The sequence below is a fragment of the Theropithecus gelada genome, chromosome 14 (genome assembly GCF_003255815.1).
Source record: "Theropithecus gelada isolate Dixy chromosome 14, Tgel_1.0, whole genome shotgun sequence".
Lineage (NCBI taxonomy): Eukaryota > Metazoa > Chordata > Mammalia > Primates > Cercopithecidae > Theropithecus > Theropithecus gelada.
The window spans coordinates 14668664-14740234 of record NC_037682.1 but is presented as its reverse complement, the minus strand read 5'-3'; the positions used below and the strand labels follow the sequence as shown (position 1 = coordinate 14740234).

Here is a 71571-nt window from a genome sequence, read left to right as displayed (position 1 = left end):
ATTAATCCATTCTGTTCTATCTCTATCAGAAAAAGGGATCATAAATAGTTCCACTCATATGGAATAGACAACAGTATACATGTGTATTTTTGCCCTAGGACTATATTAAATATAGTGTTCCTTTTGTTATAATATAGATAGAAAAGGTGTGGACTACTTGTACATCCTTCAGACCATCACACCTGTCTACTATATCGATGTTAACATGCTAATTAGACCAGATGGCAAGAAGTAATCAACACCTTGGAGGTGCCAGTACATGTGCATTTCAGGTGACAGGAAGTAAATCCTATGAGGAATCAGAGGCCCCCTAAATCAGGGGCATGCTAAGACAACCCATCCAAAGAAAAGGATGAATTATTGAATCTTGCATACCCCATGGAGAAAAAGAAAGTACACTGCCTGATAAACCTCTTTGGGTTCTAAAGGTAGCATATTCTACACATGGGTATACTGTTTCAGTCAATTTACAAGGGACACTATAGCCTGCCAGCCTTGAGTGGGGTCTGGATTAGGAAAGGGTCCCAGAAGATCCAAGCTATAGTGAAAACAGTACGGCTACTTGGACCGTGTGCCCTGGCTGACCCTCTGGTATCAGAAGTATCAGATGTGGGAAGAGATACCATATGGAGTTGAAAGCAAGCCCAAGTGGGAAAAGTACAAGGCAAAGTTTTGGGGTTCTGGAGAAAGGCCATGTTTTTGCAGTAGATAATTACATATCTTTTCAATAACAACTCCTTTTGAATTATATACTGTTTGAATATACCTTTTGGGCCCTGGTAGGGAGCACCTAACCATGAGACATTAAGTGACTCTGCATCCAAATCTCCCCATTTTGTAATGAGTTCTATCAGATTTATCAAGTCATAATGTCAAGTGTGGCCAAAAAACCAGTCTCTCATATAATGGAGTTGGAATACCTGGCATTGAGCAGCATGAGCAAGAAAGGAGACCACAAGTGAGTTGTATGAGAAATGTGAGGAGCAGGCTCCCAAAGATGTTCACAGCCTAATCCCTGGAATATGACTATGTAGGTTATATGGGAAAAGGGAATTAACATTGCAGAGGGAATTAAGACTACTAATCATCTAAGTTTAAGATAGCAAGGTTATCTTGGATATCTGGATGGCCTGATGTAACCACAATGATTCTTAAAAATGAGAAAAGGGAGAATCAGAGATTCAGAGGGAAATGTGACCATGAAAGAGGCATAGAGAGATACAACACTGCTGGCTTTGAAGATGGAGGAAGGGGCCGTGAACCAAGAAATGTGAGTGAGCTCTAGGAGAAAGAAGAGGCAAGGAAATAGATTCTCTTCTAAATCCTCCAGAAGAGAACTTCATTTTAGTCCAGCAAGATACATGTCAGATGTCTGACCTATACAGGCCTATACTTGGGCCTGGGAAACAAAGGGTAGAGGCAGGAAGGGCCCTGCTTACCTTTATCTGTATTCCTAATAATACACTTAGGGAATTTGTGCTTCCTGTCTCTCTGCCTGCCATCCATGGCCCTGCCAGCCCCCAAGTCAGGACTCTGTAGGATGAAAGGTCCTGATTCCCTATGGGGGCACACTTCTGCCAGGGGACATGGAAAGAGTCCCGCTGAACTCTAAGCCATAGCTTCTGCCTGTCACTGCAAAGACTTTGTATCCAGAGACCATTATGCAAGAAGAGTCACTGTCTGGGCTCAGGCAATTAACCCAGTTCTTCAGGAGGAGGAAGTGCTTATGTGACCCAGTAAGGGCAGGAAGAAATATGTTTGCCACTCACATGATCCATTTGGACCCTACTTGACCAAATTTGATAGTAAACAGACAATTGCACCACCCTAGCTTGAAAATAGCATGGGAGCCAGGGTCTCAGACCCCTCAGACATGGAGATTTGGGTCATGTCACCAGGTAAGACACCAATACTAGAAGAAGCATTACAGGAGACTGAGGGTAATTTAGAATGGACACCAGAAAAGGGAGACAGTAAAAATCAGTCACATCCCCTAAATCAATTGCTGTGAGAAAAAGGAGAATTCTCTCTGAAATTCCAAATAAAATAAATTCTCCCTTTTATTTATTATTTTATTTGAGAGAATTCTCTCTCAAATTCCAGCTGTGCATTGTACCAACTAGAATTTGAAACCAAAAACAATACCATTTGTTTGAGCAATTCCCCTCCTTCCCATCCAAACTAACTTGCTGAGATTTTGATTGCAGTTGCAATGAATCTATAGAACAAGTTGGGAAGAACTGAAAATGTGACAATATTGAGTCTTTCTATAAAGGTACATTGAATATCTCTCCATTTATTTAGTCATTCTTTGATTTCATTCATCAGAATTTTGTAGTTTTCTTCATAAAGAGCTTGTTTTGTCTTTTTAGATTTATGCCCCAGCTGTCCCTTCCCAGTGGAGTTGTATAGATAGTGCTATTTCTCCCAGCCACAATGTGTGACAATACACATGAAGTATCGTCAACCAGGGAAGCTCATCTGAGCTTCAGTGTCAGGGTTTTTACTGGGGGCTAGTAATGTAGATATGGCTGACCTTAGTCTCCAGATCCTCCAGAAGTGGTGCTGATAATGTGTGGCCCAAGGCCACCACTATCAATATTAAATAAAATAGACTTCAGATCAGAGAAAATTACCAGAGACAGAGAGTGCTATTATATAATAATAAAAGGATCGATCACCAAAAAGACATAGTAATTACAGATATGCAAGCACAAAACAACGAAGTGACACAATATGTGAAGCAAATCCTGATATAATTAAAAGGAGAAATAGGCAAATCCACAATTATAGTTGGAGAACTCAACACCCTTCTCTCTCAACAACTTATGAAATAACTATACAAAAAATCAGCCTGGATATGGAAGAACTGAGCAACATGATAAATCAATAGGATCTACTGGTCATTTATAGAACACTCCATCCAACAGTAGAGTACACATTCTTTTCAAGCACCCACAGAATGAATACAAAGATAGATCATATCCTAGGCGATGACACAAAACTCAACAAAGTTGAAAGAGTTGAAATCATATTGAATGTGTCCTCTGGGCTACAATGGAATCAAAACTAGAAATCAATAACCTAACAATAACAGAAAAACCTCCAAACATTTGGAAGCCAAACAGCACACTTCTCACTTCTTCTTCTCTCTCTTTTTTTTTTTTTTTTTTTTTTTTTTTTTTTTTNTCTGGGCTACAATGGAATCAAAACTAGAAATCAATAACCTAACAATAACAGAAAAACCTCCAAACATTTGGAAGCCAAACAGCACACTTCTCACTTCTTCTTCTCTCTCTCTTTTTTTTTTTTTTTTTTTTTTTGAGATGGAGTCTCACTGTGTTGCCCAGGCTGGAGTGCAGTGGCGTGATATCAGCTCACTGCAAGCTCTGCCTCCCAGGTTCAAGCCATTCTCCTGCCTCAGCCTCCCAAGTAGCTGGGACTACAGGCTCCTGCCACCACACCTGGGTTTTTTTGTTTGTTTGTTTTTTGTTTTTTGTATTTTTAGTAGAGACGGGGTTTCACCTTGTTAGCCGGGATGGTCTCGATCTCCTGACCTCGTGATCCGCCCGCCTCAGATAGTGCATAGGTTAAAGAAGAAGTCTCAAGGGAAATTTTAAAAGACATTGAACCGAATAAAAGTGAAAATAAAGCATCTCAAAATTTGTGGAACACAGCCAAAGCCATGCTGAGAGGAAAATCAATAGCACTAAATGCTTACGTTAGGAAAGAGGAAAAGTCTCAAACCAATAATATCAGCTTTTACTATAATAATCTAAAAATAGAGCAAAATAGGTAGCCAAATGAAAACAATAATAAAGATAAGAGCCAAAATAAACACTGAGTTGGTTCTTTTGAAAAATATATGTATATATAATTGACATAATGCTTAGCAAGACTGGCAGGGAAGGAGGGAAGGAGAAAGGGAGAGGTGCGGGGAGAAAACCAACTTGACAATAACATCAAGAATGAAGCCGTGTTATCACAACAGCCCTTGAAGATATCAAAAGTATAATAAGCGCATATTATGAACAACTCCACACATAAATTTGACAACTTGTATAAAATGGACCAATTCCATTAAAAATACAAATGACCACAACTCATCCGATATGAAATAGATAATTTGAATAGCGCTGTATTAAGGAAATTGAATTTGTAATTTAAAATCTTCTGAAAAAGAAATCTCCAGGGCCAGATGCTTTTACTGGACAATTCTATCAAACTCTTAAAGAAGAATTAACACCAATTCTATACAGTCTGTTTCAGAGAATAGAAGAGGGTAGAAAACTTCCCAATTCATTTTTATGAAGCTAGTATTATTCTGATACCACCCTTCCCAAAATGAAACAAAGTATTAAAAGACAAACTTTAGACAAATTTAATTTAACAGAATTTTACAGAGCAAAGAACAATTCTAGAATCAGTCAGCTCCCCAAAACTAGAATAGATTCGGAGACACTCCAACACTGCCATTTAGTTGAAGATAATTTATGGACAGAGAAGGAAAAGCAGCTTAGAGAAAATGAAAGTGAGGTACAGAAACAGTAGCCTTGGCTGTAGTTCACAATGAGAGAGCAACTCACATATCTAGGATGATGTTAAATGTTCCCAAAAAAGGAAATGATAAATGTTTGAGGTGGACAGATATGCTAGTTACCCTGATCTGATCACTATATGTTATGTGTATCAAAACATCACTATGTACCCCATAGATATGTACAATTATGTGTCAATTTAAAAATACAATTTTTAAAAGTATTTTGCAATAAAAAGTTTTAAAAAGAAGAAGAAGAAAAAAGAAAAGTAACCGTTGCCTTGGCTACAGCTCAGCATTTACCTTGTTTGAACACTATTGGAACAGCTGGCCGCCTGTGAGTGGTTGAGGTATTGCTACTGTGATTGCCTGAGACTCAGGTACTTACTACAAAAGTAGGCTAGTCTGTTTCCACGTTCAGTTAGGTTATAGTTCACTATGTATTGAGAAACGTTTAGGTCAAACTTAAATACGTAAGGAGGTAGCTTTAGGCTAAGCTTAATTTAACAAAAGAAAGAGAAAAGAAAACTATACACCCAAAATCTTTATAAATATAGACCACCCCCAATTTTTTTTTTTTTTTTTTTTTTTTTTTTTTGAGACAGGCTCTTCCTCTGTCACCCAGGCTGGAGTGCAGTGGCTCATGATAGCTCACTGTAACTTTGAAATCGTGGACTCAAGTTACCCTTGTGACTTAGCCTCTCAAGTAAGTAGAACTACAGGTATGCACTACCATGCCCAGCCCCCTGAAACCTTTAACAAAAAAAATACAGCAATATTTTAAAAGAATTATACACTATGGCTAGGTGGGGTTTATTCCAGGGATGCAAATCTCATTAAATATTTGAAAATCAATCAATGCAATCCACCATATTAGCAGTCTAAAGAAAAAAAATTATGATCATATCAATTGATACCAAAAAAGCATTTAATAAAACTCAATATCTATTCATGACAAAAAAAACCTCTCAAGAAAATAAGAATAGAGGGAAACTTCCTCAACTTGATGAAGAACATCTAAAATAAACACCTACAGTTAATATCATAGTTAATAGTGAAAAACCAGATGTTATCTAAAATTAGAAACAAGGCAAGAATGTCTAGTCTCATGACTGTATTAAACATAGTACTGGAAATTACAGGTAATGCAATTCTAAGTAAGGCAAGAAAGGAAATGAAAAGCGTAAAGATCAGAAATGAAGAAACAAAATTGTCCCTATCTGGAGATGACAAGTAAAATCCCAAGGAATCTATAAAAAAAACTCTTAGACCCAGATTTGGACTCCCTAGCAAGTTTACAAAATACTAAATAAACATACAAAAATCCATTGTATTTATATGTACCAGCAATAAGTATGTGGAAACCAATATTAAAAATAGAATGCCATTTATTAATATAATCACTCTGAAAAAATGAACTACTTAAGTGTACATTGAGCAAAAAATGAACTGGACAGGTATGCTTAAAAGTAGAAAACACATAAAACAAAGAATATCTAAATAAATAGAGAAGCATATCCATATCGTGTTTACGGATTGGAAGACTTCACACAGTAAAAATATGTCAGTTCTCCTCAAATTGATATACAGCTTCAATGCAATTCCTATCAAAATCCCAGCGAGAATTTTTGCACATATAGACAAGATTATTCTAGTATTTATATGGAAATCAAAGGATCCAGAATAGCTAAAACGATTTTGAAGAAGAATAAAGTGAGATGAATCAATCTACCCAATTTACAATATAAGACATTACATAGCTTATTAATACAGCTTATTAATTAACACTGTGCAGTACTGGCGAAGGGATAAACATACAGGTCAATGGAACAGACTAGAGAAACCAGAAATAGATCTACACAAATATGCCAGAATGATTGTTTTACAAAGACTCAAAAGCAATTCAAAGGAGGAAGAAAAGCCTTTTCAACACATGGTGCAAGGACAATACATCTATAGGCAAACAAACAAATAAAAAGACACTCAACTTAAACCTCACTCCATACACAAAAATTTAACTCAAAATGGATCATAGATTTAAATGTAAGTTGTAATAGAATGAAACTTTTAGAACAAAACAGAGGAAAAAAATACTCAAATCTTAGGACTAGCCAAAGAGTTATTAAAATTAACACAGGAAGCAGAAGCCATTTAGAAAAAAAAAAAAATGATAAGTTGTATTTTATCAAATTAAAAAACTTTTGTTTTGTGAAAGACGCTATGAAGAGCATGGAAAACATAAGCTACAGATTGAGAAAAAATATTTTCAAACTATATATCCACTAAGAGTATTTATTTACTTATTTATTTGTTTATTTATTTAAGACTAGGATTCACTCACTCTGTTGCCCAGGCTGGAGTATGTCACCATCACAGCTCATTGCAGCCTCAGCCTCCCAGACTCAAGCCTCAGCCTCACGAGTAGGTGGGACTACAAGCCTGCACCACCACGGCCAGCTAATTTTTGTATTTTTTGTACAGACAGGGTTTCCCCATGTTGCCCATGCTGATCTCCAACTCCTGAGCTCAGGCAATCGAACTCCTGACTGAGCTTCCCAAAGTGCAAGGATGACTAGCTTGAGCCACTGTGCCCAGCCCAATATTTAGAATATAAAAAAGAACTCTCTAATTTCAACAATGAAAAACAAAAACCAGCAAAAGACCTGAACAGATATCAAAGAGCATATATGGCAAATAAACACAGGGAAAGATGTTCAACATTATTAGTCAATAAGGAAACAAATTAAAAGCACAATGAAATAACACTACACACCTACAAAAATGGCTAAAATAAAATATACTGACCAAAAAATGATGGTGAAGATATAGTGACCAGATCATGGCTATATTGCTGGTGAAAATGTAAAATGGTGCAGCCACTTTAGAAAACTGGCAGTTTGTTAAAAAGCTAAACATGCAACTACCCTGTGACCTTGCCATTGTACTCCTAGGCACTTATCACAGAGAAATGGATACTTTATGTTCACACAAAAACCTGGATGAGAGTGTCCATAGCAGCTTTATTCATAATAGCCCAAACTAGAAACAACTTACATGAACTTCCACGGATGAACAGTAAGATGGTCCATGGATACTAGGGAACACTACTTAGCAATAACAAGAAACAAACTTCTCTTGATACACACAATTTGGATGAATCTTTCGATAATTATGCTGAGTGGAAAAAGCCAATCTTAAAAGATTAAATGCTCTATGATCCATTTACATAATATTCTTGAAATGACAAAATCATAAACATGGAGAACATATTAGTTATTGCCAGGAGTTATGGACAGGATGGTAGTGGGGAGGAATTAGTGGGTGTACCTTTTAGGGCAACATGAGAAATCCTTGTGGTGTGGAAAATGTATATTGTATACAAAATGTATATTGTATAATGTGTGACACAATGGTATTGTATCAATAAAGGAGCAGAATTGTAACCATTCTGAATCTTAACCGTGTCAATATCAGCAGTGGTATTGCACTATAGTTTTCCTAGAGTATTATAGGATGCTGAGGACACACAGGCTCTGTCTTGTTTCTTATAACTGCATGTGAATTTACAATTATTTTAAAATAAAAAAATTAAAATGCAATGCCTCTTCTGCCTGGCTCTTTCTCTTGCCTCTCGTTTATTTGGAAACTAACTTCTGCGTTGTAAGAATGCCAATCAATAACATGGACAGGCCATGTGTAGGTACTTGGGCTGATAGCCCTAGCTAAGTGCCCAGATAACAGCCAGTATCAAGCAGTAGACTTATGCATGAGCAAGCCTACAGATGATTCCAGCCACCTGCTTTCCTGAGAGCTCCCTTGAGCTACTGCTGTGTGGAGCAAAGACCAGCTGTCCTTGGAAGCCCTCCCCAAAGTGCAGATGTGTTTGAAAAATAAATGCTTGCTGCTGTTTTTAGCCACCAGTTTTAGGGTGGTTTATTACATAATAATAGGTAATTCAAAAAAAAAGGCGGGGGGCTTTGTCTATGAACATTCTACAGAAAAAGAGGAGAAGTGGCTTTTTCACTGAACCTTTGTGTTAGACAATAATGACCTTTTTTGAAGTATCATCAAATTGTACCTTTGAACAGTTCAAAACTGGCTTCATAGTCTCAGTTAGTGAGGTTTTATTATAGCCACCATATGTTCAAATTAAAAATTTGGAATATCATTTGGTTAAAGATTTTTATGCCACTTATGGGTACAGAAGGCAATTTGGGGGATATAGTTTGGATACTAAAATGGAATGTTGGCCGGGCACGGTGGCTCATGCCTGTAATCCCAGCACTTTGGGAGGCCAAGGTGGGCTGACCACCTGAGTCCAGAGTTTGAGATCAGCCTGGCCAACATGGTGAAACACCATCTCTACTAAAAATACAAAAATTAGCCAGGCATGGTGGTAGGTGCCTGTAATCCCAGGTACTTGGGAAGCTGAGGCAGGAGAATCGCTTGAACCCAGAAGGCGGAGGTTACAGTGTGCTGAGATCGCACCATTGCACTCCAGCCTGGGGGACAAGAGCAAGACTTTGTCTCAAAAACTCATACAAGTTAGTATGAGTTTATTTAGGTGCAAAAGAAAATTTGAACTACCTGCCTAGTTTTTTCATAATACGCATTTTCCATAAACTTTTAAAGACCCCTCTCATGTGTGGATATGTGTACGTGTGTGTGTGTGTATTCACTTCCTCTTGCAAATGAATCAGACTACATACAAACCTTCTCACAAGTCGTAAGATATTTTTATTCTGCTGTAATACTCTGTTGTGCTTAACATGGAAGATACAAGAAGACCAGATACAAAATTAGGCTGGACATAGGCAGGCAGGCGTCAGTTTCCTTCGACCTTCCATTCGTCTTTCAAACAGTTCATCTAACATTTGCTAGTAGCCCTCTTATCTAGTTTAGACTTTTTTCACCTGGGAATTTCTGGCTTAGTTGGTCAGGTACTATATTTTCGCTGGTTCTTCCAATATGCCCTTGAATCATTACTCTTCCCTTTTTGATTCATATTTACCAAGACTGTAAGAAAGTTTCCTGAGTTTTGATACTTTCCATTTTTATGACTAGAAATAAAACTAGCCCAATAAATGTTTAAATTACTTTTTTTTCTGTTTGACTTTTGTTTCTTTTCCAGAAAATTCTACCACCATTTTCTCCCTTCCCTTCTTTCACACTGAGACACTTCTACATTGCCTGTTTTTGTGCCACCTCTGTGTCATATAGGACATGCTATGGAACAGGCATTTTCTTTTGAGTCAGCCCAACTAAATTTTGAATACTTGCTTCCCCTCTAACTAGATATGTAATCTAGGGCAAATAGTTTAAATTCCTTAAGTCCTGTCATTTGTAAAATGGTAATAATAATGGCCTATGATAGAATTAATTGAGGTATCCTTAGCTTGTTTTCTTTTTGTTCTAATTCTGAAACTCGACATTTTAATGAGTGGTGGTGTTTGGGTTGGATTAGGAACAGTCCCCAATTAAGGGAGAGGCTGACTAGGCATTTTGGAGGTCAAGCTGTGCAAGAAGACCAGAAAGAACAAAGCTCAGAGGTCCCTTGAGCCTGGTGCCTTTAGAGGCCTGAAGAAGAACAGATCTCACACTTTTTCTTTTGCTTTGTATTTGAAACTCTGTTGGGAGAAAGATAAAGGCTAGAGGGATGGAAAATTCTAACAATGGGAGAAAGGACAGCTGTAAGGAGAGGGAGGGGGAAGCAACTCTTCTAAAACATAAAAGGGTCTTGGGATATTTATGAAAAAATTGATTATTTCAAAAGACTCACAATCCCATTCTCTAACACATAATCTATTTTTACTTTCCCACATCCTATATCTTGGATCTTGATAGACTCAATTCGTTTGTTTTATGTGGTTTGCAATCTCAACAAAACAAAATTTGTGTTCTTTGACAAGGATAATGCATAATCCTGACTTCAATATTCCCTTTTAGTCAGAACCTACCTATTTAAAGTTATTTTCCATGTTAACTATTGATGGTCAAAATAAGTTTAGCCTGTGTTTGTCCTAGTGTTTCACAATTTTAGTTACAGAAACGATGCAGATAAAACTAATTTAACATGCGTCTTCCTGACTCTAGTACGTTGAATCTGGCCAGAAAAACCACATTTGCTCCCTACATAGGTAATAGAAATCCATCATTAGCCAAATTGCTGCATCCCTTTGGACTGGGTCTATTAGCAGAGGTTGGAGTGGCCATTGGCCGGCACACGACACTTTAGGCCAGCAGGGGGCGGGTAAGCTCCAGGGCACTCGCCCGAGCAGCAGGGGGCGTGGCTTCCGCTTCCTTGACTGACAGCTAAGGATGCTGGAGCGGATGAGGTAATAGGAGCCGGGGCAAGGAAGGCGTGGGGGTGCGCGCGCGTGTCTGCGACTGTGAGTGTGCCAGTGCGTGCGCAAGCCCCGAGACAATGCGTGTCTTCAGTTTGCGCTGCGGACACTGATCATGCTCCATTAAGGGGGAAAAAAAAAAAGAGAGAGAGAGAAAATTACATTTTGGGGAAGGAGGCTGCAAAGTTGCGGCTGGGCTACAGTGGTGGTCCTGGGGCCGTGTCATGGCGGGTCGCTTCTCTGCATCAAGGAACCAGGGAAACACACGCGGGCGCGGGTTTGCCTTAGCGCCCCGCTTGGGAGGGGCAGTTCATTCTGGAAGGGACTGAGCAGAGCCACAGGGAGGGGGAGCTCTCCCCGCGGCGGCTACTGCAATTCGTGCGGTGAAGGGGTGGGGAGGGAAAGAGAGAGGGGAGGGGACCAGAGCGTGCCATTCCGAGCGCGGCAGTGCGGCGAGATCCCACCCCGGCGTCTGCAGAGCCCGAGGCGCAACTGGTGCGAGGGCTGGGTCCTCGTCTCCCCGTCAGCCCCAGCTCGCGGCCGCCGGGGCTCGGGCCGCGCGCCCGCCGAGTGGCTTTTGCAAGGCGGGGGCCTGTTTGCAGAGAGCTGGACATTTGCATGAAGCGACTCGACCTCACGGAGCAGCGGCAGCAGCGGCGGACCCCGGTGGCGGCGGCGGCGGCGCGCGGTCCCAGCCCGGTGGCCCCGGTGTCCCGGACCCGGTGGATGCACGGCTGGGGAGGATCCCATGGGCCGGAGCTGAGGCTGCCCGGGGAGGGGGAGCGCAGGGCAGGGGGCGCGGTCGAGGCCCGGAGGCGGCGGCGCAGGAGGAAGCGGAGGAGGTCGGGCGCTCGGGCGGCAGCCCCGGGCTCGCCATGCTCCTGGCCTCGGCGGTGGTGGTCTGGGAATGGCTGAACGAGCACGGCCGCTGGCGTCCCTACAGCCCGGCGGTAAGCCACCACATTGAGGCGGTGGTCCGCGCCGGCCCCCGCGCGGGGGGCAGCGTGGTGCTGGGCCAGGTGGACAGCCGTCTCGCGCCCTACATCATCGACCTGCAGTCCATGAACCAGTTCCGCCAAGACACGGGTAAGCCAGCTGCCCCTGCCCCTGCCCCGCTTGCTCCCACCTTCCCAACCTGCCAAGGTACCTCCCTCCCTGTGAACCCACCTTGGCCACCTAGTCGTCACCTCTGTGCAGTAGTGTCACCAAGAGGTGGTGGGAGGCGATTCACTCCCCTGGATTCTCGCAGAATCCTCTCTCCCCTCTAAACGTCCATGCAAGTAGTATTGGCGTTCTGATTTTGCAAACCCAGCTTCCACCTAGTCGGTAAGAATCCACTCCCCACCCCCTTTCATGCCCCCCCCCTCCTTTTCAGCACTTGGTGGCCCTAAGTCTTTCCATGTAGAAATTCTAGGGTCGCCCCAGACTACAGGCAATTCCAGCCCTTCGCAAAGGCGTCCTGCCCTCATCCCGTGGCGGCCGGCACCTCGGCTGACCTGACCCTCTTTTGCCTCAGGCACGCTGGGGCTTGCCACACGTCCCCTCACCCCCGATCTCACTGCCTCTGCGTCTCCTGTGTGGGATGCCTCCCGGCAGCTGGGTCCTGGATGTGGGAACTGGGGGAGGAGGAAGGGATTCCCCGGAGGTTCTCGCTGCAGTCGGGTAAGGGAAGCGCCGGGCTCCCTGGGAGGAGAGACTGGGGCTGGGGTACCCCGGACGCCGTGGCATTGGCGAATGCCTCTGCTACACACTACAAGCGCGGAAGCAACAGGCCGGAGCAGATGGAGAGAGGAGGGGGAGGCTCGGGGCTTCGGAATGCATGGCAGGGAAGCCGCTCCCTTTGTCTGTGGAGGAGTAGGAGGCAGATTCCTAAGGAGAAACTGTCCCCACGCTTCCTCTTAAAACCATAGCCCGTAAGGAACCCTTGGTCTCCTGGAGCGCCAAACTACTATTTTTTCATGAGAATCAAGTTGCCACTGTAGCCAGCACAAACCCGCTTCCCAGCTGACCTGCCTTTCCAGGTCAGAGCCAGGAAGGGAGCCTCCAGGATGGGGTCGTGGGGGGTGGGGAGTGAGGGTGCTGCCCGAGGGAGAGCAGAACTGCCCCTCTTTTCTCGGTGCTTGCTTAATCGATGACCTGGGAAGAGTTTCCGTCTCCTTCGGTGACAGGTGGGGAGGGGGCCATTGTTTCTGGAATTCTGGCTCGGCTTTCCCAAGAGTGTAACGGAGGAGCCTGGAAAGGCCGGTGTGCTGGGGAGGAAGTAGAGAAGATGACTGAGAGGCCCTCCCCAGTGAACAGCTGTTTGAGCAGAGTCTCTCCGCTTCCTTGGAAAGCCCCCACATCCTGTGTGCTAATTAGGATTGTCATGGGAAAGGGGTATCTTTCCACCCTCATGTCCCCATCTTTAGTCATAACTCCCAGCAACCCCTTTGCCAAGGACTCTGCGGACACTGGCTGATTGAGGAGAGCTTTCTGGGGAGAGGATTCTGGAAGTGTTAGAATCTAGAGGGGCTTAAACGGTGTGTGGAGCTGAGGGAGACTGGGAGGAGGAGAGAATAGAGAGGAATGTGGGGAGATTGAGAAAGAGGATTAAGTGTGGCTGAGGTAGGGGGAGAGAACGTCATTGTGCAACTTGGGTAAAGGTTGTGGAGGTGAGGGTGGAGGTGTCAGGAGGTGAGGATGGAGGGGGTGTGTGTTGTGGGGAACTGAGCTGTGGAGGTGGAACCAGAGAGAGAGAGACCAGCAGTTAAAGCACCTGACAGGGGATTCCAGTCCCGGAAAAAAAAAAAAAAAAAAAAAGCGAGTTTTAGCTTTTCTATTTCAGACTAAATCTCTGCAGCATTTGGAAAACCACCCTTGTGACAGAAAGGTCTCAGCCCCTTTCCCACATTTGGGAAGGGCAAAGGTGGAATCTGGGTTTGGTGGGACTTAGGATAGGCAAGGTATCTACAAAGGTTCATGACCCTTTCTACAGAAGTGAAGTTGTAGAGAAAACTGGGTGGAAGGAAAGAAGCTACGTGTCCCAGGTCTGATCACTCTTACCTGAGGACAGGTTGAGTACTGCCTGGTGATGAGCAATTTAGTCAGAGGATGGCGCTCCCTGGACTTTAAACCTCAGGCAGAGAACTTGCCCTGAATCATTTTAAAGGCTGCCCCAGGGTGTGTTTATCATCAGACTGCTGTGGTTTCATCCACTCATTGCTAGAGTCAGTCAGCCATCCTGAGTACCTCTCTCCTGTGTGCCAGGCCCTGTGCTGGGTGCTCAGACACTGGGCTGAATTCCCAGAAAAGCTGGGTCTGTCAGGGCGCTTGTCAAAGAAGAATAAAAGAATCTCTGGGTTTCTGAGCTCTGAGCCTCCTCCTCTCCCTTCTCCACCAACACACACATAGTTTCTCTCAATCTCATTGATGAGGCCATGACAGGGTAGGAACTTTAAACCAGTGGCTCCCAGGCAACCTCGGCCAAGCCCTTGCAATGTTTAATTAAATTACCCACCATCCTTAAGCCATAATTCAAAGCTGCGAACCAGAAACATCCCCACAAACAAAAGAGAGCTGGAAGTCCCCTGCCCAGAGGCGATTCCTCTCCTTTTTTGTTGCCTCCTCTATATGGGGACATTTCCTGACATGAGAGCTTTGTCTTTTTAGAAGTTGCTTGCTCTGCTGCTGAGAGAGTCCTCAGGCTCTCCGCTTGCCTGGGCTCCTGACCTCATCTAGCCTGTCTCCAGGGAGATGGCTGGGAGGTTGCAGACACCCGTCTGCCCGCCTCTGTTTGCCCTGGGCCCTTCTCCTTCCCCAGACCACCTAGGGGTCTGTTCTTATTTGCATTCTATGCCAGTCTCCTCTAGGCATTTTGGGCTAGAGAATCTGGAAGAAGGGAAGAGATGGGGTGAGATAGATGGGACTGGCTCTTGGCCATTTCCAAAAGCCTCGGTGAGGCCTTCTCCACCTGCCATCATTTACCTTGACTGGGTTGCCCTTTTTCTGTTGTAGGGCAGTGACTGAAGAACTTTACTTCAGCATCACTTCCCCCTGTACCTTTCAACACGCCTGATCCTATCAACTCCAGGGTTTCAGTAGCAGGATGAGGAAGACCCAGGCTGAGGGTGGGAGAAACAACTGTGGCTCTCATTCCAGGCTCACTGCTTACTCCGTACCCCTGAGCAAGTCTCTAAATGGTCAGGCCTCATTTTTTTTTCTTTTTTTCTTTTTCTAGAATGAAGAGCAGCATTAAGATTTCTTTTTTCCCTCTTTTTCTTTCCTCCCATCATGCACATCAACAGATGAATGGGATGGTCCCTGTGCCAGTGATGATACTGATAAGCACAGGGTGAAGGAGAGTTATTTCCAGCTCAGAGTTTCCTGTGCAAGTGTTGCCTTCTTTATGTCTTTTAAAGTGGTAAGAAGTGTCAGATGGAGAGAAAGAGGTTGGGTTGAATTAAATGATTTGACAGAAGCTGAGTTTTAGCCACCCCTGACAATGCCCCCTACCCTATGTTAGCATAGAAGTGGAGGAGGCAGGCATCCTGATGACCACATGATAGTTACAATGTGCAGGATGCACCATGTGACTGCATCATGCCAAGCACGTTGCACACACTATCTGGTTTAATCCTTACAACAGTCTTATGAAGAACCTATTATTATCCCCATTTTATAAGTAAGGAAACAAATTGAAAGTGATTAAGCTGCTCAAGGGTTTACAACAAGTCAATGGCAGGGCTGAGATTCTGAATGAGGTGCCCTATGTCCTATTTCTTCATTCAGTGAATAGTTATGGAGCAACTGTTTAGCGCAGGCACTGTTCCAGACATGTGGGATATAGCAATAATAGCGCATCCAAATGTTTCTTTGTCCTTGTGGAAAATTCTGGTGGGCGTAGGGGATGCTGGTAAGAGTGGCCTGAGACTTCTTGGACATAGTGCCTGCCCTATAGGCAGTGAGTCACTTACATAGATGTGTGTAACATGTCCCAGAGACCTCAGTGCATGCCTGGAAGGCATTGCCTTCCACTTCCCAGAAGCCGAAAGATTTTGGGTGCTTTGTAACGCAGGTGGAAAATCAGTAAAAAACTGATTTTCTTTCTCCTTCTTCATCCTTAGTTTATGAACATCCTCAATCCCTATCCTACTGGAGCCCTTTTCCTTGCATTACTTCACAGATTATCTGGTTTATAATCCTGATTCTAGAAAAGCTGAGAACCAGCACATCCAAAATAAGGTGGTCTCTGAAAATAATCAGAGAATAAAATCCCACCATGTCTGTTGTCTCAACACTTTGGTTCTGAGGTCTGCATGTTATCTCTGACTCTCCTCTAGCATTGAATTGAACTCAACAACTTTCCCTCCAAAACCAGCTCTTCCTCTTGACATCCCTCTGACACCATTTTACCACTTTCCCATGGTCCAAGCCCAGGATTCTTTGACTCATTCTGTCATTTAGAATCTTATTTGGGCACCTAATAGGTACAGGCACATAGATCCTGTAGCCCAGCAGCTGAAATTTGAGTGTACCTGTGCACCACTCAAGGTGGCCATTCACATGCAGATTCCCATACCCAGGCCTGGGAGATGCTGGCCTGTAGGTCTCAAGGGCATTGCTGATTCAATTCGTACCCCTGGAGATTCTGAGGGAGGCAATCTTCAAACCTCACTTGGAAAGCATTTAGCTACTGATGATCAAGTCTTACCCATTTTTTTCTCTGTAAGGTCTCTCCTGTTTGTCACCTTCATTTCATTTTCTATGCCAACACCTTTCTACTCACCTGGAGCTAATGGACAGAGTGGCTCTGGTCTTGCCCCTCTTTTCTTAACAAACTTTAGTGGCTCTTCGTTGATTACAAGTTACATCTATCATAGCCTGCCATTTCAGACTTTCCATACCCTCTCTGGCTCTAACATATCTTTCCAGGATTGTCTTCTTCTATGCCTTATATTTCCCTCCAATCTGCCAAACAGAGGCCACCTCTATCCTCATGCATTCCTTTAGAGTTCTCTGACACCCTTCACTCCACAACTAGCCTTGAGGTCCCTTCTTCTGAAACACTGTCCTTTGCCATTTTTACCTGTCAAAATTATTTTTGTTAGACGAGCCCATGCCATTTGTTATTCATTTCTTAAAATGTTCTCCACAGCTTGAAATGCTTTCCAAACCATCGTTACTTCATTTATTGAATCAATATTTCGGGGTGTCTAGGACATGCAGGCATAGAGAATACCACTATGAGCACACGCCTTGATGCCCATTCTCATGGGATTGGGAGTCTAGTGAGGGGGACAGATGTTCATCAAATTAGACACATAAATACATATGTAACTGCACATTGAGATGAGCGCTATTAAATTTTTTAAAAGGAATGAGAATTTGACCTGGCCAGGACTGCCTAGGGGGCTTCCTTGAAGAAATAAGCCCTTCCTGTAGGAAGAGCTATGGAAAAGATGCCAGAGAGTTTTGGGGAGGAACCAGCATTGTGAAGAGGCCCAGAATCAGAGAAGCCTAGCAATGAGGAGAGATTGAAGGCCCGCGTAGCTGAAATGTGGGCAGAGTTAGGCTATGAGGGGGCCATGTATGTTGGTGGGTAGGGGGTATTTAGATTTCAACCTAATGGGAAGTCATGGAAGGGATTTATGCAGGGAGGGGACGTGGTCGATTTTCCTGCCAACATGCATTTTGTTGGCATTCTCCTTGTGAAGCGTTCTGCCTCATAAATAGTCATTCACACACTTGTCTTCCAACCCTGTTTTAGACTGAAAGCTACTTCAGGAATGCTTGAATCTGCATTCCCCATAGCAGTTAATGAGTACTCAGTGATATGTGATAAATGATTAAATATTAAAGTAGCCAGAAATCTTCAATCAGTCTCAGCAGTTTGTGGAGCCCTTGCAACTGCCAGACACTGCATTAGGCACTAAGAATGCAAAGAGCTCCACAGTGGCATTCCTGCCCCCGCGTAAGGCAGGCTGGTATGAAAAGTGTTGCTGAAACATTGATGCACATCAGCATAGTCAAGCTACACAGCTCAGGCTTCCTGAGGGTGGAGGCTGGGCTGGGAGAACATTTTAAGAAATAGTTGGAGAATGGCTTAAGACCTGAATGGTAAGGAGAATTTTCAATGGGTAAAAATGGCAAAGGAGGCCATTTCAGTAGAAGGGACCTAGCAAATTGTGGGGAAGGGAGTCAGAGAACTCTGGGGGAATGCACGAGGATAAAAGGGGCCTCTGTCAGGCAGGAATAGAAGAAAACACAGAGACTGAGGAAAACAAACCTAGAAAGGTGTATTATAGGTCCATGGCGTAGCTTCCAGAAGTTCTGGGACAACTCTCAGGCATCGCCAGGATTGATAACGGTATTGTGTTTTAAAAAAAAAAAAAAAAAAAAAAAAGTCTTTTAGGCACATCTGTGGGGGGATTAAATGCACCGTCCCTGCCACCCTGGAGAGAATATGAAATAGTGCCATTGAAACTCTCTAAACTTAAATTCTTCATTTGTGAAAGGTATTTCTAGGATTGCTATGAAATTTACATGGGATATGTGAGGTGCTTTGTAAGTAATAAAGATTGTGCAAATACCAATTTGAGAGCAGCAGAACGCAGCCAAATGACTAGGCAGATAGGGGCAGGTCTCCAGTGAAACCCTACCTTCAAGCCAAAAACAGCCTGAAGGCTGAAAGACTGGACTGCTGGTCCAGGATGAAACCCGCAACCCAGCGTGAGAACTTCTGTTCCTGTTTCCCTACCCTTTCCCAATTGATTCTTTCTGAATAATACCTTTCAACCAATCAAATGTTGCCTTTTCCAGTACTACCTACAGCCTGCCCCTCCCCTATTCTGAGCCTATAAAAGCCCTGGACTCAGCCACATTGCAGGGACTTTCCCAATTTTGGGTAGGGGGACCACCCCTGGGTCCCCTCTCTGCTGAAAGCTGTTTCATCACTCAATAAAACTCCCCACCTTGCTCACTCTTCGATTGTCAGCATACCCTCATTCTTCTTGGGTGTGGGACAAGAACTTAGGAACTGGTGTGCAGCCAAACTTGGCCCAGGTGGGCAGAGTGAGCAGGGCATCTCCTGCCATCTCCTGCAGCAGGCTGTGTGGCTGAGTGAGGCCTAGGCAGGTTGTTGCCGGCCAGAGGTCCCTGGCTTGCAAAGTGACCGAGAAGAAAATCCTGTGTCAGTTATATAGAAACTTTCTCTCTCTTTCTTATACCCCTCTACCACCCTACACACACACACACACACACACACACACACACACACACACACACCCTGAGCTAAACCTTCCCCATGGCTTCTCCATCCTGCTTAGACATATAATAGAAAATAAATTACAATAATAATCACCAACTTTCATTGAGCTCTTGCCATGGTGACAGGTGCTATTTTTGAGTTTTATATTCATTTCTTCATTTAATCCTCAAATCCACCCTTTGAAGTCGCTACCCGGGGCCCAAACAGATGAGGAAACTGAGGCTTAATCACACAGCTGGAAGGGACAAAACCACCCCTGTTGGCTCCAAAGCCCATACTCTTTGCCCCCAGCAAGCTGGGCACTTAGGAAGGAAATGGAGACAAACCAGGGAACTATCGCCTCCCCCTCCTCTGCTCCCCCATCCAGATACCCCCATGTTCCCCAGCAGAGGCCCTGGTGATGAATAGGGGATTGTTCTGCTTCTCCCTTGTGCCTCTGAATGTTGATGTTTGGGTCATTAAGGGGCTTGGAGTTGGGGTGGGGGGCGGGTTATGACCCTGGCAAAGGCCTGAATAGCCATTGTTTCTTTTCTTCCCTCCTTGAATGGGATTCTGTCCCCAGTCTTGGTATATCCCTCTGGGTTGGAGGAGGGGTGGGTCAGAGGCTGGTGAAGGGAGCCTTTTCTCACCACTTTGATGGATAGAGCTTAAGCTGACAGATGCAGAGATTCCAGCATCCCAGGGGCCCTCCCCAACCTCCCCACCCTACCCTGAGCCAGGCATCTGTAGCCTTAATGTTGATACCATGAAATGAGCCCTGGTTGAGAATGGGTCAGGATTCAGGTTTTGAGTGGGGAGAAAGAGGTAACAGTTACAGGTTCAGTTCCCTTGCAGTCCTGACAGTTCATATCTGCTGTACCATTACCGTGTAATAACCCCGACCTCTTCCTGGCCCCAAAGTGAGACTGTCAAAATTAAGACAATCCTATCTTTAGGAGGGTTTGAGCTTCTTAAAGAAAGACATCAGATAAATATAAAATTATTCTCATGACCATTGAGAATGTTACTTTTGCTGCTGATATAAGACTTAATGTTGGGAAATATGAGAGAGTTTTCCCAACCTGATTTCCCGTCTCCTCATAGTAACACACCATTTTTTTTTTTTTTTTTTTGACAGCATTCATAAATGTATAGAGATCCAGCTCCCTCACAGCCACTTCTGGGCAGCCTTCCCGCGTGGAGGCAGAGTCTTCCCTCAGTCCTCTAGGCTTCCACAGCCCTGCATTCTTTTCCTTATGACTCTTGGCACAAGAGCATTTAGAGGAACAGAGGAGAAGGAATATGATCATTATGAGCACCTACTGTCTGTCAAGGGCTTTACATGCCTTAGTGCATTCATAGGGTTCACATGAAATCCAGAACCTGGCATGTACAAATACATATTTGCTGAATAAATAAGTGAGTCATATTTAATTTGTACAAAAACTCTAGGAAGGAGTTATCCTGTTTCCCAGGAGGGAAAGGGAGGCTAAGAGGTTCTATAATAGCTAGTAAATGGAATGAATTTGGCTGCAAACCAAGTTGTCCTGACTACAAACCAGGAGGCAGTCTTTCTGCTACCTTACACTGCCACCCATATCCTTCATGTCATAACTCATCTGCTTCTACCGTGGTTGGACTGTAGACGTCTTAAAGGGAGAAATGAGTTTCATTCAAAGCTGGCACTTCAGGCAGTGTCATGCCCAGTACACAGTAGGACTTGTTTAATGTTTGCCATTATTGCAATGGCATGACTTGTTAATGTCATGCCATTCATGTAATTGCATGCTGACTCTGACCTCTCCCCTATCCCACCCTGGCAGGAACTCTCCGCCCAGTTCGCCGCAACTACTATGACCCCTCCTCAGCCCCTGGGAAGGGCGTGGTGTGGGAGTGGGAGAACGACAATGGCTCCTGGACGCCCTACGACATGGAAGTGGGCATCACCATCCAGCACGCCTATGAGAAGCAGCACCCCTGGATCGACCTCACTTCCATTGGCTTTAGCTATGTCATTGACTTCAACACCATGGGCCAGATCAACCGTCAGACCCAGCGCCAACGCCGCGTCCGCCGGCGCCTCGACCTCATCTACCCCATGGTCACGGGGACCTTGCCTAAGGCTCAGTCCTGGCCAGTCAGCTCCGGGCCAGCCACCTCGCCCCCCATGTCCCCCTGCTCCTGTCCCCAGTGTGTCTTGGTGATGAGTGTTAAGGCAGCTGTGGTCAATGGCAGCACTGGGCCCCTACAGCCACCAGTGACCCGCAAGAACTTGCCCCCTCCTGGAGTGGTCAGGCTGCCCCCACCACCAGGCTCTGGGGCCAAGCCACTGGACAGCACAGGCACCATTCGAGGCCCGGTGAAGACCGCCCCATCACAGGTGATCCGGAGACAAGCCTCCAGCGTGCCCACTGGGACAACCGTGGGCTCTCCTGCCAGCCCCCCAGGACCCAACGGCAAGACCGGAAGGGTGGCCCTGGCCACCTTGAATCGTAGCAACCTGCAGCGACTGGCCATTGCCCAGTCTCGGGTGCTGATCGCCTCTGGGTAGGTGCTTCCACAGCTGCCTCAGAGCATTTACTCACAGCAGAGATAGGCTACAGCAGATCTTCTGGATCAGAAGAAGGAGGGGCTGCCAAGACTTAAGCTTCTCCTCATCTTGTGCTGACCCCTGGCTGCAGGTGAAGGCAGCATGGTGTGGTGGATGAGGGAGGGTTTGATGCTCAGCCTCTGATCTGGACTCTGGTTGAGACTGGCTCTTACTAGTCATATGATTTAGGACCAGATCCCTAACATCATGGAGTCCTAACTTTCTCATCTGTAAATGCTGGCAGTAATACTCCTGTTAGGGTGGCTGTGAGGCTTAAAGAAGATTGTGGCCAGGCGTGGTGGCTCATACCTGTAATCCCAGCACTTTGGGAGGCTGAGGCTGGAGGATCGCTTGAGCCCAGGAGGTCAAGGCTGCAGTGAGCTGTGATCGTACCACTACACTCCAGTTTGGGTGACAGAATGAGACCCTGTATCAAAAAAAAAAAAAAAAAAAAAAAGAAAGAAAGAAAAAATAAGATTGTGCCTACTAAGCAATAATAGGCAACATTAATTGAACTCCCACTATATTATAGTTTGGGGTTTTATCATCTCATGTAATCCTTGCAACAACTCTATGAAGTAGGCAAGTAGGCATTACCCCATTTATGGGTGAAGACAGTAAATGTTCACTTGTTCAAGGGTACATAGCTAATCATTGGCAGAGAATGGGATTCAGACTTTAGGACATCTGACACTAGAGCCCATATTCTGACTCTGCTGTGCTCCTCTTCTGCCAAGTACCTACACAATGCCCAGCGTTCAGTAGGTGCAAAATGAGAGTTTCTTTCCTGTAGTCTCTCTGGAAGCCAGAGAGGTGACTCCACATTGAAATACTGGCCTCTTTTTAGTGATGACTTTTTATGGGCCAGGCACTTCCCATACATTGTCTCAGTTATTTCTGTGACAACCTGTTGATGCTGTGGGTCCTGTTTGTATTGCTTTTTATGTTCTTGATTTTCCTGATCATAAAATTGAAGTGACCCAGGTTCATGTGGTGGCTGCAAGCTTTGCCTGCCAGCCCCTGGTGTCTTAGCATCTCACAGCCACCCAGTCTTCCCTTCCTGTCTCCAGAGAGGCCTGGCTCTCCTTGTTGCCCCTGATCCCAGCTGATCAGGATGGTTTTTGATTGCATTGGGTGCTTAAGTCTGAAAGTCCAGGCCGCCCTAAGAAGGTTGTTTTGATACTCGGCTGGGTCCCTGCACACAGAGGTTTGGTACTGGGAGGAGGAATGAAGGAGGGTACACCATAGAGTGGGAGGAGTGCTGGATTGGAAATCCAGAGGCCCAGCCCCTACTGCTACCGCTGTCACTGAGGTAAGCCACAGAATCTTTGCAAGATCCATGGAGTTATCGTGAAAATCTCCACTAAGGGAGTTGGCCGTTGGCAGTGCGTTCTCTTACTCTGTGATCTAAGTGTTACGCACAGACATCCTGCTCAGAACTGATTTCCCAAGGAGAAACACAGAGCTCATGTATTATGCAGTAGGGGTTGGAACCCAGGTTTTGGTCTCCTGATCCACTGTTCTTTTGGCTAAAGCCCAGCTCCTCATTGTACGCGAAGGCACTTTATAAAAGGCAAAATGCTGGCGAGATGCATGAGATTTTCATGACTTCCCCTGAGATGGCAGAAGTGTTTGGGAGCGGGGAATGGATGGCTAAACCTTGCTACTGCTTAATTTCTCCCCAGTTTCACACAGCACCATCCTGGGGGCCTGTGCTGGATAAGAACACGTCCTCCAGAAACTAGGACTGTCTGGGCTCGAACCCAAGTGCCTTGCTGTGTCACTTGGGGCAAGATTTGCATCCCCTGTTTTCAGTTTCCTCACCCGTAAGATGGGATAGTAATAGTAACTTCCTTTTACAGTTGTCATGAGGATCAAATGACATGCTAAGTGTATACACTTAGCACAGTACTTGACACATAATAAGAGTTCAGTCTGTATAGGCTGCTGTCATTGTGATTGCTGTTATTATTGTTAACAGGTATCCATGTAGTTGAAGTCAAAGCTAAGTAGAGTCTGACATCCCACCTTGTCTCTGGTGCCCTTGACAAATGCCAAGTGACTTCATGCCATCACTGAGGGAGAGGCACCCAGGTGGCTTTGAATCTTGATGAGGGGGTGGAGTCAGCAGCTTTATCTATCTTCTTTATTTCCTCTGCCCGCTAATAGAATTGGGGCTAGAGAATGGGTGGAGGTCTGGGCAGCACAGTTTCAAATGGGCTAGAGAAACAAGTTGTTTTTTTTTCTCTACTCTGTTTTCCTGACGAGGGAGGCCCCCGCTTACTCCTCTCGATCTTCCAGCCCTTTGCTTTTCACCTCTTACCACCTCTCTCACCCCCACTCCCATCTTCTCCTCCAGCCTTTCTTGGCCATTTAATTAGCGTGTTTATTCCCTTTGTCTGGCATTGCCATCAACCTTCTGTCGCTGCAGGGCCCCTGTCCCCCTCCTCTCTCTGCCCATGACCTCTTCCAGCAACTTTCCCACGGAAAAAGGAAGACCAGGGAGGGCGGGAGGAGTGGGATGAAGAGAAAGGTTTGGGGGCAGGAACAAAAGATCCTGTGAATTATTCAGAGACAGAAGCAGGGGGTTTCTAAAGGGAAGCAAGAAAGGGGCTGTGCAGTGGAGGCAAGCGCCACCCCTCTAGCCCCCGTCCTCTAGAGCTGAGGATTCTCTGTCTCCAGCTAGGCCTCAGTTGCCGTAGAGACAAGATCCTTGTCCCGCTGGAGGATTCCTGGGCTGGTGCATAACTCCGAGAAAAACACTGCTTCTCGTTGTGGTGCCTGCAGCGATATCCTCCCTCCCTCAAAACTCCTTTCTCTGCCACCTTGCCAGCTCTCTTCTCTTGGCTTAGTTTTATGTTTTAGCGACAGAAACAAAACCTTGGACCCTGCATATCGGGGAACAGCCCAACTGAATGGGGGCAGAGAGTGTCTTCTGATTGGCCAAGAAGGGGTTAGCACAGACAGTTTTGGCTGATGGAGTTGCCTGAAGGATGTGAGATGCATGCCTGCCGTTGGGTTGCTGTTTTCTAGGAGAACTCAGGCTTTTGTAGCTGGGGCCCCAACTGGGTGTGACCAGATGGGACTTGATGGGCTGTTCTCCAAGGTTTAACCAGTAATAGTGGGGGAGGTGAGATCAGGTGTTGTCAACTCAACCATCTCCAGTACTACCCAGCACTCAGCTTTCTGCTGGATACCCATGACCTCAAGAATCAGAATCAGAAAATTGGAACATTAGAGCAGAAAACGTCTTTCTTCAGCCCAATGCCCCTTTTATACTTGGGAGGTAAAAGCATAAACAAGCACCCAAACTTGCATAGGGCTCAGCTGTTTACACAGTTATTTGACCTAGTTCCTAAATCCTCACAGGGCCCCCGTGGGGCAGACATTTAGGATGCCCTGTTCCCAGCTGTGGTAACTCAGAGATGGTCAACAAAACGCAGAGAGGCTGTGTGGTTCTCCCAAAGGCAAAGCAGGTCATTGCTGAGCAGGGCTAAAACAGACTCCCTGACGCCAGTGCAGAGCTCCTTCCATTACACCGTTCTGGATTTCACAAGCAAATATCCCCCCTTCTCCCCAGGCCCCTCCTTCCCAGAGCCCAGTGACAAGCCCACCTACCATGTCATTCCTCTCCTCAAGTGGCAGGGACATGTATCTCTTCCACCTATTGAACCCACAGTCTTCTTGTGTGTCCCAGGTGCGCATGCGGGCCCTTCCCTCCCTCTCTCCAGACCTTGCCCCTGAGTTCTTGAGCTGCCTGAGACGTGTGGTGTTCCGGGGATTGGATTATTTCCTGGTTCGCCAGATTGGGTGTGGAAACCTGCCAGTCCAGTTTATGGGAACAAAGGTGGCTTTTGTCACCCATATCACAGCTACTTATCAGCTGGAGTGGGGGGTTTGGAGATGGCGAGGGAGAAGGCAGGTGCACGACTGAGCCCTGAGTGCTGCCCCCTGCTGGGGAGCTGGGAGCAGGACACAGGAGGCCAGGTCTTTTCCCAAAACCTCTCCGGAAAGAGCTGGGGGAGGAGAATCTGCCGTAAGTGGGGGACTCAGGGCTTGGGTGGTCACCTTGTTCTCAGATATTGAGGTGGGAAGTTGTCAACCAGTTTCCCTGGCATCTTCTAACCCAAGACCCTCACAGTTTTACAGATGAGGAAATTGAGGCTCAGAAAAGCTAACTACCTTAGCGAGAAACTCCCGTCAGGGATGGGACTTGAACCTGATTTTCCTGACTCCCCATCCACCATACCATGCCTGGCCCTGGGGAGCAGGTCAGAGTCCAGAAGCAAGTCCGTTCTTCTTTTCTTGGCCCAGTTGCCCTTGTTTTGTATTCAGCTTTCCCTTCCATCCTCCCATCCTGGTTTGATTTATCCTGGGGACAGTTTCAGAAGAAAAGTGGCTTTGGGTGGCCTGGTGAGACACAAACATTCCCATCCCCACATCTGTTCTTTCACATCCATCTCCCAGCATTGGTGCACATGTCGTCATCCCTGGGAAGGGACAGAGCCCCGGGCAGGCTCACAGTAGCTTAGAGCTGGGGAAGCACCTCCCTTACAGACATGAGGGGAAGAGACAGACCCCATTGCTTGGCATGGAGGTCCCGTTGCAGCTTTCCCCATTCCTAATGGTGGGTTTATTCATTACGCTCTCTGAGTTTCTGATCTATGTTTGCAGTGTGGGATGTTACAAGGATTACATAAACACAAGAGCGTGGCATAGTAAATGGGCTCTGGTGCCAGATTTTCTGGCTTAGCTGTGTGATCTTACCAAGTTTCCTTAACCTCTCTGTACCTCAATGTAGTTGTCTCTAAAATGGTGTTAATAAGTGCATCTCTTGCATAGGATGTTGGAAGGATTAGACAGGTTTGTATGCTGTGAGCAGTTGGAGCCAGTCTTCGGAGGAGGTGAGCTCTGTGAATGTTGGCAACTATAACATGTGAGTGAAGAAGGGCCATGAGCTGTGTGTTCACTCCTGACCCCCAGCATTGGGAATAGCCAACAGCACAAAGTAGGGCTCAATAAATACTTTTTGGATGGATAAATCAATACACAGATATTCTTTTTTCCCTCCTCTTGCTTTCCCAGCACCATCCTGCCCCCACAGCAGAGCTGCTGGCTTCACAGGCTGTCTGCCTCGTGGAGTCATCTGTGACCGGGTCCATTAGCCTCTCCAAGCCCAGCTGTAGGAGTGTGGGTGGCAGAAAGGATGGCGCAAGACCCAGCCCCATGTGTCCCATATTTTCCGAGTCAGCGCTGTGGGGGGTCGTGCCTTTCCCAGGCAGCTGCGCCATCTCCTCTCCAGCCTGGCTGGAGTTGCTGGGGAAAAGGATAGAAAGGGGAGGAGGCTTTGCCTCGTATTTATATATGTCTCAGGGAAAAGGAGACTTGACAGCTGTTCTAGCAGTGGTTCCAAATGTTTTGCTGGGGATTACTACATCTGCATCCTCTCAGGAGCTTTGGGAAATGCAACTTCTTGTGCTCCACAGGTGGATATTCTGGTCTACATCTGGGACTCTGTCCTTCTAAAAGCGTCTTAGGTGACTCTTGTGTGTACCCTGGTTTGAACTTGCTTCTTTGTGTTTTCATTCCTTCAACAAATATCAGTTGAATGCCTGCTAGTGTCTGGCTCTGAACAAAACAGACAAAGATATTTTGCCCTTGCAGAGCCTGGATTCTAGAAGGAGGCATAATAAGCAATAATTTCCTTTAAAGGATCCTAAGTAGAGCAGGAGTCCTGGCGTGGGATGTAGGGGTGGGTAGCAGTATTCAATACGATGGTCTCAGGAACCTCACCTGGTAGGTAGGATTTAAGCCAGGACTGAAGGAGTTGTAGGAGGAAACTAAGCAGTTGTCTGGTGGAAGGGCATTTTGGGTACAGGGAATAGCATATGCAAAGGCTCTGAGGCAGGAATGCACCTGGCTCCTCGACAGCTGAGTGACATGAGAGGAAGCAAGATGAATAAGAGAAGCTGGGTGGCAGTGTTGGCAGATCGTGCCGGGCTCTGTAGGCCTTGCTAGGACTTTCGCTTTGACTCTGAGTGACCTGAGGAACATAGTTCTGAGGTTCTGAGTGGTGGAGTGACACGGCCTGACTTAGGTTTTGAAGATGCCACTTCCTGCTGTCTGCTGTGTTATGCACTTACTGCATTTTACTCGAATTAAATACTAGTCCATTTTGTTCCACATGTCAAAATGACATTGTATCTGCTCTTTCCTTTCACAGGGTCCCCACAGTCCCAGTGAAGAACCTAAATGGGTCCAGCCCTGTCAACCCTGCCTTGGCAGGTAAGAGAAACCCCAGGGTGCTCTGGGTTAAGGTAGAGAAATCAGAGTGATGAAATAGGTCATGAGCATTTGTGGGAAAAAAGGAGAGAATCTGGATATTAATGAAAGAAATGGTGATTTTAGGAATTGCATGGGAAGGGTATGAAGAGTTTGGAGAAGAACTTATTACTGAAAGGAAAGCATGCAATTGAAGATAAGTGAGTGAATAAATAAGTTTCTGGGGAAAGTGCAGGGTAGAGAATCCAGGAATTATGAGAACTTTCTCCTGGAAAGGAGGAGAGTAGGTTAATGGGGAAAGAGGAATTTGGGGAATGTTGAGAGCTAAGTCTCCAGTCCTTCCTCACCCATGCCCTGCCCCTTCCAGGAATCACTGGGATCCTCATGAGTGCAGCGGGGCTGCCTGTGTGTCTCACCAGGCCACCAAAGCTGGTCCTACACCCACCCCCCGTCAGCAAGAGTGAAATAAAATCCATCCCAGGGGTTTCCAACACAAGCCGCAAGACCACCAAAAAACAAGCCAAGAAAGGTACCAGCCTCTTGTCTTATGGGGTACTGAGAGTCAAAGACTTGGCTCTCAGCCCTGACTCTGCCTCCACCTCCAAGGGTCATAGCCACAGCTTCACCCTCTGTGCCTCAATCTCTGCATCTGCTGAGTGGGCCTAACCAGTAAACGCTGATAATTATACCAAAGCTGATTGTGTATGGATCATATAGAAACACCTTGAGAAATAAAAATATATAGTGCAAAAGTGTAGAAACATAAAAATATAAGGTGTGGTACAAAGAAAATATGTTAGAAGAGAAAGATGACTTTGGCATTGGAACCAAAATAGACTGGAGTCAAATCGTACCTTTGTTTCCTGCAAGTTGTGTGACCACATGGAGCCCCTATTTTCTCATCTTTATAATGAAGTAAAAATAGTCACAACTGGTATAACTGGTATCCAGCAGGTATATCCTGGAATGCATCAATGACAGGATATAGTCACTGTCCTGTGTCCCCCTAGAATGTACAGATGCTCAGAAATCCTCCTTTAGGAACCCCCTCCTACCTGCACACAATCCGGCAAGTAAGGGGTCAATATCTGTACCTTCCTAGCATTGCAGGACCCCAGCTTAGCTCTGTGGCTGGTCTTTCTGGTCACTGGCATTAGTTGTTAAATTTGACCATCTCCCTAAGCCCCAACCTTGCAAACTTGTGAAGTTTAAATTGGATCATATGTGTGTGGCACTTAGCCCAGGGCCTGGCAAGAAATAGGCTCTTAATTACTAGAGCTTAATTCTTACAAGAGAAGCAGGGCAGCCAGAGGAAAGGGCCTGCATCGAAGCTTTTGGCTGTTGCATGATCCACTTCCTCAAACCCTTGTCCCACTTTTCCAGTCTATCAAGATTTCCCTGCTTAAATGAGCTCAGTTGCCTTGCTCATAGTCTTATAGGAAATAACAGCATTTTACACTTTCCCACTCTTCCTGTTATTATTAGTAGTGCACATCGGGCCCTTATCTGGCAGAGAGCTAAAGGGCATTACATCCATTTTCTCATTCAGTTGTCTAAGCAACCCTTTGAGGTAGGTGCTATTGCTCATCCCCATTTCCTAGGTGAGAAAACAGAAGCTTAGAGAAATTAAGGGAGTGGCCCAAGGTGGCACTGATCATTTTTCAGGCTGTATCATCCCATCCTCTACCTTCAGGTTGGGCTACCTTTTAAGAGTCCAGTCCCCCCGAAAAATCCCTAAATCATTGCAGCCCATCAGGATGCTTCCCAGAGGATCACCCTTCCCCTGCTGCAGGGCTGTGCTTGCTGGCGGTGACAGTGTCATCCACAGCCAGGAAAGATTGTTCTGGAGTTGTGGGTCGTAACTTCCTTGTTTCCCATAAAAATAATCTCACGTTGACACCACATTATAAATTGAGACTATACTTAGCAAATTGTAAAATGAAGGTGGTAAGACTGCCTAACGTCTATTTAACGTGTAACCGTTTACAAAGTGCTGTTATCAAATCATTTGATTACAAGGAAGAGAAACCCACTCAAACCTTCTCAATTAAAAAAGTGGGTTTGTTGAAAACAGGCAGAGAGATGTCAGAAAAGGGACTGCAAGAAGTAAAGCTTTCTCTTCAAACCATCTTACTTGCTTTTGCACAATCCATACTCTCTTCCATGTTCTCAACTTCCATTGCAGAAGGAATTCCTCCCCTTTTTGCTTTTAACTTGCCTAATAACTTCCCCCTCTGTCATGCCTAGCATGGCAAGGCTGTTTGATCTCTTACCTCTGCCTTGGTGACCCACTGAACCTCCTGTCTCTGCAGGTAAAACCCCAGAGGAAGTGCTAAAAAAATATCTGCAGAAAGTCCGGCACCCACCAGATGAGGTGAGTTCAGAGTTAGGAGAACGGGATTCACCTCTCCATCACCCACACGCATTTCCTCTGCCGTTGTCAGTTGCTACGGGATATGGCAGAGGCTTCATTCCAAGCTCTGATGGGTACAGAACTGGTCAGAGCTGACACTGAGGGTTCAAGGGCCATGGTCCAGAGCTGCAGCTGCACCTCAGTCTCTCCCGCCTCCCCCTTCAACCTAGTGCTGGTTGATTTTAAGCTACCTTAACATGGCAGTCTCAATTTCAGAAAAGCAGTATGGTAAGCCACAAGAACTCACCTTAAAATGGGTTTGATACAGAACAGTGGTTCTCAAACAGAGACAATTTGGCCCCTGAGGGAACATTTGGCCATGTCTGGAGACATTTTTGGTTGTCATTATTCTCAGGAGAGGAGATGTCACCAGCACCTTGTGAGTAGAGCAGAGGCCAGGGATGGTGCTAACCACCCTCCAATGCCCAGGACAGTCCTCACAGCAAATAATTGTCCTCCCCAAAATGTAAATAGTTCTGAGGTTGAGAAACCCTGTTGGACATTTATTTAAATAGCAGTCCCTCTGGAACAGTTAAAACACAATTCCTTTACATTCCTTTACAGGTTCACCTCAAGTAAAGCTCGTCAGTGGGCTTGTCGACAGCATTTGTTTCCTCCATAAGCCATTGGAGGACAAAACAGAAGGACAGTGCATTGTCATGGCCCTCATGATTATGATAATTTAGATAATGAGCCCAAGTTAATCAGTACCAGGAATTATTTCAGGACGTTGTTGTGTAAAATAAGATAAAACGATGTTTAGATTCCAGAAAGCACATACACCCTGATTTGTGGACGTTTTAGAAGAGAAGTGGTAAGAGCTCATCTGACCTCTGAGATCATGTGGAAATCTCCCAGGCTGGGTGAGAGCTGATGGCCTCTCTGCTGTGTCTCCTCCCTCCCCAGGACTGCACCATCTGTATGGAACGCCTCACGGCCCCCTCAGGCTACAAGGGCCCGCAGCCTACAGTAAAACCTGACCTGGTAGGGAAGCTGTCCAGATGCGGCCACATCTACCACATCTACTGCTTGGTCGCCATGTACAACAATGGAAACAAGGTCAGTGCCAGCCTATGGGGCTCCTGCCACCCTTCACAATGGGCTGTGGAGTAGCAAGATGGTGAAGGCCCTATAGGGCCCTTGCTCAAGTGATCTGGGAAGTCTTAGAGACTTCCCAGAGACTTCCCTAGGCAAGAGTGAGGATCTTGGCTGTTCTCAGCAGGATCAGTTCTTTACTAAATTACAGCGCTGGTAAGACCCGTCTTCACCTTCCCTTTTGGGCTGTGCTATCTAACTCTCCATCTTCAGTGTCAGATCTAAGAGTGGGGTAGGTTTTTGTCCATGAGGGTTCTGAGGGGAGTGGCCCATTGTCATGGCCTATTGCTAGGTGAAGTGTGTTCCCAACAGTGAGAGAAAAGGAAGTTCTTATCACAGCTCTAGACCCTTGGTGAGTATTCATTCATACCGTTGTAAATAGGTTTCCCAATCACCCTTTCTTCTCCAGGGATAGTGACTTTCAGCTACAATTTTCTTTGGACAGTTTCAAAATACCCTTGTGGCCCTTCAAAGGTACTAAAGACTGTTGCCAAAGTACACCTGGTAATCCCTGCCCTAGAATCCCACTGTTGGAAGAGGGGAAGGCTGTTTTGGATGCTTATTTTGACTATTATCTGACAATGCAATGGTATCTCCTCATTAGAGCTGGTTCTTTGGAGTCTGGAAGGCTCCATAGGTGATGATTCTCTCCTTACAATGTCTGAGCATTTCCTAAGTCATTGCCTCATGTTCTTTCCTATGCCCGAGATAACTTTTACTCCCCATCTCCATGAGTTTAAATACTACCTCTTTCTTCATGCCAAGCTTAGATTACATGAGAGTCTGAGATATCCCTGATAGCTCCCAACCTCTCACTAAGCAAGAATTTTGTCTGGGTTTCAGGGTCTGTTCTATACGTCTGTTACTGTGGGAAAGAAGTAGAGGCAAGAGAGGTGGGAGACCTGAACTTGAATCCTGGCTTATTAGCTGAATGACCTTGGGCAAGGTTTTCCAATCTCTTTGAGATTTCATTTTCCATCTGGAAGATGGAGATTAAAACTATACCTACTTTATGGGGTGTTATGCTATTATTATTCAAATTGATATCACCTTTGTATTAAAGGCTGTAATTTTTTCTTTCATCTTCATGTAGCCTATTTGATTGAAGTTCTCAAAGCACTTTCTTGGTGTCCCTGAGAGACATGCTTCTAGTGGTGGGTCATTGATGGGGGATGCAAATCTGGATCACTTGCTCACTTTCCCAACCCTGGGCTAAAAGGTTTCATTGGGATCTTGCATTTCAAGAGGTTATTTTGGGCTTAAAGGGGTTCCTTAGCACATTTGTTCCCTATTTGATGTCTATATTCAAGAAGAATATGGTAACTCTACTTTTATTTCCGTGGGGCTTTCAAAAATGTTTCTTAAGAGTCTATGCTTTATTCTCTTTTGCACTAATACTTTGAAGCTTGTGTTTTTATTTGATCAAACACATGAGAGAAAAGGGCCCAGGAAGAAGGGAGTGATTCACCCTAGGTCATGAAGCAAGTCAAGGCCAGAGCAGAGAGTGGGAGCCTGGTTTCAGAGAATAGTAACCCTGAATACGAGCTATTGCTTTAAGTGAGTAGACTGGAGAAGTCCCTAAATAGCTCAGCAGAGGATCCCTGTCTTCCTGAGGAGATGGGGATGTCCTGGCAAGCTTTCATTCCCAGCTGCACAGCAGCACATTTTACACACATCGCTCCCAGCCCATGCGCCTTCCTTCTCTTCGCCCCTCCTTTTTGCGAGCCTGGGAATAGGATTTGGTGTCCAGGCCCTCCTCCAGGCAGCACCTCACCAGGCCCTGCAGTGAGACCATACATCCCTGCATCCAGAACTGCCTCTTCCCACTAATGGAGCCACTGAGTTGCAATGCAAACCTGGGGGTTTAAACAGACCCCACCCCCTGACAAGCAGTAAGTCCTTTAATCTTGCTGTGCTTCGATTTTCCTCTCTATAAAAAGGGACTAATAATTTCTTCCAGGCCAGTGTCAGAAGCTGAGGCCTAAATGAAACAAGAAATGTTAAACTCTCTTTATAGTGTGATTTAAAGCACTATAATTACTGGCCTCATTCTCTCTTCTGGGTATTTGTGCAGACCTTACACTCTATCCTTCTAAGCAAATTCATAGCTATTCTTCAAGGACTGTTTTCTTAAAGTTATCCTCACTTACTCCAGCTCTTAGTGGCCAGTTTCTCTTTTCATAGCAGTAGTTTCCAAACCTGTATGAGCATCAGTCTTTCCACAGAAATTGCAAAAATGCTGATAACATTTAGATACACCACATGCTAAAAGCTTCCTATAGATTATCTCATTTAATTCTCTCAACAACCCAATGAGACAGATATTTTTTATCCTTCTCCTATAAGGGAAACTGAGACTCAGAGAAGTTAATTAATTTGTCCAAGGTCACACAGCAGGCAGATGGCAGAGCTAAGAATTACGTCTAGGCAGCCTGATTTTCGCATTCACAGCCTGAACCACTACGCTTTGCAGCTTCCCAGTTCTTACTCAGTGGACCTGATGTGGGGCCCACGCATCTGTATGATTAACAAGCTGTGTGGGTGATTCTGATGCTCAGGAACTGGGCAGTTGCTGCTCTCCAGGTCTTGCTGTCTGTTCCACCCATTTGGCACTGAGTAGCTGAATAATGACTCCCTGTGTCTGCTCCTGCCCTAGTGAGCTGGTCCCCTCCTCAGGGACAGGGGCTTCTCTTACATATCCCTCAGTGTGGAGCATGGGACCAGTTGTGGAATTTACCTCCTGTTACTTTGAAGACAGCAGAAATGGCCTACGTGACTGGGCTGGGGGTGACAAACTAAGATCTATCACTCATTAGGGCACACTTTGTCCCCCTGGCCCTTTATCTCTGGTACCTTTTGGGACTGGGTGGGGAAGTTATTGCCAAAACTGTTTCCCAATCTGGCTCTTCTGGCCTTGGCCCCTCAGGATGGGAGTTTGCAGTGTCCAACCTGCAAGACCATTTATGGGGTGAAGACAGGCACCCAGCCTCCGGGGAAGATGGAGTACCACCTCATCCCCCACTCCTTGCCTGGCCACCCAGACTGCAAAACCATCCGGATTATCTACAGCATCCCCCCTGGCATTCAGGTGAGCCTTTCTCTCAGGTGAGCCTTTCCCTCAGCCCTTGGTTTTTATTGTTCTACATGTTTGTAGGTAAAATGTTACATATGAAGAGTCTCCTTCCCACACTTGTCCTCCATCTACCCAGCCTCGCCCACATCCCCTGACTTCATCGCCATTGTTCTGACTTTCCTATGTATCCTTCCAGGATTCTTTGTGCACATGCAACAGAGAACTGCATCCACCCCTCCCTTTTTTTTCACAAACAGTGCCATTTAGGCACATTGTTTGGCATCCTGCATTTTTCAGTTAACTATATAGTCTGTAGATCTTTCCACATCCGTATAGAGAGAGCTTCCTCGTTCTTGTGTCTGTGTAATCATCCATTGTATCAATGTACCACTATTTGCATTCAGCAGTCTCCATTTGATGGGCATATGGATTGTTGCCAGTCTTTGGCTACAACAAATAACGCTGGAATGAATAACCTTGTACACATGTGAATATATCTGTAGAATAATTTTCCAGAAGTGGAGTTTCTTTGTCAAACGGTATTTGCACTTGTCATTTGATAGCTATACTTGGCTTTGATTTTGGTGGGCATTGCTTTCCTCTTTTGATTCTTTGAAAGACAGTCCTGAAGAACAAATTTGAACACTATTCCTGCCAGTAAATCCAAATGTGGCACCTTCCTTTACACAATGAAGCTTTTTCTCAGTGTTCTGGGGCATTGACTGTATGCATTTCTTTAGCAAATATTAATTCCTCTTTTCCTCCCCCTAGTTTTCTTCTTCCATTTTGTCTTTTATTTAACAAACATGTGAGTGTGGACTATGGTCCAGACATGTTCTAGACATTGGAGAAGCAATGAGCAAAGTAGATGAAATCCTTGCTCCTTGAATCCCCTATTCTAATGGGGCCAGGAAGGCCATAAAGGAAACAAATGAATAAACAAGGTACTTCCAGATAGCGATCATCGATGTGGAGGAAATAAAACAGGAAGTTGTGATAGCCTGCAGAAGAAGTGAATACATCGTGGTTCTTCCTGGAGGGGCTTACCAGCCAGTCAGGGGAAGATAAATGTACATCACTAACAAAACCTCTGAGATGCAATGTAGACAAAGTGAGAACACAGGCCTTCAAAGTCCGACGGACTGGGTTCTACTTCCCGGCTGAGTCTTTATTAGCTGGTGCCTTTAGCCCAGGGGTTCCCAACCCTCAGGCCACAGAAGAGGCTGCATAGCAGGAGGTGAGTGGTGGGTGAGCCAGTAATACCACATGTGCTCTGCCTTCTCCAGATAAGCGGCAGCCTTAGATTCTCATAGGAGCACAAACTCTATTGTGAACGGTGCATGTGAGGGATCTAGGTTGCTCACTCCTTATGAGAATCTAATGCCTGATGATCTGTCACTGTCTCCCATCACCCCCAGATGGGACCACCTAGTTGCAGGGAGACAAGTTCAGGGCTCTCACTGATTCTTCATTATGGTGAGTTGTATAATTACTTTATTATATATTACAATGTAATAACAATAGAAAGAAAGTGCGCAATAAATGCAATGCTCTTACATCATCCCAAAACCATCCCCCACCACCCCGGTCCATGGAAAGGTTGTCTTCCACAAAACCAGTCCCTGGTGCCAAAATGGTTGGGGACCGCTGTTTTAGACAACAGGCTCTTGACCTTTTGGAGCCTGATTTCTTCACCTGCACAGCCAGGAGCCCAACTGGCAGAGGTTTGGTGAGAATGGGAGATAACGTTTGTCTATGCGTATTAAAGGATGAGCACAGTGCCAAGATGCTCCACACCTGCTTGTCAACATTATTTTAGGTCCTCCTTGTCATGGTAAAGAGGAGGGCTTATGTCTCTCTGTCTGGGAGGGTCAGAGGAGACTTTCTAGTGCAGGGAATTCTCTAGTTGAGTCTAGAAAGACATGAAGAAATGGAGGAGAATGTTTTTAGTGGGAGGAGGTAAGAGGGTTGTAGAGGAAAAATTTGAGTATCAAAGGACAAGAAGGAAGGGTTTAATTTGGGGCTCAAGACTTGCAAGGAAGTACAGGGAGGAAGCATGAAGGAGGTGCAGGGAAAAGACTAGGCCATGAGCGAGGTTGCATCCAGATCATAGAAGGCGTTGAATACCAGGGCGGGGGTCATGGATTTTACTCAACAGTTCTTGGGTGTGCAGTTAGGAGTATGGACCACTGTGTGATTGCAATTATGCTCTAGGAAGGCTAGTCAGGCAAAAGAGTTGGGGATGGCCAGAGGGAAAAAGGCCAATTAAAAGACCACTGCCACAGTCCAGGGCCTAGGAATGGGGCTCGAAGAAGGGAAGGCCAGGATAAGGAAGAGAGAGATATGGTTGGATATGGGGTCAGGTGAGACTTCTCGAGTGTCTCAGAGGCAGTAAGTCAAGGTGATACAGACACGAATGAAAAAAACAGGACTTGGGAGAAACAGCCAATGATCTGGTGAGCAGTAGAACAGACTGAAGCTTGCAAAGACAAACGTGGGGCTACCATTTCCTCCAGGATTAAAGAGCAGAGAACCCACACTAGGGGATAGAGGTGGCGCATGCTGCCTTGATGGGTGCCGTGGTGGTTCCTCCTGAAAAACCCAAGCTCGTATCAAGAGAAATGCAGCTCTCCACTGTTAGGATCTACATTCATCCCTCAGTGTAAGTAGCAGGACACTCAGTGCCATGTCACTCAAGTTTCCAGGCACCACACAGGCATGCGCTTCTGTGAGGAGTCGAGACCTTCAAGCTCTGCATTCACTGCAGAGAACCACTCCCTTGGGGAGAAACTCTGGGTTGGGCTGAGGCAGAGTCGTGACTGCTCCACTTAGCAACGAGCTGGGAGGGCACAGCCGTGTTGGGTCAGTGCCAGGCAGGCATCTGAGTTGGCCACACAAGCAACAGTCCCAGGCAGATCAGGAGCAGTCAGAGCTGTGGTTAGAATTGGCCTTTCAGTCAGGCAACTTGATTTAGAAACAGCCGGGGCCATGGGAAGGTTGTAAATTTGTAGTGATTTCCTATGAATGTAAAATTCATAAATGCTGCATTCTGCATCTCCAAGAAGGTGTTGTTGCTTCTTTCAGCTCACGGTGACCTCTCCCTTCTCTGAGACCCCATTGCATTTACTGCATCAAACCATAGGTGATCTTGAATCAGGTTAACTATTTAAGAAAATGGAAAACCACAGAATTTCTTATCATTTTGGAACCATGGTCCATAATAAGAGAGAAAGAAAAATCTGGGGTTTTTTCTTCCGTTTTTTCATTCATTTGTTCTTCCACACTCATTCATTTATTCAGACAGGATATATTTGCTGATCATGTACATGACAGCATGGAAGTATCAGTTTTATACTGGTTGAATCTAGAAGGGATTTTTAAAGAGGATTCCATCCCTGAAGGGGTCAAGGATGCTCAGAAATCATAGACAAACCTTTGTATGGGGAGGGAGAGATTTGGTCATTGTTACCGGGAGAAAATTTGCCGCTTTTCATGAGCTTCTCAAGGGGGCCTGTGGACCCATTCTGGGCACTGATTAGGAAACCTGTTCTCACTCAATTGTTCTTCAGTTTTTTTTCTCACTCAGTGGCCTGAGACTGCCTACTTAATAGGGTATTGGGTGGCAATAGCTGAAATGCTGTTAGAAGATTTTTAGTCCTGACTATCCCAATTCCTATTGTTAAAGAAGAAAACAAACAAAAACCCATAAGGACAAAGGAGAAAATCCACAAGAATCATTCAGAAAATTCTTTTGGCATGCCTCGTAGCTTGGAGGCACTTTCTTTATTCTGAGTAGTTAAAAATCCAGAGTGTGCCTCAGGAAATCTGGGCTTCAGTTTTAGCAAAGCCGCTAATGTTACAGAAGCCACTTATCTTCTCTGCACTGCAGATTTCTTCTTTTGTAAGACAATAGATGATGAAGATGATGGACAGTGATGTTAAACATTTACTGAGCTCTTACTACTCATCAGGCACCGCTCACTTAACATTTATAACAGCCCCATAAGGGAAGGACTCTGCATCATTCCTGTTAGAGAGATGGGGAACAAAAGCCCCAAGGGAGGGTTCCAGCTAACACAGTGGGAGGTAGCAGCTCTGCATCCAAACCCAGGTCTAAGGACACAGAAACATGTGTTAAATGACCACTCACAGTGCTTTCCGGGTCTGTTCTCTCTTGAGGCGCTGTGGGAATTATTATTATCATTATTATTGAAATTAGTCACAGCCTAACCCGCCTCTTATCAGAAATATTTTGAAAAATGCCATTTGCTTGCTTGCTTTCTGCTTTCAGGGACCAGAACACCCGAATCCTGGGAAGAGTTTCAGCGCCCGAGGCTTCCCACGACATTGTTACCTTCCGGACAGCGAGAAAGGGAGAAAAGTAAGACCGGAGGTTTCCACACAGAACTAGGTTTTAGAATAGATCGGGCAGTTTACTCCTATATCAAGGCCTAAAGTTTTACTTCTTACAATGCACAGACCAAAGAGAACTGTGTCTCTTTTAACTCTAGATGCACACAGTAGCAAGGTCAAGTTTGAGTCAACCATAGGTGGGGTGGCTACGATTCGAATTTTTTTTCTTTTTTGCAGGTGGGTGGGAGTGGGACATTTAGTTTGTGTTATTAGCCTGTTCTCACGCTGCTAATAAAGACATAAATGAAACTGGGTAATTTCTGAAGGAAAGAGGAAAGAGGTTTAATTGACTCAAAGTTCCACGTGGCAGGGAAGTCCTCACAATTGTAGCAGAAGATGAAAGGCAACTCTTACATGGTGGCAGTCAAGAGAGAATGAGGGCCAAGTGAAAGGGGAAACCCCTTATGAAACCATCAGATCTTGTGACACTTACTCACTACCACGAGAACAGTATGGCGGAAACCGCCCCCATGATTCAATTATCTCTCACTGAGTCCCTCCCACAGCGTGTGGGAATTATGGGAGCTACAATTCAAGATGAGGTTTGGGTGGGGTCACAGTCAGACCGTATCAGTTTGTTTCCTCTCTAGGGTATTACTGGCAATAATTTATCTATTTTAAGATCCTGTGTCGAGAGTCCTGCTGCTTAAAAGCTGGTCCTGGAACCAGCACCAGTGGCACCCCAGGAGCTTGATAGAAATGCAGAACCAGAAGCCACTTCATCTTAACGAGATGCGTAGCTGATCTGACAACACCTTGAAGCTTGAGAAACACTGGTCTGGGATAGGGATCTTAACATGTAGATTATTTTCTTTTTATGTACTTTCATATCATTTGAATTTTTCCCAAAAGGGCAGAGAAAACAATCATTGGATTTCTGGATTCTTAGTGATTCATGATTAGGCGTCAGTGGTTCTATGAACTCTAAAATTCGAATAAAAAAATATATGTTTGTATTTCTATGGATGAGGCCAGAAAATCGTTGGATTTTCAAAATCTTTCCTGATTTCAAAAGGAGTAGGAACCATTGATCTACAGGGAGTACTGGGGGAAATATTGGACAAGATGTATTTTAGTGAGCTTTCTCTCCAGATTTCCGCAGCTTACTTCAACAAGTGTTTATTTGTCATGCACTTTGCATGTCAGCAGCTATGGCTATGTTGTTGCTGTGGGTCTTAGTCTGTTCTGGCTGCTGTAACATAGTGCCATACACGGGGTGGCTTATAAACAATAGACACTTACGTCTCACAATTCTGGAGCCTGAGAAGTCCAAGATCAAGGCGCTGGTGGATTTAGTGTCTGGCTAGGACTTCTTCATATGAACCCATCCTGGTTCGTAAATGGTGCCTTCTCACTGTGTCCCCACATGGTAGAAGGGGGCAAGGGGTTTCTCTGGGGCTTCTTTTATAAGGGCACTAATGTCATCCATTTAGGGTTCTGCTGTCATTACCTAATCACCTCTCCAAGGACCCACCTTCTAATACTGTCACCTTGAGGGTGAGGATTTCGACATGGCAATTTGGTGAGGACACATATTCAGACCATAGCAGCAGCTTCAGTCGGCTCCATGTATCTTCCTGTTCTGGAGCCCAGGTGGAAGGAGCAGCCCTTCTGTGGCCCATGCCCTTCCCATGGAGGGGACAGAGGACAGAGAACCCAAGTGGAAGTGTGTAATCCCATTTAGAGCTCCTGGATGCTTGTTACTTCCACTCACCCTTCACAGGCCCCAACAAGTCCTGGGCAAGCCAGATAAGGGGTGGGACGGTGACCTTTCTACAGGGAGGCCCTTTGGGTTTCCTGTCAAAGGGTATGGATATGGTCTCCCCCTACAGGTGGGAAGCAGGTATTTTGGAAGAAATGGAAAATCAACCACACAGAGAAGACGTGCGAGTGCAGTGTCCCCAGATTAGGGGTGAGGACCATCCCTGATACTGTTTACCTTGAAGAGCCAGATTTCTATGCTTGAGCCCTGGAGCTACATCCCAACTCTTGGCGAAATGTCTCTACTCTAAAGTCCTGCATTAAAACTAGAATCCTGTTGCCAAGAGCTGCTTTTCTTCCAGGCCTCCCTCTTTATGTTAATGACATACTCAGAGTTCCTGGTACCCAGATGGGCACATGAACCTGTTCTTATCCACCTGTTCTTATCCACCGCATCCATTTAGCTCATTCCTCCCTGCACTCACTGCCTTCCAAACCACTAGACTCCTCTTCTAACCCTGCCGCTGCCAACATAGATAAGACTTCTTCATCTTTTACCTGCTGCCAGGTTAGTTATCTCAAACAGTTTCTAGAATCAAGCTTTTTGTGTGTAAAAGAAATAAAACAAAGAAACAACAAAGTGCAGTCTTCTCAGCTTGACATATAAGACCTACTACAGTGTGAGTTAAACCTTCTCCTCACACCAATTTCTCATCCTTATCCTTCACATCTGCTGTTCCAGGAACCTAACATTGGACTTCATTGTAGATTGAGGTATAATTAGAGGATGGGCTTTGGAGCCAGACCAGCCTGGGTTCAAGTCCCATTTCGGCCATTTACTAGCTGTGGGAACTGGTTGGCTTCATGTCCTGAAGTCTCAGTTTCCTAATCTGTAAAACAGTGGTGATAATTTCCATCTGTATGGACAGGATGTTGGAAAAATTAAATGAAAATATCATTTGTAAAATGCACAGCACAGTGACAGCAATTGTAATTTATCCATGCCTTAGGTTTATATTTGTTTACTAGGTCTGCACATCCTTCTCTATTAATATACCCCAAATCCTTCCCTTCCTTTACTACTCAGCTCAGAAGCAACCTCCTCCGTGAATTCTAGACTGATTCTCATCTGAGAGTCAACAGAGTGGTGATTCAGACCATGGGCTATGGAGTCAGGCAGTCCTGAAATCAATCCCTTAACCACTGCCCCCAGCCACTTACTAGCTATAAGACCAAGGCAAGTCTTTTACCTTTTGAGCCTCTGTTTCCTTGAGAGGGATAATGAGAGTCCAGTTTTCTGTCATTTAATGGCGTGGATATCATTATTATTAGACAGCTTCATCATCATACAAACATCATAGCGTGTACTCACACAAAACTAGATGGAATAGCCTATTACACAGCTAGGCAATATGGTATAGCCTATTGCTCCTAGGCTACAGACCTGTACACCATGTTATTTTATTGAATACTATAGGTAGTTGTATAATGGTAAGTATTTGTGAATCTAAACATTGAAGACTTATAGTAAAAATACAGTATAAAAGATAAAAGTGCTATATCTGTATAGGGCACTTACCATGAATGGGACTTGCAGGACTGGAAGTAGTTTTAGCTGAATCCGTGAGTGAATATGAAGACCTAGGACATTGCCGTACACTACTAAAGACTTTATAAACACTGTACACTTAAATGACACCAAATTTATACTACTTTTCTTTCTTCAATAATAAACTAACTTTAGCTTATTGTGACTTCTCCATTTAAACACCTTTTACTTTTTTTAACTTTTGACTTGTTTGTAACAACACAGCTTAAAACACAAACACGTTGTACAGCTGTAGAAAAATATTTAATCCTTATTCTATAAGCTTTTTTATTTTTAAAACTTTTTTTTTTTTACTTTTGAAACTTTTTGTTTAAAATGAACACATGAACATAAGCATTAGCCTTGAGCTACTCAGGGCAGAATCAGCAGCATCACTGTCTTCCACCTCCATATCTTATCCTGCTGGAAGGCCTTGGGGACGGTAACAGGAATGGAACTGTCATCTCTTATGATAACAATGCCTTCTTCTGGAATACCTCCTGAAGAAACTGCCTGAGGCCGTTTTACAGTTAGCTTTTCTTTTTGTAAATAAGTAGGAGTGCACTCTACAATAATGATTAAAAGTACAGTATAGTAAGTACTAGGGCAGTAGGAATTCCTCAGCTCTATTGTAATCTTGTGAGATCACCATTGCATATGTGTTCAGTCATTGACCAAAATGTCACTATGTGTGGCACATGGCCATACCTATATCATCTGATTATATGTAACAATTACATGTCCCAATGTCCAGCACTTAGAAAGTAAACACTCGGGAAATAGCAGCTCATATTTCTAATATCTGCTTTTATTACTAATACTATTATGGTTTCCTCTCCTCCAGCCCATACCATGTTTACAGTAGTTCAGTTTTGAACCCAAGACATTTTCATTGGATGCTTTTCCTTCATGCTGGACACTACTCTGACGAAGGCCTGGAACAGGGCATTAGGCATTGGTCTTGCTCAACAAACATTTTTTAAATTTAACTGATTTAGAACATTCTGCAAGCCCCAAAACTTTCTTTGAGCCTCAGTTTTCTCACCTCAAGAAAGTCAAAGTGCTCCAAGATATCACTAGAGAAATATCACACAACTTCAGCTTTGGGTAAATTAATACTACATTGAGGTAGTGGTGGTGGTAATGAAGGGCAGAGCTTCAGAAGTTCTCAGATCATAAGCGCCTTCAACTCCTAGATCCTATCTTTCAAAATGCAGCTGTTATGTTGGCAGATAACATTTATCAATTAGCACGCTGTAGGCACTGGTGCGAAAATACTTTTCATGTAGTGTCCAGTAAGATGTTCACAACATTTAGAGGCAGATTGTACCATTGCCATTTCATAAATAAGAAAATTAATGTTCAAAGAGGTGCTATAACTTCTCCAAGGTCACACAGTTATTCAGTGACAGAGCCGGGACTCAGCCTGTAGCTCCCAAACTCCAAGTCCAAATCTCTTTCTTTCCCCTGGGCGCTTAGGGTATCATGATGCAGGAAGGGATGGGGCCCTTGGGAAGATTCTCTACCATCCAAGGGATAGTCTTTGACTGCCAATTAATGTCTGCTTTTCATAACCCACTTTTGTCCCTCTAGGTTCTGAAGCTGCTGCTCGTGGCCTGGGATCGCCGCCTCATTTTTGCCATTGGCACCTCCAGCACCACGGGGGAGTCAGATACTGTCATCTGGAATGAGGTCCACCACAAGACAGAGTTTGGCTCTAATCTCACTGGCCATGGCTACCCAGATGCCAATTACCTGGATAATGTGCTGGCTGAACTGGCTGCCCAGGGCATCTCTGAGGACAGCACTGCCCAGGAGAAGGACTGAGGCCAGAAAAGCTTTGAGGTGGGAGGGGCCGTGGGGACTGCAGGACAGGAAGTGAGGAGAGTGAGTCAATGTAGAAGAAGTTGGTGTCCTGCCCTCCCAACTTTCTATTCTCCCCTCCTGCCCTGTGTCCACCCCTCATCCCTCCCAACCACAGCGGGAGCCAGACTGAATATAGCGATATCATTCATAAACCTTATCCAACACAAAGGGAGAGGGGATGAGGGCCACCCTGGGTCTGTTCCCATGGAGTTTTTGGTGCTGGGTAGTCAAGAATCCCCTCCCTACCCCACCTCCCAAGTAGGGGCATGGTCAACACACCTGGGGTATGGGCAGTGCCTGGGCACTCCATACCCTGGCTTTGGGAAGCCGGGCTTTCTTGCCTCAGCCGGCTTCTTGCTACTTCCACTCTGCTTTGAGAGTGGAGTTTCTGCTATTCTCCCTCTGCTGGAGCCAGGGAGCTCTCACTGTGCAAGATTGGGGGGGCAAAGGGGTGAACCACTAAACTGCTGTGACATCAGAAACGGTTGCCTTGGTGTAGAGCGAGGAAGCACTCCTTCCCAAGAGGGCCAGAGAAGGAAAAGCCTCTGGGAGCACATTCCGCTCTCATCACAGTCCTTGGCTTCTCTGGGCCCTCCTCTCCTCCTCACAGCTCTGACCTGTCCAAAGAGGCATCTGGTTCTCTCATGTGGATGGATGGACTCTGGGGTTCCTCTTTGGGGTGGCATCCCATGATGCTGTTTCTAGCCCCTCTCTGATCAAACCAGAGCCTGCATCCCACTGAGCATCTGAACTGTCCTCAGGGAGAGGAGCCCACAGCCTTCTTCCCAACTCATTCTAGACCAGCTCAAAGATTCCATGAGTTTCATCAAGTCACTGTGAGTGGAGCCCAGGCTGGGCTCTGTGCCCTCTGTGTCTGTGCATGCGTGTGTGGGGGGGGTGGGGGAGGGGGCGTGTGTGCATCGCTGGGCCAGCTTGATGGGAAGGCCCGTCATGTCCCTGCACTCTGTTTTGCAAGATGCCAAACCCCAGTTCTGATGGGGCTCCAACAGCCAGGCTGTGGTCCTTTGATGTTTCTCACCTGTTGCCAACCTATCCCACAGAGAACTGAAACCCCAATGGAGACAGAACTGTGCCTGGGGAGATGCAATGAGGTGAGGGTTGGACTCATCCTTTTATATTTCTTTTCGAGATTGGAGCAGAGCTCATCTCCATCCAGTCTTGTTTCTATGAAGGCTTCAATCTCTTTCCATGCAAATTTGCTCATCAGAGCCCAGAGCTGCTGGGTCCCTCATCTCCTTCATCTATTATAGATTGACTTAGAGCAGGGAGAGAACCTCTTTAGCTCATTCCTAATGGGGTTGGGACCACGGTATGGTCTGGTCCAATCTGCATCTTGGTTGTGTCCCAAGACCCTGTCTCCTCCCCAACATTCTTATTGCCTTTGGCTCCCAGTAAGGAATGAATTGGGGGCCAGGGAGGAGAAAAGGGGGGATCAAGAAGGGAAACCGAATTCCCCCTTTGAAAGTGCGTTCTTTGAACTATGTGTTTGGGGGAAGTTCCTCTGGATACTAATTTGTATTTATATACCTCATGTTTTGGGGGTTTGACGTATATATATATGCATATATATTTCATAATATTTGGAAGGTTTTTGATGCTAGAAAAATGAAAACAAGAAAACCTTCAAAAATGGTACTTCGATGGGAACCGGAGGCCAGGCTTTCATAAAAGCCAGCCCCATAGCTGCTTGCTGTTAGGCCTCCAGCCATTTTGACGTGGGTGTGGATAGTCGATTCACTTGCCTGTCACCCAGTTCTGTGGATGTGCTGGTGCTGAGACTTTGCTCTCTTTCCAAATGGCTACAAGGGATGTTGATCAGCTCCACCAGAGGGAGCTCTGATGGGAGGAATTGTTCTGCCATCCTTGTCCCCATGTCTCCTGTCAGCAGGCAGCCATTATATCTCACCAGCAGACCAGGAGACTGGTCCCGAGCTTACTGCACCACAGGGCAATTTCCTGCCAGAGTCAGGAAGGAAACCCCTGAACTAAATGGAAGAGACATCCCTGTGGTGTTTAATGTCACACCCATGCCCTTTGTCGAGTTACCATGTGCCAGAGATTACTTGGAGACCCTCATGCCGTCTCTGCCTTCAGCACACTGGTCAAGTATCTGCTGAGCTTCTTGGCTGCAAGGGTGCAGAAATAGGCTGAGGGTTCTTGGGAAGAAAAACACGATGAGGCAGTAGGAGGTGGGGAAGAAAAGAAGACAGACTTTCACAATGGAATTAGGCAGTGGGGAGAGATCAGTTTCCCCATGTCAGGGAGAACAAGGTATAGGTGGGGAAGGGGTGGCCAGGAGGAGAAGGAAGAGGACTCAAGATGGAAAGGGAGCCGCTGTGCATGTGGCAATACCACTTGGAGAGGTCGTCTTCACACCTTCAAGCCTTTTCCCCTGGGCTTTTGATTATGTCTGTGCCCAATTTCTTGTCCTCTCTGCAGATGCCCAGTAGGGGCTACCTCATTCTCGTGCTGTTCTTGTGTGGCTTTCTGGGCAGCAGGGATCTTGAATTTCCTTTCTAACACTGTGCCAGGCAAGGCAGGGAGCATTCCTCTGCCCTTTGTCTTGTGCCAACCTGGTAAGGTGCAGTCTAGATTTCAGCGAGAACCCTGCCAGCCGAGCCCTGTGCATCCACTACCTTAACACAAAGTGTTTTCCCACCAGAAGCCCTGCTGTGCTCTCCTGGCCCAAGTAGGGGATTCCATGCCTTCCCTTTCATGCTCTTAGCGCCAGCAGCCTAGTTTCTCCCTTCCAGAGTCTCCTGGGATGACAAATTGGATTGGAGACAAACCTCATCGGATGCTCATCCCCTAAAAGGTTAAGTGTGTATTTGTGGCTGCGTGTGCCTTTGTGTTTTCATTCTCTTTCCATTTTTGTAAAATTGGGTCGTCTCTGTGGTTTTATACTTGGTCAAAAGTACTCATCTTGGTATTGCACTGTTGTATGCATGAGAAAACTGGGGGAAGGCTCATGTGGTACAAGAAAGGACGCCTGACCCATTTCCTTCTCTGTGGTCCCTGGCATTAGATTGGGGGTTCTGGGAGAGGCAGGTGAATGTCCTAAGTGAATTGTTCTGTTTGTAACTGGAGTGTTTTTGAAGTCTTTGGTGTTGCTCTGTGAGAGGACATCGCCACCTGGTGCTCATGAAGTGTCTGTGCAGAACAATAAATGGCAAATGAACAACCACAAAATTGTTGCTGTTGTTGGCCTTCTGCTTTTTGTAGATTAGTGCACCTATCTGTGAGGGATTTGGGTTACCTCCCTGAGTCTGTAAGCAACCACAAGCCCTTCCACTCGATGGGGGAAGCCCCTCCCCCACCACTTAAAAACAGATTTTCCACATATTACCCACCCACACATTTGACCTGGCTAGACTCTTCGTGAGACTAAAGGAACAGATCACACGGCCGGGAAAATGAGTAAGTGAACGTGTGGGAGAAAAAAACACTTTTGAAATCACAAATATTCACTTTTAAAGGTCCCTTTGCCTGACTACAATATAGTATGTGTTTAAATGGTTTACAGGCTGCTGTTTCTCAAATAAATGTTTGATATTAATCATCCCCAAACTGACAAGAACACAAAAATAAAATGCAAATGCAGAGCCACCTTTGTCACCCAAATCTGTGTCTATTTCTGATAGTCCATGGGATGAGGTTTTCTTGAAAGCCAGGGTTGGTCTCCCCACAGACCCCAGCCTAAGACCACCAGTTAGGAACCCAGGACTTGGAAGGCAGAGCCTGTGAGCTCTTCCATCTGGGATCTGACTCTGCAAAATGATCTGATGAATGCAACCGGCAGACTCCCATGTTCTAACTTCACATGCATAAGCTGTTGGACAGAGGGTTCCTTAGTACATATTTTAATGTATATTTATGTGCAATCTTGTTGGTAGGAATATAGGTTTGTAAGGAACTTTTCATTTCAATACACGGTTAGCGCATTAAAAGCCTAGGAATTTGGGGCTATATTTTTCCTTTCTGACTCAATAATCTTCAAAGAATTCATAGGAAAGTCAGTATTTGCAGACAAGTGGTTAACTTGGCTAAAACGTACAAAACACCCAGAACCCACAAAACACTCAGAGGTTTAGGAGAATGTTTTAATGCTTAAGAGGCAGGATTAAGTGAAGACATTAAAGAAATCAGTGTCCCTGGCTGGGCAGTCAAGAGAGCAGGGCTCAAATTCTGTGACCCACTTCTCTGTGTCTCAGTTGGAAATGAATGGGGATCCTGGTTCCCACCTTCCCACATGCTGTGATGCTTCAAACTCGTTGGTGAAGGGCCTCTTCTCAGCCCAAGATTTTGATTGTGAACATTAACAAAGAGAACAGTCATCCTCCACAGAAGATAACTCATTAATGACATTTGATTCAGTGAATAAATGTATTATTTTTAAAAATATTATAGGGGATCATGAAAGTAGTGGAGGTAATTGCAATCAGGAGAGATTGATATTAAAATTGAGCAAAGTCCCAACTATTGCCAGATGACAATTATGCATCCTGCTAGATGCCCCAGGGCTCTCAGCCTGAAACTGAAATAAATGGGTTACAAGTGGTGCTGGATGACTTTTTCAGTTCATTTGAAAACATGGATTTGATCATGTCAGCTCCCTTTCTGCTGGAAAAAAAACTAGCTTGCATAATTGGTGTTAACTACTCTGTTTTGATTCTATAGAGTAATACTTAAATGTGGTCTTACTTTAACTTCTTGCCTGTTTTACCCCCAGAACAATGCAGACTTACTGAAATGTGGAGAGTGTGTGTGTGTGTGTGTGTTCATATAACAGGAGGACAGGAATAGTAAGGACCCGGAACAATGCAGACTTATTGAAATGTGGGGTGTTTGTGTGTGTGTGTGTGTGTGCACGTGTGTGTGTGTTCATATAATGGACAAGAAAGGTAAGGACCTAGAACAATGCAGAATTACTGAAATGTGGGGTGCATGTGTGTGTGTATGTGTGTGTGTGTTCATGTAACAGGAGGACAGGAAAGGTCATGACCATCCATGGAAGATGAAGCGGTAGTACTCAGCACCGGAATTTTTTCAGTTTTTACCCATCTTTCATTACTCCTTGTCTCCAAATTATCCCTTCCTCTTTGACCCACTAATAGTTTACAAGTTAAAATATTTTCTGAGGACTTGATGACACCAGTCAGAAGGCAAAGAGTGGTCTGGTGTAAGGGAGTGTTCATCAAGGGGCAGCTGGAAAAAGTGGAATCGGCACAGGCAACATCTTTCTTTTCAGATGTTTGAGGTAGCTCTGAGTAGATAACAGTCTGTCAACATAGAGCCCTCACAGTTAAAAAGCAGTAACCAAGCAAGACTTGTGTCTTTTCGGGACTCTTCTGGGCTCTAAGAGTGTGAAATTCAGACAGCTTTTAAAAAATCAAAATAAAGGGAGGGTAGTTGTTACAGGCAGAAACTCTTAGAGCTCACAAATTGGAAACAACTGCAAACTTCAGAGTAAATTCATGGCTTCCAAATCCAAATGTTAGCATTCTCCCTCCTCTATTTTTACACAAATGCATTCAGGTGAAGACAGCGACACACACTGGGAAAGGGCATCTGCTTCCTATTTTAGTCCCAGAATGGCTTTTGCTTCTACTCCCAACTGTTCCCTCTCCCCAATCCCACCCTTATCCATGTAACAGTGTGAATTTTCTGGCCCAGAGACTTAAACAAGAAGTCACAAATATACCTACTTTTGGTTGCACATGCCATTTCAATGTTTAGGAAAACAGAGTGGTCAGCAGTGACCACACTGGAGATGAGAGAAACCATTTTCGGGGAGAGATTTAAGCTGGACTCTGCCCCTGCTCTTCGTGAGGTGTGTCTCCACTTGCTGCAGTGCCTGGAACCAAACTCTGCCTTTCCCCAATTTCCTGATATGCTTTCTTCTTGAACTTCCGGGTGCCGTAGATGGCCAGGGTGATAGCAAGAGCCAGAATGGTGGTGACCCCCACTGTGACCCCAGCTGCAGCCCCTCCTGACAGACCACCACCAGCCCCATGGATGACATTCATGGCCCTCCGCAGCTCTACCGGCTCTCCCAGCCTCCACTGGTGGGTCTGGGAGTCTTTAATCCAGGATCTCGCATTCTCAGAATTGGTCACTATGACAGTATTGGTGGCAGCCTGACTCATGAGGGGTGGCCGGGTGAAAGGTGGGAGCCTGGCAGGGGGCAGGGACCCTCCTGTAAAAAGCCCGGATTTGACACAGTAGGACACTTGGCATCCGTCGCTGATGAAGGCTAGGTGCTGGCTGAAGCCCCCAGGGCACTTTTTCAGGGAAGGTGCCTCTAAATCTCTGGATATAGCAGGATCTACCAGGGGGTTCCCAACTGCGCAGCTAAAGAACCCACCAAAGGGGACCGCAAACCTGCTTCCCAACTCATAGTCCTGAGAAACACATACCTTGAGGTTTTCAAAGAGTCTCAGTGGAAAGTAGCCGGCTGGGCATGACTGCGCATTTGTCATGGGGTTTATGCTCTTGCTGCTGAAGAGGCCTCCGAAAAGCAGTCCTGAGTTCTCAGGTACTTGGCTACTGGCCACACACCAAAAAGCCCTGAATTCAGCCTTTGCCACCTGGAACACATCTTCACACACGGTCTTGCAGAAAACGAGGAGAGTGCACTTTCGATGACACTCCAGGTGGTTGTAACCCTCCTCGTGGATCTGGGATAGCAAGTGCACCGGGGAGTAGCCAGAGGGGCAAGAGAAATCACCAGTGAGTGGATTCTTCTGCTCCAACTTTTGGCAGAGGAGGACATCCCTACTCCCTGAGAGCTGAGTGCATTCCTGATAAACCCCACCCAGAGAGAAGTTGGTCATTTTCCCCTCGCAGGAGCCATCATCTGTGTTGGCCTGAAAATTGAAGTTGGGAGAATTGAGATCGGTGCAGCCAGGGTAGGTGTTGAATGTGTAATAGCGCTTCACAGCAGTTTCCACCGTCTTTGACACCTTCCTCACCAGGGGGCCTGGCAAGTCAGGCAGCATGTTGGGGTTGACGAAGAAATGCAGTGGCAGGCCAGAGCGGTCGATGGCCACCAGGTGGTTGGTGATACCCTGCTGCCAGACCTGGAGGGTGATGCCTGGGTAAAAAGGGACCCCTCCGATGCTCTGCACCCTGGAGTTGGTTCGGTTTGAGAGGTAGCTCTTGGTGAGGACATTCTGCAACGTATAGTTTTCCTCAAGTTTGAAGTTCACGGTGTTTTGGAAGGCAAGTCCAGCAGAGGCGGTCACGGCACTACGACTGCTCTGGCTGTCTTGGAGAAAGGAGGTCTTGATGTGGTCCTCCTGAATAAGAGCAGCCCCAGCGTCCACACTGGTGATGACGTGGGTGCCATAGTTGAGGACCAGGAGTTCTGCCAGGTAGGTGGCCATCCTCGTCTGGTTGTTCTCTAGACGGTCAGAGATGTCAAGGAGCTCCTTCCTGAAACCTGAGCTTAGTGCTACAGTTGGGTTGATTTTGACTGTGTAGACGAGGTTTCTTACCTGAACTCGGGTAGTTATAGCTTGGTCCTTCACTTGGAGGGTCTTCATCCTCTGGAACTCAGTGGAAAACTTGCCATTGACTTTGGAATAGAGAGAGAGATCTGTGTTGATGGAGTAGGAGGTGCTGCTCTGGTAATTCGCCCAAGATTCCAGGATTTCTGAGTTCATCTCCAGGTTGCTCTGTTTCTGGGGAATGGTGAAGATTTCATCAGGGGTGATATACTGTCCATCCTCAGTTGTCCTGCAGTTGGTGTAAGTCAATTCCATCACCCGTCCCATGTCCACATTACGCAGATTGTCCCAGCCCCCTCCAGGTAGGACTTCCAGGACAGGCAGTTTCAAGGCATTTTTGCATTTTTGAACTCCAGCTTCATCTGTCTGTCCCAAAGGCTTGCCTGATGTAGCCCATGCTGCCACTGCCCAGAAGAGGATGGTGGCCCTGAAGCTGTTCATGGCTCAGACAGCCCCGGCCACTCGCCAGCCCTACACAGCAGCCAGCAAGCTTTGGGCAACCTAAAATGGAGAAAACAAAAGCAGATGATGAAGCAGAAAACTCATCAGTTCTCTAAAAGCTACCAGTTCCTCTTTAAGTTAATTTCTTACAAAATGGGGAAACGAGAGTTGGTTGAAATACTAAAGACCGTCAGTTCTTTGAAGAATTTATGCCATACTGAACATGCAAACACAGCGCTACATGCCTAACAGTTAACTATCCTAATTTTCCCCCAGCCCTGACTGGTTACTCTGCTGCAGGGGCGTGCACTTACAAAAAAAAATCCTGACCCCACACCCTACTGCTTCCTCCGCCAGAAAGTTTGGCTTTGCTTTTTGCTCACTCTCTTAGACTTGAGGTTTCATATTTTTCCTGACTGCTGTCTCTTGGAACTCCAATACCAGTTTCCTTTTACTGTATATGCAGAGGCAAATGACCACACCACCCTGAGTGAAACACCCTGGCTCCACCATACCTGTGCAAGCTGTTAGTCAAGGCCAACCCTGGGGTTCCTCTTTGCCTGAGGGTGGAGGCTGTTTCCACAAAAGAAATGAGTGAAACTCTTGGACACTTGTCCTGTGGGTTTCACTGTTATGAACCATAACAGTTCTGTCTTAGGGGATGGCATTGTCTGGAGCAGAGCTGACGGGGCCTGAAGAGGATTCGGTTGCAATATGCTGGGAAACCCCAATTTGCATTGTCCTAAGCATTCAGAATGAGGGCAAGGAACCCCTACAGTGTGTTGTTTTCATTCAGATAGAAATGTTCAAGACAAAACCACACTATAATCTATATTTTGATTTGCCAACAGCAGGCAGGGGCCAAGGAACACATGTGTATGTCTACACACATTTATATATCCTCTGCGTGTGTGCATTTTACATGAAGTTGGTACCTGTTATACCTTTAATTTTTCATTCCATTGCTAAGTGTGTGTAATCAGTTTAGGTGCATAAAAAAGAATGTGGCTCCTCATTATCCAATATTTTTTCTAAAAGCAACAATTCATTTGCTATATCATTAGGAGAATATAATTACATCAGCTTCTTTTCAAGTTCCAATGCCAACTCTATTACAGCCCATAATTTAAAACAATGGTGCCAGGTTTGGTTGAAACCCAACTCTGTTAATTCTTTGGGATAATTAGGCTGTGTCTTAGTATGCTTAGTGGTAGCCAGGGAATCCAGAGGACTTAATGAAGCTCCCAATCGCATCCTTAACATTCCTAAGATTATACCATGAATTAGATACAATACTGCGACTGAAAAAGTCATGTTGCAATTCACAGGTATCACTACACCATCACCTGTATGCATCCTGAAGGAAGGTTCCAAGGAATTGAATTTCTCTGTTGGTTATTAATGCAGCTAAGAAGTGTTTTTAGAAAGAATGAGGCTAGTTACCTTCCTTCTCAGGCTGGGCTTCACCAGTTATTATCAAAACCATGATGGTGTTCTGTAAATCTAGAAATACTGCATTCTGGGTCTATTTTTTTTTTTCCAAGACAGGGTATTGCTTATTGCCCAGGCTTGAGTGCAGTAGCTATTCACAGACATGGTCCCACGACTAATCAGCATGGGAGTTTTGACCTGCTCCGTTTCCAACCTGGACCCGTTTACCCCTCCTTAGGCAACCTGGTGATTTGCTCCAAGGAGGTCACCATATTGATGCCGAACTTAGTGCAGACAACCAACTGGCATAGCACACTACAGCCCAGAACTCATGGATTCAAGCAATCCTCCCACATCAGCCTCCCAGGAATCTGGGACTGCAGTCATGCACCACCACACCTGGCCATTCTGGGTCTATTTGTGCCACAGTTAACATGCTTCTGGAAACTGACACCAGCCACCCAAGAGGGATTAATTTATGAACCAGTGCCCAGTCTATATTTGACTAGAGAACCAAACCTTTGCACAGGATGTTCTAGTTAATTTATAAATCAGTTAGCTATAAATTTATACCTCAGCAGCATGATCCCAGAATTAGAAAAGTGAGAGTTGAATGCCCTTGAGTACTTCCAATGAGTCTGTTGAAATACCTACATACTTCTCTTAAAACTATTTCTAGAATGGTTCATCAAAATTAGAATACTCTCACACTGCTTTGGAGACAAGCTGACAATTTGTTACCCTCTCCTTTCTCTTTAGTAGACCCTGTTGAGAGCTCACTCTCCTGAAATGAGAATACAAACAAGGTTGATACAGACAATTCTATATTCAGGTGTCCCTGTGTCTCCAGATGTCCAGTCACTTTATTTTTATTTCTTCTACAGCTTTTGTCTTCATTTTATCATAGGAAAAAAAAATTGAAAATAGCAGAAAGGGCCAACAAGGGTAAAATTACATTGTACCCATAAGACAAAATATTTTGTAGCCATCACAATTATTTAAAACAATTTTAATAACATGAGAAATGCTTATGCCATAATGTTACTGGAAAGGGTTTCCAATGCAGACCTCAAGACAGAGTTCTTGGACTTTGTACAAGAAGGAATTCAGGGCAAGTCCACAGAGTAAAGTGGAAGTAAGTTTATTAGAGAAGTAAAGAAACAAAAGAATGGCTACTGCATAGGCAGAGCAGAAGCATGTGCTGCTTGACTAAGGATACTTATTGTTATTTCTTGATTATATGCTAAACAAGGGGTGAATTAATCATGAGTTTTCTGGGAAAGAGTTGGGCAATTCTCAGAACTGAGGGTTCCTCTCCTTTTTAGACTATACAGGGTAACTTCGGGAAATTGGCAGTCATGGCACTGGTGGAAATATCTTTTAGCATGCGAATGTGCTATAATTAGCATATAATGAACAATGAGGATGACCAGAGTTCACTCTTGTCGCCATCTTAGTTTTGGTGGGTTTTGGCTGCCTTCTTTACTGCATGCTGTTTTATCAGCCAGCTCTTTGTCATCTGTATCTGTATCTTCTGCGTCCTTCTATCTCATCCCGTGACTTAGAATACCTAACTCTCTGGGAATTCAGCCCAGCAGGTCTCAGCCTTCTTTTACCCAGCCCTTATTCGAGATGGAGTTTTTCTGGTTCAAATACCTCTGACAATAATGTTATGAAAAAAAAAGAAAAACATTCAGCATGACCCCAACTATGTACATAACTAGAGGGATGTATGCCAATGCATAGACAGTAATTACATCTGGTTGGGAGGTTTTTCTAAATTATTTTAATTTTTTCCTCTTTTCTGTGTTTTTAGAGTTTTCAACAATGAACATGTATTTATTAACTTGAGAAATTTGTATTCAGAGCCTATTAAGTACCCAACAATGATGGGTGTTGGGTAATCATCACTTTTGTGCTCAGGAAAATAACCAATGCACACCATGTAAAAAAAAAAAAAGGAAAGAAAAGAAACAGGCCAGGCAGGGTGGCTCATACCTGTAATCCTAGCACTTTGGAAATCCGAGGTAGATGGATCACTCGAGGTTAGGAGTTCAAGACCAGCCTGGCTAACATGGAGAAACCACACCTTTACTAAAAATACAAAAAAAAAAAAAAATTAGCCAGATGTGGTGATGGCACATACCTGTAATCCCAGCTACTCGGGAGGCTGAGAGAGGAGAATTGCTTGAACCCAAGAGGCTGAGGTTGCAGTGAGCTGAGATCACACCACTGCACTCCAGCCTGCGGAACAGAGTGAGACTGTCAAAAAAAAAATTATTTCTGGAATTTTTATATGCCTGAAATGACCCAAAGCCTATGGATTCTGTGACTGCTGTGCTCAAGGAAGTTTTCTTTCCAATTCTCTGGGAAACAGTGAAAGGAGAAGTGCAAATGATGGGAAATTTGGCTTAACTTAATTTTACATACCAGGAGCAGTAGAACTGCTCCTAACAGTCACATATGAGGAAGTGGTGACCAGTGCGTTTTACCCACACATTTTCTGGTTTATTCTGTTCACCAGAAATTTCCTTTGCTTTTTCTTCTGCTAGAATGCACATGCAGTCACATAACCTCCCCAGATGGCCACACTTGAGGAGTAATGGCCTGTGGCTAACACTGATCTTTGATCTCTAAAAGAGGCATCTTGTCCACAAAACCTTTGCATCTGCATTGCTGAAAGGCGATTTCACTTCCTCCAAAACGAGGCAAGAAGGAAGTCCCACATCTGCTTTCTTTCTCTGTTTGATCCCGTGCAACCTTCTGACACCATCTCATCCAGAGCCAAAGCATGATTCATGTCTGAGGTTCACTCCTGTGTGGGCTTGGAACTAGTCCAGGTGTTTGCTACTTCTGCATTTCACCTGTGACCTCAAATGGGGAGGAAAGTCTAGTTGCATTTGCTGGGACAATTCCCTTTCAGCAGGAATCTAGGAGAACAGTGTGAAAACTGATAGTTAAATAATCACTAAGTAGATCAGAGAACTATGGCTTTACTTTGGAGTGAACTTTGTTATGGAAAATCTGGAAGGTCTCAGTGAACAAAGTGGCAGTATTTTCCTTCTGAACAACTGATTCCTAACCTGATGTTTTAAGAGTTGCGTTGTCAGCTTCTTCCCCTCAGAGGCTCTTTCCACCAGGGTCATTTGGGTACTGACCACAAAACTAAGAACATAGTGATTTCATGACTCCTTGTAATCTGGAGGGTGAAAACAGAAGGCCCATGTGAAATGTTGCATATTCCCATTAAAAGCTAGGCCAGAATTTGATGGCCTAAGCCATTTCATTTCTGTTCTCTATTAGCACTCTTTTTCTTCCTCTTTCTTCCATTTTCCTTAATCCATTTTCTCATCTTCAGTTATTCCCTTTCTGCTCTTTTTTTTTTCCTCTTTGGCATTTGCAAATTTAGATTTGGAGGACACATGTCAGTGTGGTACTTCCACTGGACTAAAGAAGAGCTGGTTTGAGGGTGTGAGCCTATAGTCTCAGCTATTCAAGAAGCTGAAGCAGGAGGATCCCTTGAGCCCAGGAGTTCAAGGCCAGCCTGGCTAACATAGTGAGACACTGGAAAAAAAAAAAAAGCAAGAAAGCAAGAAGAAAGGAAAGAAGGAAGGAAGGAAGGAAGGAAGGAAGGAAGGAAGGAAGGAAGGAAGGGAGAGAGGGAAGGAGGAAGAAAAAAGAAAAGAAAAGAAAGAAAGTAAGAAAAAGAAAAAGAGAAGAGACAAGAAAAGAAAAAGATAAAAGAAAAGAAAAGAAAAATAAGAAGGACACCCTGATGTGGCAAAAGCTTAGCCTTTTTAGCCTGTAGACTTCCACACTCCTATTCCATGTCATGGCAGACATCACTGAGCTGTCATACCCTTGATTTCCACTGAGCCCTAAGGCTGCCTCAACATCATTCTCAATACAGTTCTCTAGGACATTCTAGTGAAGCCCAATTCATCAATCCATTAAATAAATACTCCTTGAGCATCTGTTATTGGTCATTTGAAGAGTCTAGGAGATAGAATAAGCCCTGAGAGCCATTATTTCCTCTCCATCTCTCCTCCAAGCTATGCTCTACAAGGATTGAGCATTAGGACCAACTCACTTCCCCTGCCCATCTGCCTTGAGGCTTCCAAATAACATTAGCCTAACATAAAAAGTACCTCTTGCATTATCCTTCAGCTGAAAACAATTTAGTATGAAGAGCTTTGCACACATAGGACTGGAAACACAGTGAAATTTCTCTTATGTCCTCATTTCTCTGTCTCCACTTCTTCCCTCTCATGTAACTTCCTTCTTAAGGAAGATGTGAATAAAAGCAGTGATGGAGTTGCATTCGGTCTCTCTGGATTAACTGCTGTCAGACTTCATATTTCTAAATTTGTTTCATTATTAGGTAACATAAAACCAGTCTCACGTTCAGTCTTTTCTTCCTTTATGCTGGGATATTCAGATAAACCTTGAGAAGAAGCAAAGTAAAATTGCCACCATTTTTCTTTCTGCCTGAAATAGCCATGAATAAGTTAAGGTAGAAACAAGCAATTTAAGTGAGGTGATTCTTCTATCACAGACTTATATAGAATTTGGAGCTTTAGGTCCTCTATTGAAATGTTCCAATTGGCTCTTCTATTTATTGGTAATCTTAATATGAGATTAAGAGCAAAGCCTGGATTGTGAGTCTATTTAGTCCCTAAACTTTGTTCTTGCTTTGCTAGTCACTCGAATATCTCAACTGCTAGACTGACAAATATAGATGGAAAATAGAGGTTTCAGAATTGAAATACAGGCAACATTCTGGCTCAATAGATGATTTTGTGCAAGTTCTGGAGTTTCTCTAAGCCTTCATCTTCTCAACCGTGAAACACAAACAATAGGAGCTTCTCTATACAGTAGATGAAGTTGCTAAGAGGATTGACTGCAATCATCCCTGTAAATCTCAACATGGTCCAGGCAGGAGCTCAATGTATATCAGCTCTCAACTTTGCTTGCTGTACAGTCTTCAGGATGGGAATTGGAGGAAAGGCATGTTAGAGCATCTCAGAAGCTTGACTTTCCTCCCCAGTTATGGATTTGACAGTGTGAGAAGTCATATTGACTCAGAGAGACCACCTGACTATTGTTTACTAATGTCCTAACAAAGGTATGAATCTCTTTAAGAAAAGCAATCTAATTGCAATGCCATCTGGATTAATGGCTTTGGTAAATGAGAAGTGATTGGTTGCTTTATCAAAAAATTCATTTTAGGAGTGCTTTACAATGCGGTTGCCAAACTTTTTTCTATAAATGAGAAGCTAGTAAATATTCTAGGCTTCGCAATCAAATGATCTCTGTGGTAACTATCGAGCTCTGCCACTGTAGTACAAAAGTAGGTGATAGGAAAATGAATGACCATGAGTGTGTTCCAATAAATCTTTTAAAAAATAAGTTGAGGCTGGATTTGGCCTATAGTCTGTAGTTTACTGACCCTCAATTTAGAATGATAGAATTATAGAATCCCATAATTGAAAAGGACCTGTCCTCCCAGCCAGTGATTTAACATCCTCCAAGAAAGTCTGACAAAGTGGTCATCCATCCAGAGCTTGAGGGCTCCCTAGCTCCTGTAAAGACAGTTCTGATCTTAAAACACTCCTGCTTCAACTGATCCCAAATGGTCTGTTTGATCTTCTGGTGGCTGATCGCATTCTTCTTCTATGCTGTGGCTGTCTTGGCAGTGATGCTGTACATCGTATCCAAGCAAAAGAAGATGGTAGCTTTAGATGACCATGAGCCGAGAGGTCCTGTGAGGATGTGACTATATCTATCTTGTGTACTGATTAATTGGAATGAATGAGGACCACAATGCAAGGGTTCCAGAAGCCTCCTGTTGGGTCAATTTTTGTTGTTGTTGTTACTGGATTGTGGAGAATTTCAGTGGTTTTCAGGTCAGAGATCAAGATGAATAGGGCAATTAATGTGCTTGAAGAAGCACCAGTTAACTTTCAAGAAGAAAATATTTCAATATTTCCACAATCCCTCAATGTGGGGATTTTTTTCTGAAGAGGTCCTATATGACCCAGAAGAGTCCTGCCCTACATGATAACTGTGAGGCAGGAGATGCCCAATTTCCTGGGAGAGCCATGAGGCTTTCCTCAATTTCAACCTAAGATAAGTGGGAAATATTTACAAACTTAGAGACAATTTAATATGTAAGAAAATTTTGCAGTGAGCATTAGGAAGTGTTGTAGAGGCAACCTTAATTGAAGAGCTATCTTTTGAGGGGCAGGCAAAAAACAAAATGGGTGAGGGCAGTGACTCAAACCTGAAGTGCTCTCTCTAGAGCCTGGGCAGTGCATGCTGTTTATCTAGATTGGGCTACGTCCTAAATTCTCCAGGCTAATTTTTGCTTGCCCTCCTATTTCAGTTTAAACATGATTTCTTCCTAGAAGTCACTGTTGAATCCATAGGCCTATGTTGCAAGATAACGATTTATGTGTCTCCCTAGATTCCATCAGCAGCACCAGCTTCCCAAGCCCTTGGCTACTCCCTCTGTGTAGATTCCCAGGCTGTCCTCCATCCCCTCACCTCCAAAACCACTTGCCTCTCTCCCAGGAAGAGGCCTGGGCTCTGGTATAGTCTCCCCCTCCCCAGTGGTTCCTATGCAAGTCCAGCAAGAGTAGGGCTGCTAGATTTAACAAATACAAATTCAGGACACCCCACTAAATTTGAATTTCACATAAACAATGAATATGTTTTTTAGTATAAAAATGTCTCATGCAATACTTGGGGAATAAAAAACTTATCCATTGTTTATCAAAAATTCAATTTTAACTGAGCATCCAGTACTTTATCTGAAGACCCTAAATATGAAGGACCTCCAGAGACTCTGGTTTCTCTCATCATGTCTGAACTCCACTGAAGCACCGAGTCATTGCCTGTGGCGTCTGGCTTCTCCAGTGGCTGGCCAGAGGTGCTGCACAGCCCAGAAGTTAAGAGGACTTAATTCCATAGGGCAGTGAACATTGATGAATTAGAGCTGAGATACAGGAGAGAAAAGAGATCCTCTCCTTTCTTCCTCCAATGGACTGTGCCAAGCCCTGGTGGTTACATATGGTCTGGTTAAAGATATTAACCACCTGTGTTTTTCACTGAGCTGCAGTCACCTCAGTAATATACCCCTTTAGATTTGCTTCCTCTCCTTCTCTACCTTATCTCCCTTGCTCCCTCACATTTGCTGCCCTTGGATTGCACCTCCCAATAAAGTGTTATTAAATGATAGGGCATTAAATAATACCAGAATCTTCCTCTTACGTGCTCCAATAGCACCTCTTGCATTATTACTGTGTATTTCAATTGACTTTTTGTTTGGGTCTCTCCTCGAGTGAATGTAAGCTCTTCAATGGCAGAGGACTGTGTCATTGGTTTATCATTCTCTTCTTGGAATGTAGCAGTGTTTGGTACATAGTTTGCTTATATTGAATGAATAAAGACGTGAATAAAAGAGACAAATCCGACAGTTTTTCTCAAACATTTCCCTGGAAAAGCAGGCCATGACTCATTGAGATGGACTACTCAAGCTTAAGTAACATTATTATGAAGTTTTTGTTTCAATTTACTTCAATATTTTTGAACAGTTACCCTGGGTCTAGTTTGTGCTATATTTGTGTTTCTTACTATAAAAGAATTGATTTTCTGGTCTGAAGTCATATCCTTGGTAAACCTGGGATGGTGGGGATGGTGTAAACCTGATGTCTTATATAATGAATTAATTACAAAGCCTAAAGACAGTGCTCCTCTATGCCAAAACCTTTGGCCTTATTTACATCTGATCTGGTCTTCGAGGCTGTGGCCCTGCACGGCTGAACCCATAGCCAGTTCCATACCCACCTTGCTTCCCATCTTTGCCTGCAGCTAGTGAGGCTGGCCTACAGGTACCTGGTCTTACCCCTCTCCCTGTTCCTAACCTTCCTACATAGATATAGAAGACAGAGATTGGAAAGGAAGGAGGAACTATCACAGAACCAGACTTGCCCCAATTGTAATAACACTTTCATTATGCCAACAGCAGGAGAAGGACTAAGTAGGGGAAAGCTAGGAAAGAGAACCAGGTCAGCATAACACAAATACAAGACACAAGGCATTTATTTAAAGTTTCTAGTTATTAGAGAGCCAAATAGGAGCTTTGCTAATTAGAACTAGGGTCCTCACTCCAACTTTTCCTGGATCCTGGGTAGGTCTTTCTGTCCCTCTTTTCTACTGGTCCTCTCTTGAAGCTAGATTTTTAATTTTTACCTTGAGAAATCAGGGCCTCATGGGACAGAAAAAAGTAGCACAGGGCTAGAAACCTGGCAACTTTGATTCTATTCCTCTTTCTCCCACTAACCTAAGGGTGACTTTAGACAAGTCACTTCCCCTCTCTGAGTCTCTGTTTCCCCATCTGTAAAATAAAAAAAAGCTTGTTGAGATTCTTTCCAGCATCTGAATGACACACGGTCTATGATTCTGCAATCCAGTGATAACAAACTTCTTCAACTAAAAATTATGATCATGATGTTTTTCTCAGAAAAAAAAAAAAGAATATCTTGTTGAATCCAGGTCATGGTGTGGAAATTTTCCTATTTTGTTTCTGTTGATACTTCCCCTTTGTGACTTGCTTCCTTGTGTGGTTTGTAATTTCTGAGTCTTGAGCTCCATTTCCACTGGGGTTGTTTGCTGTAGAGGCTGGTTTGCTCTGGTTTATGGAACTGTCCCTACAAGATGGTTTTAACTTTGCCTCTACTGAGGCCTACTCTGCCAGTATATGAGGCCTTAGACTCAATATACTGAATAAACTTATACTGAATATGCTGAGTATATGAGGTCTTATGCTGAACCAGCATTTATGGTAATTTCTTGGTTTGGGATCAATGTGAACAAAAACATCACACCTATGTGGTCATAGGTCTTCTTGACTCCCAAAACAGTTCCATCACCCCCTTGAACCTTGTACACAGGACCAGCAGCCTAGATCCCCACCCACAGCGCTTAAAGCCCCAAGACTCTGCCATTAAGTCTACATAAGGCCCAGCAAGCTCCTTAGCCGCAGGGCTTCAGCTCCCACTTACTGCTCTGATTTTGAGTTCTCTCTTTTTGGCCTTCAGATATTTCCCTTTCTTGGTTTTGAGCTTGAATCTTTGTGTTTGAAGAAATGTGTCAATACCTGAGTATATGCAGGGCAGGGTTTCCATGCGTCAGCTCACCCAGCCAAATTCTCTTTTGTTATAATTATTTTGTAATGGTTAACTTTTTCATAGATATAACAGGTGGCCATGCATGTATTATGGTTTCAGGGCTGTGGGAAACAAATCTTCCTGCTGTCACACCCCTGCCCTGAATAAAATAATACTTTCACAGAAGTCTAAAACCCTTTCTTTCCGGAGGTAACAACTTTCTTTCCATAGGGAGAGCTCAGGCTGCAGATGTAATCTGCCTTCCCTCTCCCTGAACCGCTAGAATAAAGATGAAGAACTGCTATTTCTTCAAAAGATGAGAACAGAACCTTTCCTGAGAGTCAGGAGAGGGCAAAAGAGCAGCTGGTGATTGCATCAGTGAAGTGGAGAGAGAAAAAGACAGAGAGAGCTGAGGTCTTGGGGTGGAGAAAGGTCTGGAGACTAACTTCACTGGCAGTGGGATGTTAACAAGAGCCAGATCTCTGCAATGTTCTTCTCCTGTACTTTCATGATGGGTAAGATAATACGAAGGAATTTTTCATAGAGAGGCAAGGTTATGGTCAGGACATGAGGAGTCAGGAGCAGTCGGCGTGAATCCTAGCTCTGCCACCATCTAGCAAATTGCTTCCTTTCTCTGGGCTTTCATTTTCTCATTTACAAAATTAGAGGATTATGTTAAATTTGTGGATTATAAGCATTATTCAGCCGTAGAGCCTTTCTTTTCCCATGTAAGCTTACATGGAAATCAAAAATATTATACATATAAAAGAGGAGCTCCCTTGGTTGAGTAGGAAGCAGGGTGCCAAAGCCCAGAGGTTCACTTCCTCCTCACCTCTCAGAGCAGGCCTGGGATCCCCGGAACACAATTGGAAAACTGCCAGTCGATATATTCTCTTACGGTTTCTTCCATTTAAGGCATAATAAGTATGATGAGAAGAAATTTCCCAAGCTATAAGATTCATGGGATAGAGCTGAAGTAGCATGATTTCCTTGAAAACAGGAAATCAGAGTCGCCAAAGAGTGGAGCAAGGGTTTTTAGACCATACTGCATTCTTCCTTCTAGAACCTTTCACCTCCTGTTGGGTAAGTTGTCAACAAGCAACACCCAGCTGTTGTGTGATAAGTGGAAAGATTGCTGGGCCAGAAAAGAGTGCTTTCATTAACCAGCTGTGAGACATTAGCCAATTATTTCCCCACTGGGAGCTCCAGTTATTTGCTTGTAAACAGAGGAGAGTGGGTAGACTAGTCACTAGGAGATCACGGATAGCTCTAAAAACGTTGTGAGGTACAGTCAAATTAATAATGTACTCCTCCCCAAATTTGTTGAGCAAATACTGAGTCAGGCACCACTTGCTTTGTCATGAAGATTAGAGTCATTCAAGGACAGACATTGAGCAGGATGCACTATGCAAAAGGGAGGTTCAAGGTGCTGAGAGAACATAGCAGGGACCTCAATGTGACCCTGGGGATCAGCATGGCCCTCCAAGACAGATGGAGAGGGAGATGGAGATTCAGCGACAAAGAGAGCCACACATGGAGACAGAGACAGAGAAACGGAGTGAGAGAGAGACAGACAGAGATACAGAGAGGAACAGAAACAGACACAAAGAGAGAGAGACAGAGAAAGAAGAGACAAAAACAGAGTCAGACTATCTTTGTCATAGAGATATAGAAGAACAGAGAGAGAATGACAGAGACAGAGACAGAAATAGACAGATATATAGAGATAGAGACAGAGATATATACAGAAACAGAAAGACAAAGAGATAGACATAGAGACAGAGAAACAGAAACAGAGAGGGAAAAAAGAAACAGAGAGACCACGGATAGAGACACAGAGACAGGGAGACAGAGATAGAGTGAGTCAGAAATGGAGACAGAGAGATAGACAGACAGAAAGGCAGAGAGAGACACAGAGACAGACAGATTGTTTTAGGCCATTTTGCATTCATGTAAAGGAACATTTGAGGCTGGGTAATATGTAAAGAAAATAGGTTTCATTGGCTCAGAGTTCTGCAGGCTTTACACAAAGCATGGCACCAGCATCTGCTCCTGGAGAGGCCTTAGGAAGCTTTGAATCATGGCAGAATGCAAAGGGGGAGCAGGTGCATCACACATCGCATGGCGAGAGTGGGAGCAAGAGAGAGAGAAGGTGGATGTCCCAAACTCTTTCAAACAACCAGCTGTCAGGTGAACTAACTGGGCGAGAACTCACTTATCGCCAAGGGGATGGTGCTCTTCTATTCATGAGGGATTCGCCCCCATGATCCAATCACCACCCACCAGGCCCTACCTCCCTACCTCCAACGTTGGGAATCCCATTTCAAAGGGAGATTTGGAAAAGACACATATCCAAACCATATCACAGATAGAGAGACAGAGATTGAGACATACTGAGAGAGAATGGAGATAATGATGGGAAGTCTAGGATGACTACAGATTACAGAGGTGGCTGTGGTTTGAGCAGAGACTGGAGAGACAGGTAAAGGAGTGGATTTTATCATACATTGTGTATAATAAGAATTGGGGACTTCAGCAGTTAATAAAAGGTTTTATTCAGGAGAGTAAAATGATACAATTTCTCTTTTATAAGATCCCTCAGGATGTTCCATGGGGGTGGGGGTTGGGGTCATTTTGTGGATCATTGCAGTAGGTTCCTATGGCTGTCTCAACAAAGTATCACAAATTTATTTTCCAAGTATCAGGGATTGGGGGAGCAGTTAATAAGACAAGGGATGGATGTTTTAAAGTCTACTCCTGGATTAAGCCAGGTAAGAAAAGTCTGACTCCCAACAGTGTGCTGGAGGTCAGAAGTCTAAAATTAAGGTGTTTTCCGAGCTGCATTCCTTCTGGAAGCTTCAGAGGAAAATCTGTTTTCTTGCCTCTTTTGGCTTTTGTATTCTTGTCTTGTGGTCCTTTCTCCATATCATTCCAACCTTCTGCTTCTGTTGTCACGTCCCCCATGACTGACTTCTTTATACAACATAAGGTAGCACATTCACAAGTTCTGGGGGTTAGAATGTGGGCATCTTTGGGAGAGGAGGGCTTATTTTTCAGCTGACCACAATCATGATTGAAAGGTGACGGTCAAAGCTTCAAACACATATGCCCTTTAGTGTCCTCAGAAGCATGGATAGTAGGATTTCCTGTGATTCTTTACAAATAACAGTGATAATACTTGGCAGTGAAAATAAATATGAAAAGTTGCCTGGAATGTCCTCTAAGACCTGCTAACTCATTCCACATTGTTTATGGAGCCCATACTGTATTCTTGACTCTCACTGTATGTAGTTTTCCATTTCAAATAATAATCACCTTCACCTTGTATATTCTCTTCCTCAGCAAACTGTCAGTGAGAACAACAGTATGAGATGGTATTTTTATCTCAGCACATTGAAAAGTAGTAAGATAACATGTGTGTTTTACTATTGTTTTATTCTTTTATTCCTGACTCTACTCCGCATCTCTATAAGCAAGAGAATGTGTTGGTTTCATTGAAGGTAAAAGTATTTGTTGAAGTGTTTGTCAAAATCTGTTAAACTGCCATTGAGCAATTGATAAAGGGAAGAGCGTCTTCATTTGCTCCCTTACAATTTGATTTTATGCTTTGATTTAGGGATGGATTAAAGGACTTAGTATTTTTCAGCAGATATTAGAGACCAAGTGTGCTCATCTTCATTAGGAGTTATCTCCATAGGTTTTCGGATTTTTAGCAGTTTATCTTTCCCTGCAGTTTTAGCAGTTTTCATCACAAAAAGGGAGCTGTGGTCCAGTTAAAATGATCATAAATAGAAGTACTAAAGTCATAATCTTGATAGAAAGGGGGCAGTTCCACATTACATGAATGAGTTACCAAAAATTAGGTTATGATGCGGTTCTGTGGTTTCTTTTAAAAAATGGTTTTCCTTCTTATTTTAATCGGATCCACGAAACCACAAAATGTAGAGAGATTCAAAACACACTTGAGGGTTCACTTTACACATATTAGAAGTTTCATTGATTTCATAGTTCACAAAATTTATTTTACTTACATTATTTAGTTTGACCCTCACTCAAACTTGTATGGGTAATTCATATGATGGAAGAACAGCTATTAATATTTCCATTATATACATGAAGACACTGGGATGTCTATTTTATCTAAAAAGACCCAATTTGAGTAAGAAACCAAGCACAATTCTCCGAATTCCTATCCTAATTGACTTTCTAACGTGGGTATTTATGATTTCTTTTCTTCTGGTGGCAGTGGATTGACATTTCTGATATTTGCTACCAAAAGAACCATGACACATCCTCTTTCTGATGCATCATCTTTCTGGGTAAAGTAAAATCTTGGACTTTATTATACTCTACTTTGCTCCAAAATGTTTAACCAAGCATCCTGCAAAGATATATAAAATATGCAAAATACAAAATTTAGGCCAGGCTCAGTGGCGCAGGCCTGTAATCCCAGCACTTTGGGAGGCCGAGGCGGGCGGATCACGAGGTCAAAAGATCCAGACCATCCTGGTTAACACGGTGAAACTCGGTCTGTACTAAAAATACAAAAAAAATTAGCTGGGCATGGTGGCGGGTGCCTGTCATCCCAGCTACTTGGGAGGCTGAGGCAGGAGAATGAACCCGGGAGGCAGAGCTTGCAGTGAGCTGAGATCGCGCCACTGCACTCCAGCCTGGGCAACAGAGTGACACTCCATCTAAAAAAAAAAAAGTGACGAATGATAAAAGCAAAAACAGAGATGCAGAGAAAAGCCAGGAATAAGAATAAAAGACTGGGCATGGTGGCTCACTTCCTGTAATCCTAGCACTTTGGGAGGTCGAGGCAGATGGATCATGAGGTCAGAAGTTTGAGACCAACCTGGCCAACATAGTGAAACCCTATTTCTACTAAAAAATACAAAAAAATAGCTAGTGTGGTGGCGGGTGCCTGTAATCCCAGCTACTCAGTAGGCTGAGGCAGGAGAATAGCTTGAATCTGGGAGGCAGAGGTTGCAGTGAGCTGAGATCACACCATTGCACTTCAGCCCAGGCAACTGTGGGAGACTCCATCTTAAAAAAAAAAAAAAAAAAAAGTGCTCCCAGAGTGACTAAACTTCTTGCTACAGATGGGCCACAAATTTCACTCAAAACTTGTTAGTGACCAATGTGGAAAGAGTTTATGTTTCCATGTTCAATGATACAGTATAGATTGTTAATAGGATGAATACAGGAAAATTGTAGTGAAGAGGACAGTTGTCAGAGAGTCTATTTCTTCTAGAGTCTTTCAGTATAAATCGTTCTTTGTGGATTCTGATGCAATGTCGTGTGGCAGTCTTTTCGTACCTGGCTTAATCCGGGGGTAGACTTTAAAACATCCATCCCTCTCTTTATTAACTGTTCCCCCAACCCCTGATACTTGGTACGTTGACACTTAAGACAGTTTTCCTTTGCTAGAGGCTACAAGCACAGCTGGTGAGTCCTTTAGCTGAGTGTAGACAGTGGCTATAAACTGGGTAGAGCCTCCTTGCTATCATTAACTTTGGAAAGCATTACTTATTCATTATTAATTCAATTCTGTTTATGTTTTAACATTTTGGTTTCTTCCTTGTTTTATGGCCATTTATGAAAAAAAAAAATTACAAAGTTTCTCCATTAAGAAATTCATTACTTTTGAATAATGCTATGTTATATGCAGCTCATCACTCCTGGTAAATAACTTAGGTGGCGATCTTATTAAAACTGATTCTATTTTGCAGAAGCAAGCCAGTTCTTCTTTCTCTTTCTGCACTTACATCATGCCTGACTAGAGAAAATATTTAGCAAGTTTTTGAAAGAATTTGCTTTAATATTTTCTTCTTTGTCTCTGAGTGGTACCAAGCATACAAGTGAAAAATGTGTATTTTCAATGAATGACCCTGATGTCATGTAAATATGCACTTGAGATTTTCTTAATTTATTAGTGTATGTCAGAGTATAGTTTACTTCACCTCCTTTCCAGCCTTATATATCTTATCTCACATAAAAATGATGAAAATTTCTATCTCATAGTGTGGTTGTGAGAACTGAAAGAGAAATAGTGTATGTGAGAAGCCTTTCTGTCATCTGTAGTATGTTGTATGTAGATGAGGAAAATAAACAACCCAATCTAACAGTACTGTTTCAAGGATTAAAGGGATACATATAAAGAGCCCATCAAAAGAGAGTAACAATATCATTCTTCCAAAAAGTGTAAGGTGATTGGTGCCCTGTTACATAGATGGGTAGACATTCCCTAGAAACAGCAATTCAACCTCTCAGTTTCTACCATAAAAATTGCATATTAGGGCTGAGAGCGATGGCTCAAGCCTGTAATTCCAGCACTTTGAGAGGCCGAGGCAAGCGGATCACAAGGTCAGCAGTTTGAGACCAGCCTGGCCAATATGGTGAAACCCTGTCCCCACTAAAAATACAGAAATTAGCCGGGCATGGTGGCGCATGCCTGTAGTTCCAGATACTCAGGAGACTGAGGCAGAAGAATCACTTGAACCTAGGAGGCAGAGGTTGCAATGAGCCGAGATTGTGCCACTGCACTCCAGCCTGGGCAAAAGAGCTGGACTCCATCTGAAAAAAAAAAAAAAGAAAAGAAAAGAAAGAAAGAAAAAACATTGCTTATTGGCATAAAGCAGCATGTTCAATTACTGTTTGTAATAAATTGGTAAAATCTGGAAACTACTTAAATATCCATTAATGGGTGAATAGGTACATAGATTTTATGTATCAATTCTATGAAACAATTTAAAAAGACCGAGGTAGATCTATTAACACAGAAAGAGCTCCAAGAAATAATATTCAATGAAAAAAAAGCAAGGCGTGGAATGATCACTCAGTATGATACCATTTATGTAAATACACACAGAGTCACATAAAATAGTATTATTTATTTTCAATTGGTACATATACATGAATGTGAATATGCAGAAAAAGTCTAAATTTACATCTCAACTCTTAATAGTCATTACCTATTGGGGAGCACAGAAAGAGATTGAAATTGAGGATAAAGTCAAATAAGCATTTTCTCTGCTAGCATATGAATTTTTTCAAACAAGGAATCTGTGTATATGTTATAGAATTGAAACACAACTTTAAAAAACTGCTGTGCACAATGCTTGACATATTATAAGCATCTAATAAGTGTTAATTCCCTTATTGTAGAATAAAATCTCTAAATTTCCTACCAAATGAATTTGGATATATTTATTCATTGTCCAATAAATATTTATTAAGCATATAGTTTGACCTACCCATGTTCTATGCTTCGGGGAAAGAATACAGAGAAGTTTAGAAAAGAATGTTAACAACTCTGGAAGAAGACAGTAAAACAAGAAAAATAACAAAATCTCACATATGCTGATAGATGAATCAGAGGATGTAGAAATTGCAAGGGGATTAAGGAAGAATAGTTATGGCCAAAACAGATATGATTTAGGGTTGATTGTGATGATTCACATGGTTTATACACACAACCATTAAAGAAGCAAGTCTTCAGAAATGTTTGTCTTTTGCTCAAGAACCATCATATAAAATGGGCTCAAAGATATGGGCGCATGCCTGTAGTCCCAGCTACTCAGGAAGCTGGGGCAGGAGAATTGCTTGAATCTGGGAGGCGGAGGTTGCAGTGAGCCAGATCACACCATGCACTCCCGCCTGGTTGACAGAATGAGACTCCATTAAAAAAAAAAAAAAGACACCTGAAAATTCTGTAACCAGTTCTCTTGAGCCACTTGCCTGAGCCCACTCCTGCTCTGTGGAGTGTACTTTCATTTCAATAAATCTGTGCTTTTCTTTCATTGCTTTGTTTGTGTGTTTTGTTCAATTATTTGTTCAAAAACCCAAGAACGTGGACATCCTCCACCGGTAACAGATTTTGGGGAGCTTGCCAAGAGGTAATCCCAAAGGTTGGGATTTATTTTTCTTCTCTTTTTACCTTTTCCTCTCTCTTCCATATATGGGAACACTTTTTTCTACAGCTGCCCTGCCTGGAAAAAGGAAGAGCCTTCTATCTTTCTGGTTATAGTCCTGACTGTTATGTGTGACACAAGCGGCAGCTGCAATGCAGCTTGGGAGCTCTTCCATGGTGAATACACACACTTCAAGTGATTTAAACCTTCCTTTCTTATGCTAAAATTTCCTATAGGGTTAATCCTTAACTACAAAAGATAATGTCTTTTAGGTGTTTTGACCTTCTTTCTCCAGCCTCCAGTTCCTATCATTAAAGTTCATGGCTATCACTCTAGTGGAATAGGGAGCCTGGGAAAGTGTGGCCTTATCAAATTACAAGGATGCTAGAAGTCAAAGCCTTCATCCAGGGACAAAGGGAAAGCTCATAGTAGGCCATTGCCTCTGGAGAGAAAACATAAAAAGTGACACCAGGGCCCACCTAAGGTCAGAGATATCTGACACTCTAAGATTGGACCCCAAAGGGGGATTTCCCAGGGGATCCTATTCCAGACCTCAACCTCTCCAAAGGGGATGTCCTTGGCAGAGGTTCAGAGGTCTAGTACTAAGCTGTCCTTAGAATTTTCTCTTGCAGATGACAATGGGACAGTTTGGGCATTCGTGGGGCTTGTTTGTTGCTGCAGCAGTTGGACTGTGTTCTGGTGATTATTTGTGTGTCTTTGATATAGTCATAGGAAATTAGAATTTGGTAAACTTGATATTCTTTTACAACACTGTTTGACCCAGTTGAATGGGAAACTGGGTTGGAATCGCATGTACCCAGGCTTTTGTGCTGCAGTTCTAAGCAGGGTCGGGCCTGGCTAGTATGTGATATTCTCCTGTGGTGCTATTTGTCCCCATTGTTCTTTGAAGTCTGAGGAAGTTGGCCTTTAAAAATCTAACTGCCATGGAAACTGCTTTACC

General features: G+C 44.3%; 2 protein-coding genes across 2 annotated transcripts; one reads left to right on the top strand and one right to left on the bottom strand.

Moving 5' to 3' along the window:
• The first annotated feature begins 11526 nt into the window (after positions 1–11526).
• On the top strand, positions 11527–47336 carry DTX4 (deltex E3 ubiquitin ligase 4). The gene is made up of 9 exons (XM_025357787.1): positions 11527–11967; positions 20929–21652; positions 27919–27980; positions 28345–28506; positions 30290–30351; positions 31297–31449; positions 34412–34573; positions 38850–38939; positions 43854–47336. Exons 1-9 carry the CDS (start codon positions 11757–11759, stop codon positions 44085–44087), a joined length of 1860 nt encoding a protein of 619 aa, XP_025213572.1. The 5' UTR covers positions 11527–11756; the 3' UTR covers positions 44088–47336.
• A 339-nt stretch (positions 47337–47675) lies between these two features.
• MPEG1 (macrophage expressed 1) lies at positions 47676–52204 on the bottom strand. Its single transcript, XM_025357786.1, has 2 exons — positions 49094–52204; positions 47676–49010 (listed from the first exon to the last, which is right to left on the bottom strand). Exon 1 carries the CDS (start codon positions 52094–52096, stop codon positions 49946–49948), a length of 2151 nt encoding a protein of 716 aa, XP_025213571.1. The 5' UTR covers positions 52097–52204; the 3' UTR covers positions 47676–49010; positions 49094–49945.
• Between the last annotated feature and the right edge of the window lie 19367 nt (positions 52205–71571).

What these genes read in the sequence shown, in the direction of transcription:
- DTX4 (XM_025357787.1), top strand. Translation starts at nt 11,757, where the DNA reads ATGCTCCTGGCCTCGGCGGTGGTGGTCTGGGAATGGCTGAACGAGCAC. An exon ending in CAAAAAACAAGCCAAGAAAG is followed by an intron (nt 28,507 to 30,289) that starts GTACCAGCCTCT and finishes CTGTCTCTGCAG; the next exon opens with GTAAAACCCCAGAGGAAGTG. An exon ending in TGTACAACAATGGAAACAAG is followed by an intron (nt 31,450 to 34,411) that starts GTCAGTGCCAGC and finishes TTGGCCCCTCAG; the next exon opens with GATGGGAGTTTGCAGTGTCC.
- MPEG1 (XM_025357786.1), bottom strand. Translation starts at nt 52,096, where the DNA reads ATGAACAGCTTCAGGGCCACCATCCTCTTCTGGGCAGTGGCAGCATGG.